This window comes from Panthera uncia, chromosome F1 (assembly GCF_023721935.1).
Source record: "Panthera uncia isolate 11264 chromosome F1, Puncia_PCG_1.0, whole genome shotgun sequence".
Taxonomy (NCBI): Eukaryota; Metazoa; Chordata; class Mammalia; order Carnivora; family Felidae; genus Panthera; species Panthera uncia.
Window position 1 is genome coordinate 38,862,214 of NC_064813.1, and position 57,014 is coordinate 38,919,227.

The 57,014-nt window shown below is 53.0% G+C and overlaps 1 protein-coding gene across 1 annotated transcript; it reads left to right on the forward strand.

Moving 5' to 3' along the window:
* Positions 1-6,590: 6,590 nt before the first annotated feature.
* On the forward strand, positions 6,591-55,118 carry PKP1 (plakophilin 1). The gene is made up of 14 exons (XM_049634331.1): positions 6,591-7,035; positions 17,532-17,638; positions 38,122-38,516; positions 41,187-41,331; positions 42,263-42,470; positions 43,248-43,425; positions 44,802-44,916; positions 46,834-46,989; positions 47,847-48,023; positions 49,285-49,438; positions 49,793-49,979; positions 50,600-50,684; positions 53,691-53,797; positions 54,961-55,118. The coding sequence occupies exons 1-13, from the start codon at positions 6,834-6,836 to the stop codon at positions 53,763-53,765; spliced, it is 2,184 nt and encodes a 727-aa protein (XP_049490288.1). The 5' UTR covers positions 6,591-6,833; the 3' UTR covers positions 53,766-53,797; positions 54,961-55,118.
* Positions 55,119-57,014: the final 1,896 nt, after the last annotated feature.

Genomic DNA, 57,014 nt, shown 5'->3' on the forward strand with positions numbered 1-57,014 from the left:
GGGGGGGGGGGGGGGGGGGGACTCCCACGGGACCGGATGGGCAGAGGTGAAGCAGCAGCCTGTCCAGCCAGAGGGAGCGGCATTAGTGCCCCGTCGTGGCTCCTAACTCAGGTCCGGTTGGTGGCAGACTACAGACCTGGGAGCAGCCCGGAGCCCAGGGCCCTGCTGAGCACGGATCTGGGAGACGCCTGGCCTGCGTCTTGTTATCGGTGTTCCTAGTAAGAAGGCACTGGGCTGGGCTGTCTGCAGGAGGCCGTAGCCACAGCAATGGGGCAATGCAGGCAGGAGGGCTCCGCCACTCGGCAGGTTCTGAGCCTGGCCCGAGGCCCTGGCGCATCATGGCTCCCGTCAGTGCCCGTCCACGGCCTGGCAGGCTGCTAGCCCAGCAGCTCAGAGCAGAAACACTGTCAGGGTGCCAGCTGCCCTAGGTGTGGCTGCCCTGTCTGCAGGCGCGGGCGGGTGACTCATCAAATTACCATCGAGGCTGTGTGGGGCTGGGGCTGGGCAGGTGACTGCGAGGCAGAGAGGGGGAGAGAAGGGCTCTCCAGCTCTTTGGGCACACACCCCACGCTGTTGCCAGCTTCGCGGCTCCCACAGCCTTTCCCTGGGCTGCTGCCTCACCTCCCAAGTGCTAGCAATTCTTCTGGCACAGGGCTGCAGGAGCAGGACCTCCAGGAACCGCAGCCTCCGAGGCTCCTCTCCTGCCTTGGTTTCCCTTCAAACCTCAGGCCCCAAAGGGAGGAGGGGACCGTGCCCCCATGGTGGAGGAGGGAGGACACAGACACCCCGGCCTTCACAGGGCCGTGTCACCATGCCTCTCTGCATTCGATTGACTCTTCTGACAAATCAAGGGGCTAGACCAGATGGTCTCTGAAGTCTCCTCCACCTCTGAAGTTCTCCCGTTTCCAAGGGCGATCATGACAGAGCCACGTTGTAGACAGCAGTCCTGGGCCGGGAGGGAGGAGGGATGGGGTCTATGGGAGAGAGGCAGAGCAGAACCTGGAAGGAGGCACGGCTCAGCTCCCAGGGGAGGGAGGAATGCGTGAGGCTCTGAGGTTAAGGAGGAGAGGCACACGGTGGGAACTGGATAATAGTGTCAAACGGAAAGCAGAAGAGAGGGAAGTCAGATAAAAGGCCACAGGTGCTACTGGAGGGAGAAAGGAAATTCTGTTTATTATTAAGCACCTACAGTGTACCAAGCACTGTGTTAGATATTTCATATATGTTTGTGGCCCTAAGAACTCTGTGAGGTAGGTGTGACTAACCTAATGTTACAAATGAGGAAACTGAGGTACAGGGAGAGGTTAAGCGGCTTGTTCACTGTCACACAGCTAGCCGTAGCAACGCTGGGGTGCAAAATTTGGACTGTTAACTCCCAAGCCCCATTCTGGTTTTCCCAGGGTGCCTCCCAGGGAAGGCTCTGGAGTCTGGAAAGCTGAGGGCTTCCCAGGGTCCTGAGGGTGGGGCTCAAGCCCAGAGCCCTAGTCCGGCCAAGGGTTCGCAGAACCGCACTGCTGGCCGGGGCAGGGTGGGGATGGCAGGTAGTGCACAATCCAGGGGACGCTAGCCCCAGGAGCACAAAAGTGGAATTCTGGGCTGGCAGAGGGGTGGGCTGCAGAGCCACTCCAGTGCTGACAGCAGGCAGTTGGGACACTGCTGTGTTATTATTCATCACCTTCCCTCCTTCTCTGGCCTCGGCTCCACCCACCCCGCCCAGAGAGACCAGAATGGCAGCTATGAGAGCGTGAGTTCTGGCTGCTGGGGGCCCTGGGTGCACACCCTGGCCTCGCCCCTTAGCTGGCCGTCCAGGCCTTGCTCTCCCGGCCTCCGCACCAGGCCCCTGTTCTCTCTCTTCTCCCGCAGCCAGTGCTTCCTCCTCATCTTCCTCCGGGGCAGAGCAGCACTGGGCACAGGCCATCCCTCCTGTCCAGGCCTTCATGAATGGGGAAGATCCAGGGTCACGAGCTCCAATCTTCCAATCAAGGTGGGGAGCGGCCTCTGCCGTTCCCTTCCCCTCCAGTTTGCCTGTTTCCCCGTCCATGGCTGGGAGCCTTTCTGTGCACCCTCTGTACCCTCCGGGCACAACGGTGCTATACAACAGACCTGCTGCGGGAACCCACAACTAGGGGTCATAAGGTCACACCGGGAGTCAGGTGGAGAATCTGGTCCATTCCTGCCCCAGTACCCCGAGGGCAGCAAGGATCCAGGATTCTGAAAGAGTTCACTACCCAGTTTCATCCATTCCTATCCTTGGGAAGATGGCTTCCTGGCTTCGTTTCTCCCAAGATGACCAAGTCAGGTCAAAGGGGTGAGCGAACTCTGACTTCCTGATGTAAACTTCCCTCAGGAAGTGAGAAAGGCAGCTCCATCTCTTCCCCCCACTCTTGAGACGGGCAGCTCCTCTCATGCTTCAGAGCTCAACCTGCACTCTGTCCCAGCCTCTCGTTCACGTCCTTCACAGCACTTAATATAGTCTGTAATCATTTTGTCGGCATATGTATTAGTTTACTCTTTGTCTACCCTCTTAGAATGTAAGCCCAGAGAGAACAGGGCCCGGACTTTTTTCTGGGTCATGTTCCCAGGGACTGGCGTGGCACAGAGCCCATCTAGACATTCAGTGCATATGTACGTGACTGTCTGGGACTGCTCCACACAGAGGAAATAGTGTGTGTGCAAAGGCCCAGAGGCAGACATCTGCATGGGCTGAGGGCTGGTAGAGAAACCAAATAAATGATAAGGGAGACTGTTTAAACATTGGGGAGGTGGCAGTGTGGCTCGCCAAGGAAGGTTATAAGGTGCCTGAGTTAGGTGGCCACTGAAGAGCCTGCTAGCTGACCAAAAGAACTCGCTAGAAAAGGCTGGAAAGTAGGGAGTTGGCCCCTTGGCCACTGTCGCTGTCCACGAAGTCTGAAGTTGCCTGGAACAGAAAAATAGAGCTAAGTAAGGTGAGGCTGTGCTGGCAAGCTTAGGGGGTCCACAAAAGAAGGTTATCCAACTCTCTAGGGGTATCTGCATCAGTTTGGGGTAGAGGGGAAAGCGCTCCAGTCACCCGAGGGGCTGGAAACTAGGCAAGAAGAATCTTCAGCCCGATCAATCTTAGAAGCAGCAAGAGCCCCAGAGGCCTCCTCTCAGTCTTCTTCACCTGGGCCAGTCCTCCCACCTGGCCCAGCCCCCGCTCCTCCCATCTCTAGACTGTAAGTTCTATAAAGGCAGGACTTTGTCTTCTTTACCATTGTATCCCCAATGCCTAGGATAAGGCCTGTCCCATAGTAGAGGCTCAATAAATACTTGCCGACTAAATAAGTCCATATTCTACATGTTAATGAATGAAACTTGAGGTCACAGGACATTTCGCTTCTAAGAGCACACTGCAGGTGACGTGAGGGTCACAGGCAGCGCTGTGGGGAAGGCAACAGAGAGAAGCAGAACCCCGTCCACACTCATTTATGCTAACTCCTATGAGGATGACAGTTGACTCACTTTGTTCCAGAATCACATCAAAATTAACTTCTTTCGAGATGCTTTTCCCAAACCATCCCACACCCTCTAAACTCAAATTAACCCATATTTGTTAGCATTTTTTTTAACCATCTACAAATACATTCTAAAAGTCACCTGAAAGCATTTCAGAGCTCAGCTCGCATGACAGAGTCTCACTGACATTTATCCTTCCCCTTAGGAGGGCTACCCTCTTCTCTGGCCTGTTTCTGAGGCAGGATCCCAGGAGGCAGAAGAGAGAGGTGATGGGAAAAACCCTGGCCCCCCCCACTCCAAACCATACACTTGAACCCCAAACCTACCTTTCTAGCCTGAATATACCTCGCTCACTTTGGGTCAGAATGTGTGACTGATCCCCTTTCTTTCCTTCTCCCAGGGAGAAGTCAGACCTTGTTTCAAATCAAGGCTTCACCATTGATGTGTTTCCGCTTCTGCAAAATAATACTTCCTCAAGGGCTATTGGAAAGATTATATCAAATAATATATACCAAGTGGACCTGTTATTGGTCCTGCAGATCCTAGCACTCCCTCTGTCCACTGCCAGGCTTCCCTTCGCGCTCGTGTGGGGTAGGAGAGACAAAGAAAATATTGTCCAGGAGAGCTGGTTCAAGGTTCTCCTGCCCTACATATCCCCATGATTGACATCAGAATTCCATAGTGTTAGGGTGAGGGCAGATTTGGTGAGCTATCAAATCTACCTCCACTCTTTACAGATTTGGTTCCAGGACAGAGGAAGGGACTTGTCTGGCATCACAAAGCTAGTTAGTGACACAACTGGCCTGACTTTCATGCCACATGATGGAAATAGATGCTGATAAAAGATTGATCCATGCAAGGCTTTTGAGCCAGATGCTTGTCACAGGAAAATCAGGGGGCAAGGGCCCACAACCACGCCTGGTTTATAGGTCTGGTGCTTGTAGGAGCACAGCAAGTGTTGGGTATTGCTCTCAATATATCAAAATAATGTCCGTATCAAAATAATAGAGAAGTATCTAGAAAAACTGAACTTTGTATCTGGAAACAATTTTAAAGATGATCAGTTTCAGCTTCCAGAGGGATAAGTATGGCCTTTCATAGCAATATAGGGTGCACCAATCACCTCCTCAGGGCCCTTCCACAACTTAGAGGGAGCAAAATTATCATTATTTAAAGACATAATTATAACACTTGTTATAGCTAGCATGTTAGGTTTTAGATAGGCCAAATGCATGATACAATGGAGTTGTATTTTTATGTGCTGTCATGTGCACTTTATGACGCATTGGGGGCCCTTATATAATCAGTGAGCACTGTACTTTAATGCCCATTTTATAGGACTTTTATAAAGGAGGTTGGATAGTGTGGAGGGAAGAGCAGTGGCCCAAGAGTCACCAGGCCTGATAGGAACAAAAGCTTTGCCACATATTAACTGGGTGACTGAGGGCAAGCTACCCCTTCTCCTCATCAGAAAAATTTGGAGCCTGGGCTGGATGATGTCCAAGGATCAATCCAATCCTGGCAGTCTGTGGCTCAAAGCAGAATCTAAAAATTTTAAGAGATGATAGAGGTCTATGAGTGTTGAACTTTCGTGTATCTATGACATATTGTTGGTCACACCTCTGGTTTTTTTGATGCTGAGTTCTTAGGAATACAACCTTCAATTATAAAACTATTTCTATTGGAAATTGTGATCTGCTTCACAATATTCTGCTCTGTACATAACTACCAGGAATGCATTATGGGGAATTGTAGGGGCATGTCACACCCACTTCTCAGGAAATGAGCAAATGACCCTCATGTGGTCCCTGAGATTGTCACTCAAGCTTTGCCATCCTTTCTCATATAATTCCCAACAAGCCTAGACTCTGATGGCCCCTTCCGTGGCAAATTAGAAGGGAAAACTAAAAATGAAGTATGTGAGCTGTGGGTGGCAAATACAGAGGACGGCTAAAGGGACAGCTGCGATAGCATAACACAGCTGAAAGACACCCCAAAACTAAGCAGCTGATGGGACTTCACACCTAGAGAGTTCAGAATCGGTGCCCACGATGAGAATCCTGAGTCATCAAGAAATTCATAAATTATGTGCCCATCTTTTACTTACAGAGAACAGGCAGGGTGTGATGCCTTTTAGAAAGATTTCTGTCAACGTAGTTTTTAAAATACTCGGCTTCTGTTACACACCAAATTCCCTGGTATGAGCTACCTTCATGCCTGGGACCAGGCTGCACGAAGGAAACATCACTCTGCGTGTGTCCCGGGGGGTTGGGTGTATAGGAGAATGTCACAGAAGTCCCAGAATAGTAAGTCCACAGTAGGGTAGTTTTATGAGACAGACAGCTTTCCAGGTTTCCAGGAAGGCTCTGGGTAGGATACAAGTAGACTTAATTTACCTTAAACTGGCTAGCTTTCATTCATGCATCCATTCAAAAATATTTTTATTGAGCCCCTAATATGTGCCAGCACCATTTTATGGGCCAAGTCTCAGTTTCAGAGAGAATCCACTGTTCACACGGCGTGTTCCTCTGGCGTGCCGCACATGACAGGTGTACTATTCTGTGGTTTTGTATCTCAAGTCTGTCTGGCCCTTGAGGCTTCATGCCCCCACCCCAGTCCCTTCAGGTCGACTGGCTTCCTTTCCAGTAGAGTGGGTTGTTCCCACAGGATTGAGCACTCCCTTTAGACATGGGCTGTGCTTCAGCCCTCAGCCTGGGAGCTGACCACCACCCAAGGGGCTGGTCTCTGCCATGACCTCAGGACAGAAGAAGGTGGATTTCAGGCTCTCTTGGGATTGGGGGGGGGGGGCGGTGAACTTATCAAGAAAGACTCCTTTTTCCTCGAGAGAAGTCTCCCTGGGTTCCTGAGCTGAGCACATACTTTCTCCATGAGCGAGCAGGAACAGGACGGAGGGGCGTCTCCCTGGGGCCTCACCTCCCGCACGTCACGGGGGAGGGAAGCGAGAGCAGGGAGCAGAGAGCAAGAAGACGCCGAGGCCCCACACTCCGGGCTCGCGGCCCTGCCCCCGCCCCCCTCCCCAAGAGCGCTCGCTCCCGCAGCGGCAGCGCCCTGCAGCTCGGCACCTGGCGGGGGCGCGCAGCCAGTGGAGTGGGTGGTGCAGGGCAGGGGTGGTATATCCAGTCTGACCGAGGGCGGGCCCCGCCAGTGCCAGCAGAGGGACGAGCCGGGGTGGAGGCGCCAGGAGCCGCCGCCGGGAGCCTCACGCGGACCTCTCACTCTATGGCCCTCGGGAGCCGCTGAGCGCCAGCAGAGCCGCAGCCGCCCGCCCGCCCGCTCGCCCCGCCGCACCTCGCCGCCCCTCTCGGCTCTCGCACGCCCGGCCCGCGCCTCTCGCCGCCATGAACCACTCGCCGCTCAAGACCGCCTTGGCCTACGAATGCTTCCCCGACCAGGACAACTCGACGCTGGCTTTGCCGTCGGACCAAAAGATGAAGACCGGCACGTCGGGCAGGCAGCGCGTGCAAGAGCAGGTGATGATGACCGTCAAGCGGCAGAAGTCCAAGTCTTCCCAGTCGTCCACCCTGAGCCACTCCAACCGAGGTAAAGACTCGGCGCCCGGCGCGGCCCGTGCGCCCCTGCCCCGCGCCCCTCGGCCGGGCTGCGGGGACAGGAGGTGGCGCGCGCCCCGGGGCGGGGGGGGCGGGGTCTGCGCGGCCCGTCCGACCGGGTGGAGCGGCGGCCGGCGACCGGCTGGCGAGCTCCCCAGAAGCTGGGGGGCGCGAAGGCGGGCTCCCGCGGCGGGGGACACCGCCACGGGCGTCTCGCCAGCTCGCGGAGGCCGAGGATCGCCCGCGGGCCCTTGTCCAGGCCCAGAGCGGGGAAGGCTTTCTTCCCCCAACTGCTCGGGAACAGTCCCCGCCTCTCTCTTGTTCTGCCTCGGCTCCCCCCAGGGCTCCCCAGGGCTGTGTGCCCCCCTCACTCCCCGTCCTGTCCTTGAGGCTTTGCTTTTCACTGCTCCAGCGGCAGGTAGCCGGCGCCCAGGCCGGCAGGTTCCCAGTGTGTGGCTGCCGGCGGGCAAGGGAGTCACTGTGACCCCAGTAGGTGCTCAGGAGAGGCGCTGCGGGACGGGGAGGTGCCGCGGGGAACAGGGACAAGCCCGTGGTGTGCCGCAGCACGCTAGCGGGAGCCTCACACCTGGAAGAGGCAAGTCTGGTTGGAAGGTCAGCCCAGGACCAGCGCGCTCCCTGAGGCTCCCTGAGGACCGGGAAGGAGGTCTGGGGATGCCCTGTTTCCTCAGTAGCTAATGCAGAAACTCCCTTTCCCACCAGATTCTCCCTACCTCACTTGGCTTAAGTAGGAAGGAACAAGTGTCAGGAGGACGCTTGCGCAGGAATTGAGGTTGGCAAGGCTGGGAATCCCAGAAGGCCCCCAGGGCTGAGCCCTCAGGGTGAGCACTTGTTTAGTTTAGGTGCGGGGCCTGACCAGCCATCGACCCCACCCCTTCACCCTGTGCTGAGGTCCCCCAAGCCTGGGAGGCTAGGAAAAAGTGATCGGCCCCCTGCAACTCAAGAAGGAAGGTACGATATCTGGCAGGGCCATTTGTGGAGAATTTTTAGGCCAGATACTTTAATACAAAGCATTTGCAGTAAGAATTACACACCAACCAGCAGTCGTTCTGCTTATTTATTCATTTAGCTAAATTTCGCAAGTGCCGACAAAGATTCCACAGACTGCAAACCGGTACAGGTCAACCAAGACTTATTTATGCAGTCTGGCCCCTAAGAGAGTGGACAGGGTGTGGGGGTAGTAAAGAGGAAGGAGGCAAAGGAGACAGACCCCTGCCCACCTCCCACCACACACACACACGCACACACACACATGCACACACACGCACGCAACAGCTCACGTTTCCTACCTCTGGCTTTTTCTCTCTGCCTGTCTCTCTCATTCCTGAGTGGCCCCCGTGTAGAGCTGAGGGAGAGAAAATGGCTGGCTGAGGACTTCCCTGTACCCCGAACCTAAAGGTCTTTGCTGCTCAGTGTGTCCTTTGCCCTGGCCTGGACTCCTGGCTCCTCTCCTGCCAGACTTCCACTCAAGGTCATGCAGACTCCAGAGCATTTGCCTCCGTCTCTTTTATTTATGGTTTGATAGCTGCATACTAGCCTTTTTTGGAAGTAGGTTCGAGATTAAAAAAACAAAAAAGTGTCCCCATTTCTGGCCACGGTCCAGTCACAGCTCAAGGCAACCTACTCTCTTCTCTGCATAAGAGTCACCTATCCCTTTCCACTCCCACGCCATCCCAAGAAAATCTCAAAAATGCCAGGTGCTCTAAACACCCGTTCTTCTTCCCACCTGCAGGGATGCCAGCGAGTGTCTGTCATCATGCAGTGCTCTGTTTCTGGCCTTGACCTCTGTGGGTAACATCTATCCAGTGGGATCTCATTCTCTCCATCCCAAGGTCCTCCGGGGGCTTCAGCCAGGCGACAGTTGACTTCCTTGGCTAATGCGTATCTTTCCAGAAATAGGTCTCTCTAAGGACTGACCCAGAAGGTGTGTCCCCTCTACCCTCAGCTCTGGCGAGGTTCCCACAGGGGCTAGTTTCCCCAGCGGCATCCTAGGTGGAAGAGGCGGTTAGATCACTTGGAGCTGGTGTTTCTGGTTTATCTGGCTTTGTTTTCATCAGATTTCCCCCTTCTCATCATCAGAACCGCCCAAGCGTTCCCTATGTGCCCAGTGGCCATTCCTACTACCTTTGCTCCCTCCTTTTGTGTTGGTTTATATCCCATGCACCTGCTGTGACTGCTGGGAGGGGCAAGTTGGCAGTTGTAGAAGGACCATACCCCAGGGCCTTGCCTTCACCCTGCTGGACACACTGGACACTCTTCAAGAGAGAAGAGTTGAATTCTCTAGGGTGTTTGGTTCTGTTGGGACCCCTGAATCCCACCGGGGCTCCTCTGGTTAAGAACAGCCGCTCCAAAGAAGGCCAGCCACACCTCACAGGTTGCCTGGCGGGGAGCCGCCACCCCTTGTACGCCATGAGGGACAGCCAGGAATCGGCCAGTGGTGTTTCTGGTAATAGAGCCAGCTTTTCCCCAGAGTCCTCCCCACTAGGGTTCTCTTCTGTCTTGTCGGTGAGGGGGAAATTGAGCCACCCATGAAAAAGGAGTCCTGTGGAAGGAGCCTGCCACACAATACCCATTTCCACCCATGCCGTCCCCCAAACACAGCAGATGAGACAGATGCCTCGTTGTGGTCCCCAGGGAGGGAGGCGAGGGCCCTGGTGTCATGAGACCCTGCAGAAGGAGACTGCTCTGAACCTGCCTGCCAGTGTGGGTCTTCTTGTGAACTGGCCACTAAGTATTACTCTACTGTGCTTCCAGAGCATGCTTGAATGCATCAGGGTGTCTTCTCAGACTGTGTGGGAAGCGGGAGGAAACCCAGGGGATGGGGCTGCTCAGCCAAGGATGTCTGCTAGGGAAACTTGACCTGCCTGAGGTGGGAAAGGCCCTGCAGGTGCTGATCATGAACTGCCCTGTCTGGGGGTCAAGGGCTATTGCACTGGTTAGGCAGCCTGGAGGGAAACTTTTCCACATTCAGGTTCTTTAAAAAAATTTTTTAATGTTTATTTATTTTTGAGAGAGAGACAGAGTGTGAGTGGGGGAGGAGCAGAGAGAGAGACACACACAGAATCAGAAGGAGGCTCCAGGCTCTGAGCTATCAGCCCAGAGCCCGATGCGGGGCTCGAACTCACGAACCATGAGATCATGACCTGAGCTGAAGTCAGACGCTTACCGACTAAGCCACTCAGGCGCCCCCCACATTCAGGTTCTTTAGAACTTCCCTTGGTATCTCTTCCTAAAACTTAACCCACATCTCATTTGATCCAACTTCAACACACACACACACACACACACACACACACACACACACACACACCACTGCCTCTGCCATGAATACTCATCACACACCAAGTTTAATGACACTACCTTTCTGTTCCACATCCCTTCTCCTTCCAGGCAAGTCCCAAGACTAGCCCGTCATTCTTGTGTGTCTCACTACCTGCTTAGACATCTGTGATTTTTACTTTCAATTTTCTCCTTTCTTCTCCCAAGTACCATTTCCTATTTAACATGGCCAAATCTGAATTTCTCCCTGATCAGAGATAGGGTTGGGGCGACCTTAGGCTAGGGGAGGTGTCTGTCCACCCCGCTCCTTCATCATCCTGCATCTACCCCTCACCGGGCAGTTGCTACTCGAGGAGCTCCTAGGGGGCAGGCTTGTGCTGGCTTGGTGGCCGTGGCGTGTACAGGTGGAGGTTTGTTGGCATTTCTGTATTTGCATTTGGCTGTGTCTCAGCATAAGCCTCTGCCTGTGTGAGGGTCTGCTCATTCTACCCCCTTGAAAGTTGTCTGTTCCTGACCGCAGACCATAAACAGGCATCACTTCTGGGGTTGTTTTCTTGGGACTGAAGCTGGCACGGGAGCGAGTGAAGGGTGTCTGGGCTTCAGCTTATTCCAGCCGCGAAACATCCTAATTAAACTTCAAATGGACCAATTCCTGTTTCTTTACAACGTATCTTGGCTTGAAGCTCAGGTTTTACCAGACTTTCCGTTTGCCTGTTACAACACATGCAAAAATGCCAAGTATTCCAGAATGTTTCATGGCAAATGTGGTTTCCCTGGAGCCTGCTCCTTTGCGAAGCTCGCTGGCAGAGGTTAAAAAAAATATAGAAATCAATGTTTCTCCCCACACACCAAATTGTAAATATCAAGAAGCCAATTGTTCCAGACCTAAAAATCTGGCAACTACCCCTGCCATGAGGTATGACCGCTAGAAGGTGTGTGACGTTTGGACAAAGTAAGATGGCAGAATGTTAGATATCTTCATGTGAAGTTCTCTGTAGGCACACACCACACGTGTGTGCATACACATATACACACGAATACCCACACCCATGCACATACACATGTGTGTACACACACACACACACACACACACGCACACACTTACACACCACCTTGCAGTTCGTGCTAGGGCAAGAGTCCAGCCTGGTGTCAGGAGATCTGAGTTCTACCTGGATGGATTGCTGCTGTGTGATCTGGGGCAAGTCACTGCCTCTCTCTGGGTCTCTGCAACTGTAAGAGATTGGATTAGATCATTTCCAACATGTGCCATGATGGGTAACAGTCTTTGGAAATAGATGGTGTCACTCCCTACCTCTGCAGGCCATCCCCCCAAACCAGCTGCAGCTGTCCTGCAAAAAGGCTCCTCTCCTCACTGTGTGTCACTCACGGTTTCCCTCTTGTAAACACCCTGACATACCAAAAGCCATCCAGTCCGCTGCTCTCAAACCTGCCTCTGCATCGAAATCACCTGGGGATTTTAAAAAATGCAAATGTTTGAGTCCCACCCTCAGAGATTCTGATTTAGTGAGCATGGGGGACAGTGTGGGCATCAGGACTCTGAAAGGTTCCCAGGCAATTCTGATGTGCAACAAAGTTACGGAATGGTTGTTCCGGTCCCCATCTTTCACTCACACTTAGATTCAGCATGAAGATCAGCCCCGTGGGATGCACACACACACACACACACACACACACACACACACACAAAAGGATGGACAGACATCTAACATGGTAATTGCTGAAGACAAGTTTTTAGTTTGGATCCCCAGCCAGGTGGCTGAGTCCTATTCTGACCTTTGCCCACACTAGACCACTGCTCTGCCCTCTGTGCCAGTCCTGTCCCTACAAGATGCTCCCACTCTCTGCCCTATCCTTGGGTTTAGTGGTGGCCAGGAACAGATGATCAGAAAGAGAAGCAGATGTGCTAGTGAGGGAGAGGAGCGGACACAGGCTGTAGCAGCATCTCTGCTCTGTACACATGCCCAGAAGAGGAGTAAGAACCATGCCAAAGTGCCTGGTGCGGTTGTGCTGAACTCTCTGCCCACCTCAGGCTCATGAAACCATCCGGATAGGAGATGTATGTCCAGAGTGCTCCCAGCTGGCCCTGGCAGAAAGAAATGGGAGGGTGTCTGGCCATTCCCCTCCCTTGGGCACCTGAACGTTCACATGGGCACAGTCCAAACTGCCCAATCTTGAACATCTCTGAGGGAGATCGTGCTAGAAGTATCTTCTGGCAGTTCTTATTCTCTCATTTAAATTCCTCTTGCTATGGGCCTAGCCTGACGGAGCACCACAGGTGGAAGAGATTTCAGGGGGTGAGAGAAAGACGTTGTCAGGGCTGGAAGGTAAGGAGCTGCTTCCTTTCTCAAGGGTTCTGTGCTGAGGAACAGATGGACTTTACAGTGTAGAAGCCAGAAGAGACATCGACCGACCTTAAGGGATACAGATCAAACCGTAGATATACATCTAGGGCTGTGTGCTGTGGGACAAACCTTCCCGACTAGCAAGGGAGAGGGATCTGGGGCAGGGGGGAAGGGTGGAGGAGAGAGGTTTCAGATGACCTCTGTCCCTAAGGGCAGCCTGTTGATCATGAGTGCCTTCTCCAGGTAGACCTTGGTCCTGGGGTCAGGAGTGGGGTGGCGATCTAGTACGAGCAGGAGATCTCTCACTTCAGGGAGTTCCCAGCCTAACTGGGGACATCTAGAGCCTGCTTTCTGGGAGAAGGGCCCATAGGTGCACACGCGTGCACACACACACACACACGCCCACGTACCCACATACCCACACAATGTACAGAAGCCACACTCCAAGGAACACACAAACCAGCGCGGAGTGAGTAGAGCAGTTGGGCAGAAAGCTGGCATGGTTACGCTAGAGTGCCATGAGCTGGGTGCACTTTGGAGTGCCCAGAGCACTGGGTGGAGTCACCTGTAGGAGAAGCTGATTTTTGTGCAAGGTTTTGAATGCAGGGAGAGGGTTTGGCTGAGAAGAAGAGAAAGAATGTTTCAGGTGCGGTGGGTGTGACCTATTTGAAAGCTTGGAGGTGGAAAAGGATGAGTCATCCCTGCAAAGGTTTGCCTGTCCTCATTGGAGAGAGAAGTCCATATATCCTAACAAAGAAGCTGCCTCTCTTTTCAAAGCTTCGGTAGGCAAGAAAGCTTGGGTTGCCCCTATGACACAAGAGAGAATCAGATAATCATCTCAGGCACCAAAGGGAAGCAGCATCCAGGGACGCTGATGGTGTGAGTGGTAGATTTTCTGAGAGGGCTTTACGCCCTGAAACACTGACACAAGCTGAGACAAGCTGTGTGGACAGAGCCGCTGGAATGGCTTGTATGCTGAAGAAAGCGATACATTCTCTGAGACATCTGCTCTTTGACCTTGGGGTTCTGTGGGTGGGTTGTCTCCTGGGGACAATGCACAAGTTGAGCCGGCAGCCGGCTTTACTGAGAAGCCACCAACTTTGTTTACGGCGTGTGTGCCCTTCTAGAGAAAACAGTGGGAATGCAAGCACTCAGATACAAGAGTAGGGGTGATTCTGTGGGGTGAGCTGGGTGCTGGGATCACCTCCCCTTACCACTCCTGACACCAAGAATCCTCCTCAAGGAGGTGGCTGTGCCTGTTCTAAAGCTGTTCGCAGACCGTCTGTCTTCCTGGATTACCCAGCAAACCACCCCCCCCCCACTGCCCCCAGGGACCTCTTTGGGTGGGAGGAGGGCCTGGTTGAGTAAGCCTTCAAGGACCCTGATCCCATGCTGCAATTTGGGGGATGTGGAGCCTCTAGGCACCAGAAATCTAAGCACCTCCACCATGAGGGGTGGGTAAGGAGAACTGGTTGACAAAAAAGGCCAGCTCAGTCCAGGTTCCGCCCAGCCCCGCCCAGAGCCACGCCCTGTGCCCAAGATCCCAGGGAAAGAAGAGACACAATTCTTGCCTCAGTGAGTGCCCAAAATACATGACGATGGACACTGGCACAGTCGTGAGATGGAGAACTGATTACACCTTTCCGTGCCCTTATTCCAAGGAGGCAGTCAACCAGGGTCATGGGACCAGGTAGAGTTAATCAGGAAAGGCTTCTTAGAAATGAGTTCTGGAGAAGTCAGAGGACTAGATGGAGAAGTGAAAGCTTTCAGAGCTATTACTATTACTGTCATTGAGAACCCCCATGTTCTTGGTGTTGAGCCTGACTTTCCAAAGGCAGGGTGTACCAGCCAGACACCCTAGGGTCAGGAGAGGGGAGCAGCGCTCTTACGAACAGAGCTCACCTCCTTCCTGCACCTCATTGGTCATCGGGCACAATACGGAGTGTGACTTCAGTTAGGTAAGTTCTCTGGACTCCTCCTTTAGCTCAGAACCTTGGCCCCCAAGTGCAGCTACCTTTCTGCCAGAGAAGCAGCACTGGCTGTTGTGATGGCAGCCTCGTTCTCACAAGGAAGCCAAGCAAAGCATCTTAAGGTGGGAGTCAAGTGATCTGACCCCCAATTGCAGACGGATCTTAGGGGGTGCCTTCAGGAGCCACCTGGAAGGACCTGGAGACCTTGGCCCCACCAGTAGGGAGTGCTATAGCCCACACCTGCCATCACTAAAGTCACCACTGGGACACAGGGACCGGCTTTGGAGTTATAGAACATTCCAGAGGTCCTATTCACCCCTGCCTCCTTGACAGAGAACTCCCTACCTCCCACATGGAGAAGATTATGTGAGAGGGAGGCAGGCAGATGCAGGGCATAGAGGGAAACGATGCTTCATCTGATGACCGAGAGGGTGAGTGATGTCACTGCTGACAGATTCCCTTTTGAGAAAGAGTAGAGGCCCCATGGGAGCCTGCCCTCCACTGAGCCTCCCGGGGATGCCTCCCCTAGCAGAAGGCCTCCCTGGGGCTCCATAGAACTCTCCATCGCCACCCCAAATTTTCCATCTGACAGCAGCTGGCTGACCCACACCTGCCCTTGGATGAGAGATCCCTGCTCATGGGGCAACAGCCAAGTGAACGCCGGCCTGCCAAACCCTGGAAGGGATGATAGAAGTAGGCCGGATGGAGGAGAGTCAGACGAGACCTGCTGTCAGCTGCCCCGGGCCCTGACCATGCATGCCTAAGGTCCTGGCTGTAGCCCCTTCCCTGGTGTAAGCTGCTTCTGGGCGTCTGAGCCCATGAGATTGCTTCCAGGCTCCTCCTAACAAAGGCAGCCTTTCGGGGGGCAGGGGGTGCAGCTTCCTGAGAAAGGGAGAGGAACAAGCTGTGTATGCTCAATAGAGGAGCTTACAGTAGGTCAGAGGCTCAGGGAGAGTCCCCGTCAGGAGTCAGGCCTGGGCCTGCAGGACACCTCTGGGAGGACCTGAGGCAGGCAGCAAAGGAGGTGCTGGCGTAGCCTTTGATGTCTCCCCGTCTTCCTTACAAGCTTCTCTGAATGCCATGGGGCATGGGTTACTATAATCATACAGTCATGGAACACTGGAGCTGTATGCGGTCTTCGGGGTGTATAGAAGCCAACCCCTTCTTTTTACAGAAGAAGCTGAGGTCCAGGGAGAGCAAGTGACTTGCCCAACTGTCAGAGCCAAGACCAAGGTCAACACCTGTAGGCTCCCAGGGCAAACTGTCTCTGCCACAGCCAGTAACCTTAATGGCCTATTGGTCCTCCATTATGGGGGAGTGGTAATCGGGGGCAGTGCCCCTTCTGTGTGCTATGGGGTAGTCGTCTGGCTGGCTTTCGAGAGAGGAGGTGGCACCACGCAGAGATGCCTGCCACATTCCAAAGCTGCCCCTCTGCTATTCCATCTGCCCTCAGCCCAGATACTCCAGTCCCCCCACCATCCCCAAAAGATGTGGGAGTCTGAGTGGGTATGGTGGATGGGGAAGGAGCTAATCTGGCTGGGAAAGATCACTGTCAAACCCTTCCCCCTAGACAAGGTTTCAGATGCTGGAGTCTGACCATCACTTCAGAGAAAACAAGTGGCCCTCCCCCTTAGGAGGCTGTCACTGGATCCCACCTTCCTTTTTTCCCAGAGCTAGTAAGAATGTGGGGCAAGCCTTGCTCTGGATGTCCAGACCATACAGCCATGACTTTTCCCTCATGCAGGTCCCAGTGTAGGGAATGGGACGGTAAGCAAGATGTGAGTCAGGGTACAGACAGCAGGGCACTGTGTGTTTAGAGATAGAAGAGATTGCCTCGGGCAGGGTTGGTCAGAAGAGGCTTCCGCAGAGGGGTGAGGTCGTGAGCTTGGCCTTGAAAAATAGGTGAGATCTGAATGTTGTGACTGATAGGGGAAGGCAGACTCCGCAAGGGACACGGTATGAGCAAAGTCATGGCCATGTCACGGTCAGCCGTGTTTCAAGGACAGTGAGACAGCGAACAGACTAGCTTTTGCAGTGTTGGGACGATCCTTTGGAGGCCACTTGCCATCTGGTGAAGGGGAGAAGGGAAGGTAGCCCTACCAGCAGCCCAAAACCCAGTTCCGATTTCTGTGATTCAAAGCCATTTTGCCGCTAATAACCCTAATGACACTCTATCCTCTCGCGGAGCCTATCATTTGTGGGTCTCCAAGCACTCCGAAAACATTAATTAATCCTCACTGGGGCCTTTGAGGTTGATGGCCACCCTCCCCACTTCACCATCTGGAGCACCTAGAGGATGAAGGAAAGGACAAAAGATCACCTCGTCACTCTTGGGGGCCGGGCTGACGTTTGAAACAAGAGTCCTGCCCTGAACTGGCCTCTAATCAGCCCTCACGGCTCTGTGGCCCTGACCTTGGGACTCTGGACCTGGAATGCTGAGATCCTACCAGGCTTCCCCCAGTGGGAAGCTTATCCTTGTGGAACACGGAGTCGTGATTCCCTTGAATGGAATGGCGGTGCTCCGAGGCCCTCCAGGCCAACTCCTGACCTGTAGATGTCAAGTCACCCCAAGCCCAGGGAGACAGTTAGTCAGCCCAGGAAGGGCTCAGCTGGTTTGCAAAGCTGTCCCCGCCGCAGTCTGCCTGGGCCCTTCCTCGGCCCTGGCTGTGGAGGAGGTAGAGCGGAGAGACGGAGAAGGCAAGTAGATGATACATTTCCTATCCTGCTCCTTCAAGAGCTCACACCTGGTCTCCTCCATGGGGTATGGTGTACCTGGATACAGAGGCGACGCTGTGGGGAGGAGAGGCGAGTGAAGAGCGTGGCCATCACTGTCCTAACGCCCTGCCTTTGTCCTCAAGGTTCCATGTATGATGGCTTGGCCGACAATTACAACAACTATGGGACCACCAGCCGGAGCAGCTACTATTCCAAGTTCCAGGCGGGGAATGGCTCATGGGGATATCCGGTAAGGAGCTGCGTGCATTCAAAAAGACCTGGGGTGTTGGGGAGTGGTTTAGGGTTTATGGCGGAGCAAACCTGCATTGGTTGCTGAGAAGAGTGATACAGGGTGGAAGGGGGCTGCTTTGGTCCATGAGGTGAGGCCCGCCAACCAGGACCAGGTCCATTTGCTTGGCCGTTATCTCATAGATGGCTGTTAGTGCAGGCTCCTGTTTGGGCTGATTGGATATTTGCAAATGTCCCACATGAGAACATTGTAGAAAAAGCATAAAGAAAACAGCATATTTTTAAGTCCATTTTCCAAAATGTCTGATATGATCATGGATTTGAGAGAAGTTTGAATTCTTGAGGTCCATTTGTGGATTAACTTAAATGTTGCTAGGAAACTCCTGAAGGGACTCTCTGCTCAATATGTGCTGATGACCAAGGAGAATGCTCTAGAAGTCTCCTGGGGCTAGGAGAGCATGTCCCCTGCAGTGACTCTTGGATAAGAGGGCACATGCCGGAATGGAGCATTGCTTGAGTTTATAAGTTGGACAGGGGCGCCTGGCTGGCTCAGTTGGTGGAGCATGCAACTCTTGATCTCAGGGTCATGAGTTCGAGCCCTAAGTTGGGTGTGGAGTGTCTGTAAGTTGGATACATCTGGATTCAAATCGGAGCTCTGCTACTCACCGAGCATGTGACCCTGGGCAAGATAATTCTACCTCTGGGCCTCAGTTTCTTCACATATAAAATGGATATAACAAAGTCGTCCTCGTGTGGTCATCATCAGGATTCAATGAAATAATGTGCGTGGAAAAAAAACTGATGATAATTAGTCTTCAGGTCAGTTTTAAAACGAACACAGGTAAAGATTATTCTAGATCCTTTAATCTTGGCCCTGTCACTGTCTTTCTTTGTGATTTCAAAGAAATCACTATGCCCATCCATCCATCACTGAACAAATATTTATTTAGCCCTACCTCTGCACCAAGCTCTGTGGTAAATGCTCTGGTTCAACCATACAAACCAGCGTTGGCGCTCTCTTCAACTCCAAAATCAAGGGTATTGGGCTAAGTGACACCCAAGTTTTCTCCCTGTTTCCAAATTCTATGACTTTCATTTATTTTTGCTAATTTTAACATTAGCCTGTATGGTTCTTGGGAATTCTTTTGTGAGCCATTATGCAGATGGGGCTAAAGACTGCCTTTCCATGGGAATCTGGGGTACTGTCTTCTTGGAGCTCCAGGTTTCAGTGCTATTTGCTTTGAGGTCACATTGCTTACAGATGTCACCCCTGAGTGTCAGGGTCCCGGGCAAGGAAGAGGGTTTACGAGTTGGGTGTTCTTTTTATTGTCAGTGTGATCCTCCCTTCCTAAGTTCTTGCTGGGGCTAATTGTGGAGTATTTGTCTTTCTTGCATGTTACAGGTTAGGGACTAAAGGGAGGCTTTAACTAGGTTTCCGGCAAATGTATTTCCCTCCCATTTTTTTCCTGATTTTTTGATGTCAATTGATACCCTCAGAGCAACATATGGACAGTTGACTGAGCCCATAAGCCGGCAGATCAAGGCTCAGATGTGAATCAAGTGCTCTGACACCAAGAGTGATGACCAGACAGAATCTGACTTAGAGAAAATGACTTAGTAATGCAGTATAAAGGATTATATGAGACCCAGGGAAGGCAGATCACTGGAGGAGACTAGTAGTCAGAATGAATAATCATGCTGACAGGATAGATGTTACACATCGTTACGTATATTTTGTTACACCTCAGAGCCTAGAAAGCTTAGCTTCTAGCCTGGCTTCTGCTACTCCCGTGGCTCTGTGACTTTGGATACACCTCTTAACTTCTCTGAGTATCAGTTTTCTCCTGTAAAGTGGGAACAAAGCTATCTGTGTGTGTACTTCACCCACAGGTTGGTGTTACAGTAACGGGGAAGTGTTATCAGATGGGCAGTGTGGGGTCATTACACATGGAAATTTGTCACCAAGAACCGCAAAGGAACTCTTTCAGAGGTGTTTCTTTAAAAAAAAAAAAATTCCCCACACGGCCCATGTTGGGCATTTCTTCTGGCTAATCAACTCAATCTTCAGCAATCTCAGCAGCTCCTGATGCTCCCAAACCAGCCCCGCCCCTCCCCGCACCTATTTTCTGACAATCCATTAAAATTCCTTCCCTTTCCCGCACCCTAAGGCCCAACCCTTCTCGTTCCGTCTTCGCTGGCGGTACTTCAGACATGACTCATGTCAGGGCAGCTGCTGAGGCACGTCCTGTCTCCTCTCAGTTCAGGAGGGGCTATGGGAACGGCGAAGAGCTGAGCACACATGAGGATTTGGCAGAAGGAGGGGGTGAGGAAGGGAGGAAATGGAATAATTGATATTGGAGCCAGGCATATAATCAGCCAAGGACTGGGCAAAACCAAACAGGGTCAGGACTTAAGAAGGAGAGAGGGACAAAAGGTAATACAGGTCTGTGGCGGTGAGATAATCTCACCACGATTTCCTCTCCTCTCTTTTGGTGAAACCAACATGGTGGCAGAAAGCAGGGAGTGAGGGGAGCAGGGTGAGGTGCGGTGGGTCTGTACAAGCCTCATCAGCGGGTTTCGGCAGTTTCTGAAAGCTGCCGAAGGACTGTTTCCTGCATATACTTCACGTTCCCTCCGTCAGCCAACTCGTCTTGAGCAACTCCAGGGCGGGGCAGGGAGCTGGGCGCGCTGCGGACACACAGGCGAAGAGATTCATCTGCCTTCGGCCTCAGTGAACTTGCAGTCGAGCTGGGAGAAGCATGGAGGTCAAAAGACAAGTTGAATCCTGGAATATCCCGGAATGTTGCGGCAGTTCTGCCATTGTTCAAAAGATCCCCAGATACCTGTTTTAGATTTTTCTAGATTTAAAAAGAAAATACAACTGTCAGTGTCCTTTTAGGAGCCATATGAGAAAACCAGTCTCGTTTCTTTCTTGTCATGGCCTGGGTTTGACCAGGAACAATATTAACCACTTGGAGCACCTCACTCCTCACTCCTTATGCAGAGAGGGCTGGAGGCTGCTTTTCCACGGGAATCTGGGGGCACCGTCTTCTTGGAGCTCCAGGTTTTGTGCCATTTGCTTTGAGGCTGCGCTGCTTACCCTGAGTATCAGGGCCCCAGGCAAGGGAGAGGGTTTATGAGTCGGGCGTTCCAATTACAAACACCGCATGAACTTCAGTTAACAAAGATCTGTCCCCATGAAGCATATATTTTATTTAAATATGCAAAGGATCTGCAGGCCATTCCAAAACGAAAGTTCTAAAAATATTTAAAAAGCAGTGGTGTTACCCTCTGATTTTACCTTATATTCTATATCAGCCATAGCCTTCTTTATTTTTTATTTAAGAAAATTTGTTTTAATGTTTATTTATTTTTGAGAGAGAGAGAGAGAGAGAGAGACGGAGCACGAGCAGGGGAGGGGCAGAGAGAGGGAGGCACAAAATCCGAAGCAGGCCCCAGGCTCCAAGCTGTCAGCACAGAGCCGGACACGGGGCTCGAACCCACTAACAGTGAGATCATGACCTGAGCAGAAGTCGGACGCTTTCACCGACTGAGCCACCCAGGCGCCCCTATATCAGCCATAGCCTTCTAATTTAAGTATATGTGTAAATTATAATTTATATATAATATATAATTGTACCACTTGGAATCTAGGGTCGCTGATATTGCAAATTAAGAACATTGAACAGAGGGAGTCTTATAATAAAATAGGACTTAAAACATTAAGTTAGTGAGACGCACAAAAAGCATCAAGGAAAAGAAAAGATTGATCCAAAGAAAGTCGTTGGTCCAGTCAACACTCTGTTGGCCACTCCAACCTCCTCCTCCTTCAGAAACATGTACCTTCTAGAGGACAGCAGGAGCCCCAGGGTCCCAACCTCAGGGAGAAGGAGGAGCTGGGTGAGATGGGCCAAAGGATGGGGCAGTTCTTATCCTTACTGCCCAGTTTCTCAGGTAAACAGGCTCTGCTATTCTGCTCCAGTTCTCAGAACCAGACTAGTGAAATATTAGGGCCCCAATGAGGTTTACGCTTTACAACTGAGGATACCCAGGCCCGGGGAGGATGTAAGACTCATCGAGGGTCACACAGCTGGTTAATGCAACAGCAGACTAGACCCCTGGCCTCCTAACTCCTAATCTAATGCCGTTTTGTTTTCATTACTCCAGACTTTGGATGGTCTTTTTATATGGGGTTTTTGTTTGGTTTCGTTTGGTTTTGCATCTCAATATTTTAACACCACGACCATGTTGTAGGGACCTGCAAGAGATCTGTGAGTTTGGATCCCTTAATTTCCTCCCTCCTCCTGTCCTCCAACCAAACCTGCTCTTTCCTTGAGGAGTCAGCCTAGCTCAAAAGAAGCAGGAGAGCGGCCATTTTTTCCCTTCCTAAACTCAAGCAGAATTCACTCAGCTGTAAGGGTTAATAGGGTCAGGGCAGGGATACCAAATAAAATGCAATGAAATACAATAGTTGGGACATATTTATACTAAAAGATTATTTGTTGTTTACCTGAAATTCAGATCTTGTACTTTTATTTGCCAAATCTGGCAACCCTGGGTCAGGGTATCTTCCCACACACTCCTTGTAATAAAAACAAGCCTCCCTTAAAGGGCTCCTCTACTAGGCCAGGGCCCAAACATAATTACATCAGGCCATAGCCGCCTCTGGTGAGAACATGGAAGCTGTTTGACTCCTGTGAGGGGTCCTCAGAATGGGTCCCTTGAATACCTTCCTCTGGGTCAGCTGAGACCAGAATGAGGAGGGGCAGAGAGCTTGAGGCACTGGAAGGCCCAGCCCTTCCATTCCCAAGCTGTAAATGGGGTTTGTCCTAGATGAAGCTGAGGCAAGTGCACAATTTTGATATCCAGAGAATGTTTCTGGATTAAGACAATAATCTCCTTCTCTATCAGCTCCAACTTGAAAACGTTTTCCTGCTTATAAATCAGGAAGCGCATCTTTAGCTTCAAGTGTTCTGGGAGTCACATCAAGTGAAATGTTCTTTGGTTGTGGGTTGAACTAGACCATCCTGCCCAGGAGCTGATTCGCAGAAGAGAGAAGCCATGCCAAGCATCATCAGTCAGGAGGTCTGGGCTAGAGATATCTTGAGGACCGCCATATTGAATCACTCAACTGTGCTCAGTTAAATCGAGGCCAGTGCTCCTGAGAGTGAGAATCCCCCGGAGTACAACCAGGGAAAATTCTGCCTTTGTCCTGTTTATTGACCCCATTTCTCTACATTAATCCAATATTCACTAGCAAGTCTTTCTCAGCTGAACTTGCCTAACTGACATGTCAGTAGTTGATAATCTATCCATGACAGAGTTTTATGGGCAACGCGCTAGGGACCCTCACCCTGAGAAGAACTGACCCTGCCCACCTCAAGCCCGAAGCCCCCTGGGTGGCCCTCTTTTACAGATGAGAGGGCTGGGGTTGTATGAAGTTTCCACAGGGCATGAGAAACTCAAACACAGTATTCCCCAGTTAGCCATGTGGCTGGGCCAAGGCAGGGCTCTGGGCCAGGTACTACAGAGGACCTGCCAGAAAGAAACAGGATAGGATCCTTGCCCTTGACGCAGAGAAAGAGATCATCTTTACCAGGCCACAGTTAACGCAGTCCGTTCCCCAAAACAGCCAGGTATGGAGGAAAATCCTTACACTCTGGCCATGAACTTTGGAAACAAATCCTGGCTTTGCCCCTTACCTGGCTGTGTGACCCAGGCAAGTTCTTAACCTGACTGAACCTCAGCTTGCCCATCTCTGAAGTGGCTGAGAATTCCTATCTCAAAAGGCAGTAAGGGTTGTGAATATGGCATGTCAGATTCATAGTGGGGAGGCCTGGATTCCAGTCTCAGCTGGGCTGTGACACGCTGAGGGATCTGGGGCGGTCTTCACCTCTCCAGGCCTTGGTTGTCCCACCCGTGGGTCAAGGCAGTTGGATTAGATCCTAGCCAAGCACCCATTGAGCTCCAACTTCTCAGGTTCTGTGTGATTCGAGAGCTGAGTCTGAGTAGCTGCAGGCCTCCATAACCAAAGCCTACATGATGGTTTTCCTGGAAGCAGGGGTGGGGGCAGGGGCAGATCTTCCGCTGAGACCCCCACTTCCACCAATGGATGGATGATGGCTTCTGTGCTTCCTCCCTGCTTTCATCTGACCATCTCCAAGCACCAGGAAAACAGCAGTTAATTAACCCTTGCAACAGGATGGAAAGGTGGTAGGACTTCATTTACTTGAGCTTTACAGAGAGGAAACGGGCACAGCAATGGCTCCACCTAGTAACTGCCCTGACTTACAAAGTCAGGCTCGACCCCCTCCCCTGCTCCCATTTCTCAACTACGAATGCCACTTTCCAGATACGCCAGCTGGGCTCCTCTGGCAGTGCCTGCTGGGCCTCTGTTCTTGAAAAGTCCAGGAGAAGGGAAGATAGAGGGGATATAGACTCCTTCTCCCAAGCAAGCCTGGCTCCCGCTCTAAGAGGGAGTGATTGATGTGTTTGCCAACTCAGTGTCCCTGCTGCCAGCCTGTGACTCACCCCCACTCAGCCCTGGGAGATAGGAGGGTCCCACAAGGGCCCCAGGCTCTCACCCAACAAGAAGAGACAATGATCCTACTTGCCGAGGGACAGAATGTGCCCGAGAGAATAAGGCGAGGGAGCGAGAGCTGGCAGGGCCGGCTCCCAGGGGACCCCTCCCTGTGGAGAGCAGTAGCTTGGCTTGTGGTATGTTTCCACAGACACCTTGCTGGGGCCAGAGACGCTCCTATATTTAAACCGTGGAGAAGAAGCATGTGGCAAACGCCTATATCTGGGGTGTCCCTGAGGGATGGGCCCTCCTTTGCAAGCTGCAGTCCCCTGGAGGGGCTCTGCTTTTCGTGTGAGAAGTTCCCACTGCCTTTGAGTTGGGTGCTCAGTGAGGAGCTTGCTTTAGGGCTCGATTTCCCTGCGCAGCTGACTTCAGCCTCTTAGGGAAACCTGAGGCCCCTCCTCCTGGCCAAGGTTTGGGTGAGCCAGAGAGGACTCCCCAGAGGCCAAAGATAAGGTAGAGAAAAGGAGGAAGCACCGGCCTGGACGTGGGGTTCTCCATCACTGCCCATGAGGCCGTTGCTGGGACACCCCCCCCCCCCCCCCCCCCTCCTGACGGGGCCTCGGGTTTATCAGCAGCAGGAGTAGATAGTGGCTCCATCTTGAAGCCATCCCTGAAGCTCTGATATTCCAGATCCTGGGCCTCCCTCAGGGGAGAGGAGTCAGGGAATGGCTCCCATGTCCACACCATGGACTCGCAAAGGGATAAGAACGTGGTTCCAGCGAGCACACGCAAGTAGCTTCCGACGGCGGGCTTCAAGCAGAGAAAAGCAGGCCAGGCTGCCGGAGGAGCTGAGCTTGGAATGAGATGTGAAAGGAGAGGAGGGCTGCCCTCAGCAGAGAGGATGTGGGCAGAGGAGAAACGCTCCTGGGCCCGGGGCTTGGTCTGACAGTAGCCCTTGGGCCCTTTTTCCTGACTGATCACCCCCAAGGAGGTGGCTATTTGCATATTGCCAGCCCCAGAGTTCTCACGAACCTTCCCTGGCCTCCGGTAACCAATTCCTGGGGGCACAGGACCCATGGTGCCTCTCTGAGCTGAGCAAGCCTGCTGCCCACACCTTCCTTCTGCCCCTGAGGAGCACCAGACCCAGGAGAAGGCAGTGAGGGCCCTCATGGGGGAGGGAAGGCCCGGCAGTTTGGTCAGAACACTCAGGGAGAGATGTCACTGCCCACTGCCGAGGGACTCCCTGGGGCAGCGATAGAGCAGCGGGCAGCAGCCCAGGACACCGTCAGCAGCTGGCGCTTCTCAGACAGTGCGCTAGAGGGAATTCCCTCCCCTCACGAGAGACAGCAGCGCCATTTTGCATCTTCCTTCAGCTTAATCTCTGCTGGGTGCCTCTGGGGTTCCATTTCTTCCAGCCTGACAGATCGGGGGAGGCGGTTATCCCCTGACCACATAGAGTGGAATTATGCCTTCTTCCAAGGAGGAAGATGGCATGAGTTGGTCGCTATTCTCACCTTCCGTCTCACGCACAAATTCAAGGTAGAGCCTCTGAGACTCTAGAGGGAAGATTGGAAGAGTGAAGGATAATTATACACTTTTTTATTTTGCTCCAGAAGAAAATTAGTGGCGTTCGGGGCCTGGGTTTTGTTTTGTGGGGTTTCTGGGGGTTTTGTTTCTCTTGGTTTTGTTTTTTGGTTTTTTTGTTTTGTTTGTTTTGTTTTGTTCTTTGGTCCTGACAAGAACTAATCTACTCAACCACCAAGTCTTTAAAGTCCAAACACTGTAGTTAAAAACAACTAAAGGAGGAAACAACAGCATAAGAGAGGATGTAATTAAGTGCTATTGTGTACAGCACAAGCCAACTTAAACCTCTCCAGGCCTCAGTTTCCTCATCTGTAAGTGGCAGGGGGGGACCAGGTGATCTACGAGCCTCCTTCCCCAGCTCCAGACCCAGTTCCCAGGAGGAGACAGAGGTTTGGGCACGGGCCTCCCATGGGGTTAGCAGGCAGGGGAGAGAGCTTGCGAGGCCACCACTGCCCCGCCCCTTCACCCACAGCCCTCTCTTACGGGGGGGAATAACTCGGTCCTCAGCACCCCTGCCTTTTAACAATCCCTTGAATTAGTGCAGCATTTTGAATTTACACAAAAGGCTCATGTTTTTATTTCCCCACTTGATCCTTCAGTCTTTGTGAGATCAGTAGGTGAACCGGGTATTATTATTCTGATTTATGTGCAGGGAAATCAAGCTGCAGAAAAGTGCAGGGACTTGCCCGGTACCTCACAGGTAGACTTGGCAGAACCGAGTCCAGGGCCCAATGGGCCGGAGTGAGTCAGGATCTCTCCTGCTAGGCGAGCTCTGCAAATGCGCCCGAGCCAGGAAGCGGCAGGGACATGATGGAGGGCCATGAAAACAAAGCCCTGGGTAGATATTCTGTTACCTCTTTTCTGGTTTGAGAGTTTTCTTTTTGTCACAGAGCTCAGGAGACAAATGCAGCAGCATTTCCCAAGTGGGTGGAAGAGCCGTCCCCACCCTTCATGAGGGTGAGGCTCAGCATTCTCCCCCAGGGCCCTGGCAAGTCTCTACGGAGGCCTTCCTGCCCCAGGAGAGCAAACTCAGCTAAAAAACACAATCCAATCAGGTGGGGGGTGGAGGTGGGAGGTAGAGACACAGCCAGGGAGAGAAGCAGCTTTGGGGCCCTAGACCCCCAGCCCCTCCCCTCCTACTCATCAGCAGGGCACACAAGGGTGCGGCCTGAAGGGGGTGAAGGTGGGATTGGTGGGGTTTGTCCGTTCCCAAGCCCTGAGCAAGACTGGGAAGGAGGCCGCTTGTGACTTCAGTGAGGGCTAAATCATAGAATGCCAAAGTCCGAAGAAGCCTTATAGGGCACACCGTAGCTGGGGAAATAGGATCAGAGACGTGAGGTGACTCCCCAAGGCTGCACAGCTAAACAGAGAAGAACCAGGACCGGAGTCCCGATCTCCCAACTCCTTGCCCAGAGCACCTTGTCACACTGTTACATCTGGATACCCTTGTCACTGTGTGCAACAGTGTGTCCCAAACCTCAGTCACTTGCAGTCTGCTCTCACAATTTCTATGAAACTATCAACCAACTCTTATTTACTTATTTTTAATGTACTTACCTTTAATTTTCAAAAGGAATTTTGAAGGGAGAATTTATATCACTAACTCAAAAGTAAAAAAAAAAAACAAAAAAAACACCCAGTATTCTTTTCCATAGATGAAGGCTAACCATAACTTATAACCAATAATAATAAAAAGAATTAAAACAAATCATCATTTAATTCTATCCAGATGAAGCTTTTGTTCTTTCTCTCTCTCTCTCTCTCTCTCTCTCTCTCTCTCTCTCTCTTTTTTTCTTTCTTCTCAGAAAGGGAGGCTGGCAAGTATTAAAGAAACATACTGGGGGCGCCTGGGTGGCTCAGTCGGTTGAGCATCCGACTTCGGCTCAGGTCATGATCTCACGGTCCGCGAGTTCGAGCCCCGCGTCGGGCTCTGTGCTGATGGCTCGGAGCCTGGAGCCTGTTTCGGATTCTGTGTCTCCCTCTCTCTGACCCTCCCCTATTCATGCTCTGTCTCTCTCTGTCTCAAAAATAAATAAATGTTAAAAAAAAAAAAAAAAAAGAAACATACTGGCACCAACCTAGACTTTCTCCTCGTGGTAACCAAATGGAAAAAGGAAGAGCTTTCTATATGCTTCAGTGTTAGTTACTACTGTGCCTTATCACCAGTGGTGTGTGACCTACCCTAGGGGAGATTCTGGGTCACAAACTCATCATTCAGGATAATTTTCCTAAAGCTGGTTCAGCAGGTCAGGTAAAGCCGAAAGCCAAGAAGAAAAACAACAAAGTGGAGCCCCTCCCCAAGATGCATGACCGAATAGTTGTGTTTTTTTCAATTTTTTTTTTTAACATTTATTCCAGAGAGAGACAGAGCATGAACGGGGGAAGGTCAGAGAGAGAGGGAGACACAGAATCTGAAACAGGCTCCAGGCTCTGAGCTGTCAGCACAGACCCCGACGCGGGGCTCAAACTCACGGACCGTGAGATCATGACCTGAGCCGAAGTTGGACGCCCAACCGACTGAGCCACCCAGGCACCCCTGTTTTTTTTTTTTTTTAACAGAGCATTTAAAGATAATTTTTTTTAACCTTTTGAACCCCCCCGCCACTCATCCATTTCTCCAGCCCCCACCCCCACCCCCTCTTCAGCCACTGGCCTGCTCTCTGTATCTAATAAGCCTGGTTTTTGTGTTTTTGTTTTTGGGTTTATGGGTTTGGCAGGGGAGGGGGGATTTAGATTCCACATAGAAGAGAGATCATGTGATACTTGTCTTTCTCTGACTTATTTATCTTAGCATAATGCCCCTAAGGTCCATCCATAGTGTCGCGAATGACAAGATTTGATTCTTTTTATGGTTTAATAATGTTCCAGGGTGGGGCGCCTGGGTGGCTCAGTCGGTTGGGCGTCCAACTTCGGCTCAGGTCATGATCTCGCGGTCCGTGGGTTCGAGCCCCGCGTCGGGGTCTGTGCTGACAGCTCGGAGCCTGGAGCCTGTTTCGGATTCTGTGTCTCCCTCTCTCTCTGACCTTCCCCCATTCATGGTCTGTCTCTCTCTCTGTCTCAAAAATGAATAAACGTTAAAAAAATTTTTTTAAAAAAAATAATGTTCCAGGGTGTGCATATACACACCACTATTTCTTTATCCATTCATCCATTGGTGGACCCTTCGGTTGTTCCCATGTCTTGGCTGTCGTGAATAACTCGGCAGGGAACATAGGAGTGCAGGTATCTTTTCAAGTTAGTGTTTTCATTTTCTTTGGGAAAATGCCCCAAAGTAGATACACTAGTTCTGTTGTTAATTATTGAAGGAAACTCCATCTTGTTTTCCACGGTGGCTGCACCAGTTTGCATTCCCGCCAACAGGGCACGAGGGCCCCCTTTTTCTTTGGGCCCTCACCAACACTTGCTATTTCACGTTTTTCTAGCCATTCTGGCAGGTGGGAGGTGTTATCTCATTGTGGTTTTGATTTAGATTTCCCTGACAGCTAATGATGTTGAGCACCTTTTCATGTACCTGTTCACCATTCGTATGTCTTCGTTTGGGAAAATGTCTATTCGGGTCTGCCCATCTTTAAATCAGATTGTTTTTTTTTTTGTTTTGTTATGTTGCTATTGAGTTGTATGACTTCTTTATATATTTTGGGTATTAACCCTTTATCAGATATATGATTTGCAAGTATTTTCTCCCATTTGGTGGGTTGCCTTTTTATTTTGCTGATGGTTTCCTGTGCTGTGCAGAAGGGCTTAGTATGATGTAGTCCCCTTCTTTGCTTCGTTTGCTTTGATGTCGGATTCAAAAAACCCTCACCAAGTCAAGGAGCTTACTGACAATGTTTTCTTCTAGGAGTTTTATGATTTCAGGGAAACATGATGTTTCTGGCTGTCTACAGCTCTCTGACCTAATTGGTGGCCTGCTGAGTGCTGAGTTCTGTGGGGTTGCTCTCTGGGGCAACCTGGGAAGTGTCCACATGAAATCCTGGGCCTCTTCCACACCTGCCTGCAGCCCTCATCAGTTCTTAGAGGCCCCACGATGCTGGGGGCAAAGTGGAGATGCTGTGGGAGGAAGCCTGGGGAGAGTTGGGGAGCTCAGGGCTAGCTAGTGACCCAGCCCTCTCTTCTCTTCCCTCTTGACTGCCCCCGAGGCTTGGAGCATGGTGGCCCAATTCCCTGAGCATGAAGAAGTTCAGCAACCCTTGGCTAATTCCAGGAACTCCAGGCCCAGCCTCAGTCACCAGTCTTGACATGACTCCCTGCTTTCCCAGCCCAATTTGTGTGTGCTCAGTGATGCATTTGGAGCAAGGTGTGGTTGCAAGGGAACCAAACAGTCACTGTTCTGCACCTTCACACTTGTGTCCTGGTCAAGACAGACCAGTTGCCATGACCATGGGGTCTCCTTGCCCACAAGTGTCCCTTGGAACAGAAGGTCTTGTGGTCCAAGTCTTTGGGCAGTAAGGTTGTGTCACACAGCTGAGCAGCTACCCTCCCTAAATGTCTCTAAGCATCGCTCACAATGGGCCAAAAGCTGGGGGCAGGTATTTCCTATGTTTGCAACCCCTGGGGAAGGAGTTTTCTAGGAGCCAGCAACTAGCCAGAGAGGCAGGTAGAGTTTCTGCAGAGCACCCCCGAGCTGCAGGGGCTCCTTGCCATTTACACTTCCTTTGTGTCACCAGACTCTGGTGGCAGAGTGATTGGCGGACAAACACCAGGAGGGAGGTTGGAGACCTGAGTCCGGGTTCACAGCTTAGTTATGTGGTCTTAGCCAAGCCTCGAGTTCTGTGAGCTTCCTACATGCTCACAGAGAGCACAAGGATGCGGCCGTCTGCCCTGACATTTCACTGGCAAAGCAGGAGACCAGAACGCTGTCCAACAGGAGTCTCCAACAAGATGCTGAATGGGGAAGCTCTTTCCACACTGTAAAGCACCATGCCTGCTAAGGTGTTTTTACATTATGTTCAAGGAACTTCCAAAGACCCTCCCTCCCTGGGTCCCCTGCCAGCAAAGTGATGTGTGTCCCAGGTAGGCAGGTGTGCATATGGGAGTGTGTGTGCATACATGCACACGGGCTCCCCTTCCAAAGTGAGACACAAGCCCTGGGGGATCCAGCCCCCTTTCAGGTAAAATTCTGTCCCTCCTTTCAGGTGAAATTCTTGACTATCTCATCAGTGGGAGTAGTTTCCTTCCACTGTTGGTGTTTCCGGGGAGCTCTGCTCTGGGCAAAGTAAGTATCTGTCCCTGAGGATGTTCCCACCTCATGGCCTCTGGCCCTCTTCTTATGTCTGGAAGCACCTCCAGGCCCGGTGTATGTATGGGATCGTTAAGGGGGCCACCGAGCCTCCCCCCAGGCTTCCCAGCACAGTGTTGGGGGTGGGTGGCTTGGTAGGATCTTCCTGACCCTCAAGTATGCTCATCCAGGAACTGGTGTATCCTCTGAGATTCCAGGAGTTAGTTCAAGTTCGAACTTTATAAAGCTCCTTCCCAGGATGAACAGTTACTGGGACAATGGAATCAGCCTCTGGGCTCAAAAGGCAGAAGCTGTGACCACAGAACATGGGACTCCTGGAGGGCAGAATAGTCATGCCTCAGACTTGTCCGAGCCCATGTAAGAGAGGTGGCAAGATTCAGGGGTCCCTGGCCCCCGGGCCTGTGAGACCTGTGTCTCAGGTGGTAATCACCTGCCAGGGATTTCCTTTCCCAAATCTAACATGTGAAACTTTAGGTCCTTGCTCCCCAAACCCATCCTGGGAGTTCCAGGAGCTAAAAAAAGAAAAAACAAAAAACAAAAACCACTGCTCAGACGTGAAGGGGGAGAGGTGCCAGAGAAGATTTTCAGAAAATCCGCTTTTTCCCACAGTCGAGCCGTTCAGCCAGGAGCAGGATGCGGAAACGGAGCTGGGTGCTGGAGCTGACACGGTTGTCTGTTCCGACAGCAGATGGTACTGAGGGCCAGATCTCAGCGAGGTGCTGGGGTACACAAGCGTGTTTGGGCCTCCCGCTGCCCAGTAGCACCAGGAGCTGCGGTGAGCCTCCCCTCCCCCCAGCCTGAGACACAGACTTGGAGCATGGAGCCCAAGAGGGCAGGTGCTTTTTTCACCGGAGTGGTGAGCTCCCTGGAGAGAGAGAGCAGCACCATCTTGAAAGACCCACAAGCCACAGCCTGGAGTTTCATAGGATCTTTTCTAGCTGGGCTGCAGTTGTCCAGAAAACTTGTTCTGAATTACCCACATTTCCCACTACTGCCCAGATTGATGCGGGCTCAGAGTTTCCACCTGTTAAAGGTCACAAGGGACACTAACCGTTATTAGCCAGCTCTCTGATGAACTCTGTCCTCATGGGACGGGCGTCAAAACTTTCGTGGGTTGTTTTGTTTTGTTTTGTTTTTACACTTAAAAAATTCAGGCGATAGAAGATGGCCAACATGTGACATCAGGCCGTCTCAGATTCCTGTTGTGCCTCCCCTGACTGGGTAGACAGGGAGCTGGTCATCCGTCAGGCTCTGCCCTTCAGTTTGCAAACTGGGGTTCCCTCCTGAGTAGGCACTTCTGGTCTCAGGGTGCTGCGGATGGAATCGTGGAGCAGCTCTTCCCTGCCCTTGAGGACCCCACAACAGGGGCCCGCCCACCACAGCCTCCTCCAAACAGAATGAGTTTGCTCTTTGCCCAGACGTCAGGGCTGCTGAGTGAAAGGGGGTCGGGGGGCTGCTCTGCTCTCCACGTGCCACACAAAGTCACGTGCCCCAGAAAGGAAGGAAGACCAGCCCGGGGTGGGACCGTCTGCTCCTCACCAGAGAGGGAGCGGAGCCCAGGGGGAGACAGGGACTGGCACTCCTCCTGCTGAAGTCCCACCTTTGGTGACTCAGGCCCAGTGGCTCTCAGTGACTCAAACTGCTGAGTAAGCAGCCACCTCTACCCCCTGCACGGGGGGAACTCCCCATGCCCTGGGGCCCTGATTGTCCCCTCCTGGGCAGCCCATGATGGGAGAGGACCTGCGCCTTCCAGACCCCCAGAAAAGTAGAGCAGAGCTGCCACACAGCATGTGAAGGTCCCTCCAGCCACCCTGCGACAGGCCAGCCACGCCAGTACCGTTTTATCTCCCGGGAGGACGAAAGAGAGCTATGACATGTCTTCTACACCAGGGCCCTCAAACGGGCACTGATCGGGGGGGTAGTAGGTACAAGGGAAGTGGCGAATGGGATCTGTCCTCAAGGCATTTCCAATGAAGGTCTTTCCCAGGAGGGCTTTGCCAAGCGCAAGAGGCACGGAGACCCCATGAAACCGTGTGCGTGCGCTCGCTCTCATGAGAAGGGCGTTGGAGATCACGTTGCCGAAGGTGGCCCTGCTGGGCACTCTGCTGGGTGCGTGACTGGGCAGGGAAGAGCAGGGTGCGTCCTGCTGGAGAGCCGGTTCGGCCAGTCCCACCTTGCTAGCAGAAGCGTGGTTTCAAAATGGGCTAATAGCTGGGGACACAGACACTCTTTTCATCTTGGTCTGCCCAGCACATGCCTGGCTCCCAAGGAGTCAGCAGCTTCTGTCTGATCAGCCTGAGCTGGAATAGAACTCTCTAGGCTCAACCCACCAGCTAATATCACCCAGGTCACAAGGTAAAGGGAAGAATCCTGGACCCCTTCAGCCTGAACCCATGCGGGGCCACCCTCACAGACTGGCTTGCCTCATCTGGAACCTTCCTGCCTTCCTAGCAGCTCATTTAGTTGTTGAGGCTCTCCTGCACCCACGGGAGTGTGGGAATTCCAGTACAACAGCCCAAATTTCCATCCCCAGCACAAAGTCCCATGGCAAGTCACAACTCCTCTGGGCACTTGCAGTGAGCCCAGCCCTGTTCTAGGCACAGTAATTTGGGGGAAATGACAGAGACCATTAGCAACTAGAGAAAACACAAGGTCACAGTCAACAGGGTGTGCAGATGACAGTTTGGAGACAAGTCCTTGGAGAAACATAGGATTTGGCTGGAGGGGCAAGGAAGCTATGCAGGATAGAGAAGAGGTTGAGCAGAAGCAGGATGTGGTCAATGTCACCAGACAGTGTAAGGGGGTGTGTTGGGGAGGGGAAGAGGTGACCAAAGAGACAAGGGCCAGGCTGGTGATTTTGTCTTGCAAGAAGCAGAGAGACACTGTGGGCTTGTCAAGCAAGGAAAGCTTTGTCTGAGGAAGGTCAAGTGGATGGCACCACCAGGAAGGCACCAGAACCCCAGGGGCTGGGTTAGGGGCTGGCAAGTGCAGCTAGAATTGTCCGTTTGTGAGCTGAAGCTTGTCAGGGCCACAGTCTGGGCAGTGGGAGTGGAAAGGGAGGAGTCAGAAATGATTCTCAGTTGGAAGGACAAAATGATGCCATCTCTGCTTGAATGGTTAGTCACTCTCATGTCCAATGATCTTGGGCCAACAGGAGCTCTTTCAGTTCAGGGGCCTTTTTGGACTGAATGGAACTCTCAAGGGAAAGCTGACTATATTCAGTTCTTTGAGACCCTGGATCTTGGGCTCTATTAGTCTAGTCATCTTCTAGGACTCAGTTTCATTGCCTGAAAAATGAAGGGGTTGGCTTCTGAGCACTTCCTGGTTTAAGGGGGAACAGGAAGAGGGGCTGGGGAGCATTCGGCAGGACATAGAATTCCACTCTTCTCCAAGAAGGAAGGGGAGAAGAAAAGAAAGGTGGGTTAGTTACAAGACCTAAGTCATTAGCGCAAGGGGGAACAGAGCAGGGCCTGGCTAGGAGAGGCTCCTTGCTAAAAGCAGCTCTCTCTAGCCCACCTGGAAGGTGGTTCCACGAGTTGACCTCCCCAGAGCCCCATTGGTCTTCCAGGTGGAGAAGCTTATCTGTCTGGACACAGCCTGGACTTCCCCCTGGCTGTCCAGCCCAGCCTGTTCTCTGGTTGAGGGTCAGCTCTGCCCCCAGAAAGTCGAGTTACTAGCCACTGGAATGTTCTGATGCATGGACCATCCCACCTGAGGCTGGAGTTTCCCAAGGGAGCATGAGATAACGAGACAAGGAATGTGTGTGTGTGTGTATGTGTGTGTGTGTCTCACTGTCCTTTGTATTCAAAGCAGAGGACGCTGCCAGAAGATCGCTATCTGAGTGTGGGGTGTGCCTGGGAGACCCGGCACTGGTAGGGAAGCTCTCCCACCTGCCGTGGGCACGTGAGTGCACACTGCCCTCATATTCCATTCCGGCTGCAGGTGCTTGCTCAGGATCTGAAAGGGTGGGTTTGGAAACGTGTGGGGGCATTCTTGCTAGTCACAATGGCTGCAAGGCGTACTGACACTTAGGGCCTGGGGGCCAGAGGCAGCTAAACACCTGTAATACTTGGGACAACCTGCACAATGAAGAATTGTCCTGCCCCAAATGCCCACAGCACCCACGTAAAGAAGCACCGCGTCATCCCTACATAAAGTCATACAGGCAGACCACACTCCTTTGTTTTTCTGAAACCTATTGAGGCCTATTCTGTGGCCATTGGGTGAGACTAGCATGGGTTCTAAATACTAGTGGGTACCCCTACCCGGGGCTGGAGCTGGCCTGGGTTCATCCCCCTCATGTGCCAACCTGGTCGCTCCTTTAGGTATGGCTTGGGTGATGTAAACCCTCAACCAGGTCCTACAGGCCACCAGTCTGTGTCTAGTCTGAGCATCAGAAGGATACAGATGGCCCTACTAAACAAACATTTATGTCATGCACTGTCCTAAGCACTTCAGAAACGCTCATTCACTGAGTTCTCCCAACACTGGGTACAATTATGATCCCAGTTTGACAGATGTAAAAAAAACTGAGGCATGGTGGGTTTAAGTAACTTGGCCGAGGCCACGCATCGAGCAATTGACATGGCCAGGACTCGGCCCAGGCCGTGTGGCTCCAGACTCTGTGTTCTTGACCACCGAGTCCCCCTCTGCCCGGTGAGCTAGACGAATGCACCTGGAGTCCCAAGGTCTCGTCCTGATAGGCAGAAAAGGGAAAGGTCACAGGCCATCTGTGCCCAGAAGACTGGTGATAGCCGGCCTTGTCTGAGCCCAGAGGGGTAAATGCAGACTCCCTGTGGCGCTAGGGCAGAAAAGGGCCTGGCTGAGAGGAAGCTCGGCTCCCACTTGTCAAAGTGATGATGACAGGAGAGTCACCCACAGCTCTTCTCAGCCACCAGCAGAAGCACAGCAGCCAGCAGCCATGATACAAGAGCTGGGGTGGGGCTCCCAGGAATGGGTGACGCCACTGGGATGTAGCTGCGGGGGGCGGGGCAGGAAATTCGGTCCCACGGGGACAGCCCTGCCTTCTCCACCACGCCCGACCCCTTCGGGCACATCCAACCCCACTCCCCATGGGCAGCCCACCCTCACCAAGACTTGGCAGGGCTGCCCCTCCTCCTTTTCCCAGCCCGGGAGAGCAAAGCCCAAAGCCTCTGTCAGGCTTCATCAGCGTGATCACATTTCTGCTGGGTTTGGTCCAGGGTGAGTGTTTGGATTCCTCAGGTATCTGAGATGACGTCCAGGTGTGTCATTTACTGAGAACAAGAGAGTTCCTTGTTGCATTTCCATTTAAGGCTTAGCCTGCCTCCAAGGTGCCATCATCACCTCCCCGCATCCTGGGAGAATGAAGGTGAGAGGGGTGTGGCCATTGGCCTAAAGCAGGGGAGGCCTAATTGCATATTTTGCAGGCAAAGTCTACAAGGTGCTACAAAATGCAAGTTCCGAGTTCCCGTCAAAAACGCTCATCACTTCTCTTCCCTCTGCCTGTTATTGTTCATTTATGCCTCCCCGGCACCTGTTCCCTTTGGGGTAGGTTGGTTTGACCCAGTTTGAGGAGGAAAATTGTGCCCACCGGAGTGCCCAGCTGAGCATGTGGGTGGAGCTGATGAGAGCACCGTTGTGAAGGTTAAAAGTTTGTGGCTTGTGACTTTTGTGTTTTTTAATTTAAATATACGAAATTGATTGTCAAATTGGTTTCCATACAACACCCAGTGCTCATCCCAAAAGATGCCCTCTTCAATACCCATCACCTCCCCTCCCCTCCCTCCCACCCCCCATCTTGTGACTTTTGGATGCCACCCCTTACTGGGACCTCAACCCATGGGTGGCTTCCTGCTGAGAGTCTCCCTGCAGAGATGAAAGGGCACTGGCCAAGAGAAGTCCCCTCCCCAGCCTTGTGTGGCTAGACGTGGTGTGGAGGAGAATAACCCAATTGCCCAACCACCTCTGCCACACACACACACACACACACACACACACACTCATGGGGTGGGGCAGGCAGGCTTCGGGCTGCTAGACTTGGCCTTGGCTCATCCCAGCAAAGGTGAGATCCAAGTCAGCACCTGTGTGGAGACATTTTATCAGGCTCCGTGTTATCCTCTAGTCTGAGAACAAGTCAGAGCAGGCAGGCCCACTGGCCTGTGAGCTCCTGGGAAAGTCCCCCTTGAACAGATCTGCTCCGAGCTCATTCCCACCAAACCTTCAGCTTTGCAGGCTCTTCCCAGGGAAGCTGCATCCCTGAGCAAGGTCACACAGAGCCCTGGGGGTCGCTTCATTACCATAAGTTTTCCTGTTGGATTGAGCCTCTGCCCAGCCTCTCCCCACTGCAAGCCGGACAACGAAGCCCAGGAGGTCCCCTTGCGCCCCACCCTAAGCCCCTGGCCTGCCTCCCTGTGCGCAGGCACTCTTGTAAAAGGTGGCGCAGGAGCAGAAGTATTTTCTCTCTTTGGCCTGTGAGGGGTTCCCCCGGAGGGCCCATTACCATTTGCTTCCTGCCCTGGCAGAGGGGAGGCAACCTGAGGAGTTCAACAGAGAAATAACAGTGGAAAACAGCCCTGGCCAGAATAGGAGAGATTTCCCCACCCTGAGTGCAAGTGGCCAAGCAAGGCTGGCTGTGTTGGAAGCTGCCGGTGTCTGGGAATGGCACGAGGTGACAGGGCGAGGGTGTAGGGACTGGGCTTCAGTCCAGGGTTGCCCTTCCCTCACTGAGTTCTTCTGTGCCTCCGACTCCCCACCTGGACAAGGCCGTGGAGGGCTGGGTCGGTGGCTACAACCCACTGTAGGACGTACATCTTACATCACAGCCCAGCACCCTCGTGCTGTGTCACAACACGACGCGTGTCTCTACTCCCTGCATTGCGCTCGGAGAGCTTACATTCCAGTATATACTAGTCTATTCCATTTTTTTTAAGTGATAGTCACAATCGGCTAAATTGATTTCCCAATCCATAATGGGTCGCAATCTGCCATTTGAAAAGTAATATATCAGATGATGGCTGAGATTCCTTCCACTCCAAACATTCTGGGATTCCACCAACATTATCACAGGGGCGGGGGGCGGACTCCGCCCCATGGCCAGCTGGATCCAGAATCCCCGGTCAGGAACCTTGACTGAGCCTTTCTCCCTTTCTCTGACCAGATCTACAACGGGACCCTCAAGCGGGAGAATGACAACAGACGCTTCAGCTCCTACAGCCAGATGGAGAACTGGGGCCGGCACTACCAACGGGGCAGCTGTAACGCAACGGGCGCCGGCAGCGACATCTGCTTCATGCAGAAAATCAAGGCGAGCCGCAGCGAGCCCGACCTCTACTGTGACCCTCGGGGCACCCTGCGCAAGGGCACACTGAGCAACAAGGGCCAAAAGACCACCCAGAACCGCTATAGCTTCTACAGCACCTGCAGTGGCCAGAAGGCAGTCAAGAAGTGCCCTGTGCGCCCGCCCTCCTGCACCTCCAAGCAGGACCCGGTGTACATCCCACCCATCTCCTGCAACAAGGACCTGTCCTTCGGTCACTCGAGGGCCAGCTCCAAGTAAGTGCTGCCAGGCTGTGCTGGGGGCCAGGGTGGGGACCAGGTAGGAGATGGAGTTTGCCTGGCTATACTACACAAGGTTGTTGCTGATGATAGGAAAGACGGCCTCTTGTCCCCAAGGGGCTCGTTGTCCCTGCGGGGGCAGCGGTGGGGAGGGGGGCACTTCCTGGCCTCAGGAAGTGTGAAGGGGGAGACAGAACCCAGACATTCAAACAAATGCATTGAGTATATAGGTTCTAAAGGGTCACGGGTTATGAACAGAGGGAGGCTAATTAGAGAAGGTTAGCTAGGCTCATGGTTCTCAAAGCGTATGCCTCCCAACAGCAGCAGCAGCATCACCCGGAACTTGTGAGAAATGCTAATTTTCAGGTTGCACCCAGACCTACGGACTCAGGAACTCAGGGAGAGACCCAGCAGTGTGTGTTTTAACAAGCCCTCCAGGAGACGGGGAATCCGTGATCTTAGCCATGCACATCTCTATCCGTGTTCTGGAAGAGCCAACGAGTGTGCCCTGATGTAGACGATGGGAAAGGGGGCCCTGTTCTACCTTATAGGACAAAAGACGGCCAGGACAAACAGACATAAAAGTTGAGGAACCGGAGCTAGTGCTGAGGAACAGAGTACAACCCTTGTCCCTCAACACTGAAGGCCCGTCACCCAGTGAGAATGAAGGAAACGAAGGCGGGTGTCCCGTCAAGAGCCACGGGCACAGGGGGGCTTGCGGACGGCCACAGTGTCTCCGGGGACACTGAACCTGCCCTCCAGGGCTCAGAGCCCCATGAACCTCCAAACTGTTCCTTATCACTGCCTAATGATCATTTATTCATTTATTTGACAAACATTCACTAAGCATCTCCTGTGCTGGGGAAGTGTGGTAAGTGTAGGGACACAGCTAGGAACAGAGCGGCCTAGAGCTGTCCCAGAGCTACACAACTAACTGATATACTGCTTTTCCTAGAGCCCCAGGAGCTTGCATTCTTCACCTCTAGTCCTCATAGCCCCTCTAGGCAGGTGCTAGAATTCCCGAGGAGGAAACAAGGCACAGAGATGCTTGCCCAAGGCTATACAGCTGCTAAAGCATTCCCACACTCTCCCCCACTCACCACTGTTTTAATACTAAGCTGAATCCGGTCGTAGAGCTGGACCTCTCCTAACTACTCAAAGGCCATAAGGTATATTTAGGATGATTCGGAGAAGGACTAAGAAACCCTCTCCCTTGGAGCAGGGAACAGGGCAGCGTCTAGCCCTAGCTTATTGCCCCAAACCAGAGGCCCTGAGAGGTCAAGGTCTAGGTAAGACATGGGAGGGGATGAATGTCAAGCCATTTAGAGATGATGTCTGACTGGCAGATGTGACATTTTCTCAGTGCAGGGCCAGGGTGCTGCTGATACAAGACAGGAGAGCTTCACCCCTTGGGCAATTTTTCCAGAAATGGAGTTAGGATGCCACACTAAAACTATGAATTCTTACTGAGCATTTACTGTGGCAAGACTGAGGCTAGTAAAAGTGGGAAGAGGGCTTCCTCTAGAAATGCTGGGGAGATTTCCAGGGGGGTAGGACTGGGTGCCATAGAAGGGGCTGTCCCTGCCCTCAGGAACTTTCCATCTCTGTTGGCAACCAGGGCACAGACAGGTGGAAAGGCAGCCTGAGACTCAACATCACAGAAGCTGGAAAGATTCCTAGGAGAGAGGTTTCCTTGCCCTGGAATGTTCACAGCAGCAGGACCTCAGCAGGTCACATGCACCGTGAGGGGAAGGGAAAGGGGTACACCTGAGCCCTGATGAGGGGTCAGTGAAGAGAAGAGTCAGGTTGGAGCAGACCTTGTTAGGGGCTGGAGAGTGTGCAAGAGGGCTTAGCAGAGAGCCAAGCTATTAGGTTAAAACATGAAATTTTTAGTTTTATGGCTCAAAAAGGTTGACTATCAACCCTTTCACATGGTTCGACTTAACATGTGCCCTTGGATATTAGTCTAAGCAGTCTCCACTTGAACCTGCCGATGGGAACAGCACAGTGAACCACATTTTAGGACTGTGAGTATGGAAAAGGAGAGTCAAATTTTGGACGAGGGAGCTTGGAGAAGAGAGCCAGTTGTGAGGGTCTCTTGCTGTAGTCCCAGTGAGAGTGGTCATGGTCAGAAGGAAGGCAGTGACCGTGAGGTTGGGAAGAAGAAGCAGGTATGAGGATTTTTGTAAGAAGAATTAGCTGGACTTTGGAACAAAGGAAGTGAGGGCAGATGGCTGCATTGATGGATGGATGGATGGATGGATAGAGACAGGAGGGAAAGAAGATGGATGGATGGATGGATGGACAGTTGGACAGGCTCACAGCCATTCTCTTCCATTTTCCCAATACCAGGCACAAACAAGAAAGATGGCAGAGGGGTGGGGAGCTTCCTCTTGGGAATAGGGCAGAGTCTTGTCTTGGTGCAGAGGTAATTTACCTGTTTGGATATTGACCCATGACCTGGACTTCATCACAGTGTTTGCCATGGATGAGCCTTTTCCCTCCTCTGGAAGAGCTGTTCCACAGGAATGTTCTCCAAGTGGGCCTAGGGCTGCCTTGTTCTGGCTTTCCAGATTGCAGATGAGGCTGTGGCAGCTTGGGCATACAAGGGGAAATTCTCCCAGCCTACCCGGTAACCCCTCCCCCACCACTGCCCATTGCCCACAGGATCTGCAGTGAGGATATTGAGTGCAGTGGGCTGACCATCCCCAAGGCCGTGCAGTACCTGAGCTCCCAGGATGAGAAGTACCAGGCCATCGGGGCCTATTACATCCAGCACACCTGCTTCCAGGATGAATCGGCCAAGCAGCAGGTAACTGACTACACACCTTCTTCCCCTATAGACCTGGGCAGGGACTGGGTGTGTCAGCCTGACCCCATTTAGACATGGGTGGGGACATCTGCACTTGCTCCTTCTCACCCTGCCCAGCTGCCTTGGGTGAGCAGTATGCTTGGCACTGCCTGAGATCACAGCTGGGCATCTTAACCCTCCAGGTGAGTGGACATTAGTCAGGTATTTCCTCCACTGATCGTGAAAGAGACAGCTGTGAGTTCAACAGAAATCCCCTTTCTCAAATTCCACTAAAGAGTATGACTACTTTCCACCCTTCAACTCCCTCCCCCCGCTTCCCTCTATCTGTCTCTCTGTCTCTCTGTCTCTGTCTCTTTGCCTCTCTGTCTCCATCTCTCTCTCTCCCTTTCCAGAGCTTGATCCTCTCTCTCCCCAGGCATGTGTGCTGGAAACTGGGGCATGAGCTTGGCTGGCAGGAAGGATGCTTATAGGGTTCCGCAGCTCAGCCCCAGGGAACAGTGCCTGAAATGTGTTTCCTAGAGATTCTGGATCCATCCGAATCAGAGTTCCTGTCACAGGAGAAAGTTCCCATAGGAGGGTCTCCTTTATGTCTGTCCTGCTTTAGGACTTTTGAAGTATATTTATAACCATGTCCACTTGTCTTCACCACCGTATTTCAGAGGAGAAAGGTGAGGCTCAGAACAGAGGACTGCCTTGCTGAGGGTCTCCTGCCGAGGATGTGAGGGCGCTGGCATTGGAATCCATCTTGGTTTCTGGTCTGATTACATCTTGGTTTTCTGAGCACTATTACTCCACACTGGTTTTTTTTGGCTGGCTGGAATATTTCTGAGCTGACAGTAGACTTTGGGGTCTGAGAAAAATCACTTCGAGTAGTGTCATCAGATCAGCCTCACCTCCTTGACTGGCCCATGTGGCACCTGTATGTCAACAGGTCTATCAGTTGGGAGGCATCTGCAAGCTGGTGGACCTCCTCCGGAGCCCCAACCAGAACGTCCAGCAGGCTGCGGCTGGGGCCCTGCGTAACCTGGTGTTCCGGAGCATCACCAACAAGCTGGAGACCCGGAGGCAGAATGGGATCCGAGAGGCTGTCAACCTCCTGAGGAGAACCGGGAGCACTGAGATCCAGAAACAACTGACTGGTAGGGATCCCCAGCCATGGAGAGCTAGGGTTGGGGGTGGGTGGTGTATAGGGCATTCCCTCCAGTCTGGGCCCAAGCACAGGTGCACATTTGACCTCCGGCTAATGTCTTGGGAGCCCCACGGTACTGACTGTGGCCAGGTTAGTGGCGTCCACATGGTGCCTACCCACGAGGTGTCAACCTTGTTGAAGATAGAAAGCAAGGGGTAGAAGGCTGGTGTCCAGGCAGGATCCATATTCAACAGACCCTGGGATTTCCAGACGAAGAGGAGGACGTGAAGTTGGAACTTCAGGTCTTAAGCGCCCTCTTGTGTCCAAACAATATGCTAAGCACTCAGGCCTGGGGCGCAAGGGTTAGAAGGAACTAGGAAGCCCTCAGACTGGACTGGGAGATGAGACCACGTACAGAGTAACCGTGATAAGTGTTTCTGGAATGACCTTCAGGTGGAAAATAGAGAACATTAGAAGACTCTAGCGCTAACATTTATATTAGAAACTACTGATCAATCAAACGTTTCTGGATGACCTTGCACATTCATAATTTTGACCTCGATAAAGAACTCTAGATGCTCCCTGCCCTCAGAGAACCTGAAGTCTTGTTGAGACATTGGAAAATGAGCTCAGGAAATAATCAGACACTAGATTTGATAGACCAGGCCTACTTGGAAGACGATGTTTCAGTAGGGCTCCCTTGCCAGAGCAGGCTGGGGGTGGCACCTCGGCACCTGGGGTCTTCCTGAGCCTGCCATGTGTTGAGTTGACCATCCCCAACCTCCAGGGCTGCTCTGGAACCTGTCTTCCACTGATGAGCTGAAGGTGGAACTCATCGCCGACGCCCTGCCTGTGCTGGCTGACCGGGTCATCATTCCCTTCTCCGGCTGGTGTGATGGCAACAGCAATATGACCCGGGAAATAGTGGACCCTGAGGTCTTCTTCAATGCCACAGGCTGCTTAAGGTGAGAGAAGAGCGTGCCCCTGGGGTCCTTTTGCCCCGGCCCTGGGTCTTTCTGCAGGCAGCCCCATCTCGGCCAGCCTAGGGCAGGGGACGTAAAATGCAGTCTGGCACTGGTCTTCATGGGCAGACTCCAAGAAATGGGACTCCAGCATCCCTAACTTCCCTGGATCTGGATAAGGCTCAGGACTCCATGACCTCCTGTAAGGGACCTCAGCAGACTTAGTTAGAAATCTAAGAGTAGAAATGCCACATCTGGATATCCAAACTGGCTCAACCATTCCCCCCTCTCCCGCCCCCCAAAAATGCATTTCTTGTACTCTCTTGAAGAGTGTTCTTTTGGACAAAAGTCTGCTGATTGGCTCCTAAATGAGTCACTTCCCAGCTGTGGTGCTAAGACCAACGGCCATATTCATTGGCATAAAGGTGGCACTGCTCTTTCCAGAGTCTCCTGAGTCTCATACCAGGGTGAGGCAAGGCCCCTGGGGGCTGTTGGAGGAGGGACCTTGGTGTGCTCATTCCAGAGGAGAGGTTTACAAGTGGGGTCATGGGTGCTAGGGTAGAGGTGGAACAGTGAAACAGATCCCCGTTAGGGTCACACCTTGCTCTGATGGGGTTCATCTTTCCCAACTCCTAGGAGCCCCGGAATGAGGGATGCAGTTGGGGGTGCTTCTGTGTTCTCAGCTTATGCTCCTCCCTGTCAGCCTCCATTAGTGGCCTCCAGTGAGCAAAGTCAGGGTATTAAGGACTTCAAGGGGCTGCAAGGCTATTAATAGCAACAGCAGCCACAGCCCGCCTGCACAGGAAAATGGGCCCAGACTGCTTGGAAAGGAGCTCACTGCTGAGGCAGAACACAGCTTCCTTGTGGAGGGGGCATCTGGCCCCCAGCGGAGCACCCCTGGGCTTCTTTCCCAGATCCAGCCCTTGGCCCCAGCACCCTACAGAGCTTCTCCTCCTCCACAGAAATAAACTGGGCAGGTAGAAGCTTCCAGCCCCTGTTCAACAGGTGCCCAGTAGTGGTAGGGAGCGTGCCTCGACCTGCCAGCTGCACTAGAGCCATGGACAGTCATGAAAGTTACAGGCCTGGAGCCCAGGGGGGCAGAAAGAAGGGTGAAAAGAACTGAGTTCAAGGAGACCCCATCCAACCTCAACCAGGACCGAGCAGAATCCGCTGAATGGTTTTTCTTTCTTTCCTTCGTCCTTGTTTTTTTTGTTTTTTTGCCTTGTTCTCCTCCTACCACACCTCCAAACTCATCCCCATCTCCTCTGCCCCTACTTCCCCCACCTGCTCTCTCCCCCGCGTGCCCTCCAACCACACTCTTCTCTACCCGCTTCCCTCCTCCCCTGCATCCTCACAGCCTCTCTGTTCTCTCCCTTCAGGAACCTGAGCTCTGCCGATGCAGGCCGCCAGACCATGCGAAACTACACGGGGCTCATTGATTCCCTTATGGCCTATGTCCAGAACTGCGTGGCCGCCAGCCGCTGTGATGACAAGGTGAGCGTCCCACCCCACTCTGGCCCCGGCCCCCAGTCTTCCTCTCTGTCTGGAGCTCCAAGGCCCAGGACCTCCCCAGGATCAGTGAGGGCAGCTCCTTGGCCTCCAGGTCCTGACATTTTTCTTTCCCAGGCTCCACGAGGCAAGTCTGCACTTGAGGGGGCCCTGAAGGCATGGTCTGGTGACAGGACAGAAGGCCAGTGAAGGGGATGGCTGGATGCAGAGAGCTCTGCTGGCCTGGGGCAGTGCTACAGGGGCAGAATCCCCTCTTCCTTGCTTACAGGCTTTGTGAATGCAGACGCTTCCACGATGTCTGTTTCCCAGTTTGCACTGTGCTCATTCAGAGATAATCACAATCATATCTATGTCATGGGCTGGTTGAAAGGCTCAATTAGTTAATAAGCAAAGCATGAAGAGGGCCGGACACAGAGGGAGCTCTCCGTGAGCATTTGCCCCCGCTGGCATTGGCAGTGCTGAGCCCTGCCTGCAGCCTTAAGGATCCCCACTGATGCCCCCAGGGATCCTTCCTGCACCAAGGCTCCTTCTACCACAGTTTCACACCACCTGCCAAAGAGACCACTGGCAAAGCCACCCTCTTGTCCCCTCTGGACATTTGGACACACTAGCACAAACACACAGAAAGGAAAAATCACAGAAGAAAGAGAAACTGAAGGCTGAGATATTTCTACCACGACAGGACAGACACTCAGGAGAATAGTGAGTTCCCAGAGTCCCTAGATGACCAGGGGACTGTCTGGGCATACGGCCACTGGGTCTTGCACACAGTTTCCTTGTGGAGAGATTTTGTCTCCTGCTCATCCACTGGAAGTGACAACAGGGCCTCAGGAGAGAGAGAGAGAGAGAGAGGGAGAGAGACAGTCACTCGAATGCTCAGCCAGGTCCCAGTGGACATCATGTTTTTCAACTCTGGATGCAACATCCCCTCTACCTGTGGAACCCAGACCGTGCAAGTCTGATTCCCTCAAACCCTAGCAGGGCCGAACATCATTAGGAAGGTAAGTCTGCTGGCTCAAAGCCTAGCCTGTCCACTGAGGACAGATGGCAAAGACCTAGGAGCAGCTGCCATTGCAAAGTACTGGGTCCCAGGTCCCACTGCTCGTGTAGATTTGGGATGGGTCAGCACCTTTGGTATTGGAAGCTGAGGACTAGCCATGAAAGGAGGGAATAACAGGGACATGGGGACTCAATGGCTTTTGAACCTAAATATGTCAAGGCTGCTCCTGTCTGTGCCAGGACAGAGGGTATGTTCTTTAATAGCCCAATCTGACCATTGGCACAATGGCTGTAGCAAGAGAAACAGTAGCCACTGTCGGGGCACCTGGGTGGCTCAGTCCATTAAGCGTCTGACTCTTGATTTCGGCTCAGGTCATGATCTCACGGTTTATGAGATAGAGCCCCGCATCAAGCTCTGTGCTAACAGCATGGAGCCTGCTTGAGATTCTCTCTCTCCCTCTCTCTCTCTCTCTCTCTCTCTCTGCCCCAGTTGCTCTCTCTCTCTCTCTCTCAAAATAAATAAAGAAAAGAAATAGTAGCCACTGTCTGTTGTGTCCTACCATGTGGTAAACTCCATGATAGGCACTTCCATGCATAATCTTCCCAATAGCCCGATGAAGTAGGCGATGTCAGTCCCATTTTACCACTGAGGAAACCGGCCCAGAAGTTGAGGAAAGCCATGACGTTTCACACAGCTAGGAAAAGACAGAACTGGATTCAAATCCAGATTCTGGGGAGTGTTACTGGGAGCTTTTTTCGGACTGCGGTGGGTGGCTGTGTTCCTCTCTCCTGGGGCAGCCTAAGGTGCCTGCCTCTCTCCCATTAGTTAGGGCAGGGAGTGAGCCCAGGACGCCATCAGGGAAGGGCACAGGCTTAGGGGCTCTGCTTCTGCTTGGCCCCTAGTCTGTGGAGAATTGCATGTGTATCCTGCACAACCTCTCCTACCGCCTGGACGCCGAGGTGCCCACCCGCTACCGCCAGCTGGAGTACAACGCCCGCAATGCCTACACGGAGAAGTCCTCCACCGGCTGCTTCAGCAACAAGAGCGATAAGATGATGGTGAGCACAGTCGGTTCACAGAACCAGGGCCTGCTGCCCGCCAAGCACCCCGCTGGGCTCAGCTGCCTGGCCCACCCCTTCCTCCCTGCCCCCGTCCCCCCGAAGCCTGAAACCAGCTGTAGGAGACAAGCCCATGCCAGAGCCTTGGCCTTAGGATTGTGCTGCACCCTGGGAGCTGAGTAGAGGGCATTCTGTCTTGCATGCAGATGGGATCTGTGTTCTTGACGGTGGGAGCTCAGACCACCCCGAGCTCAGAAGCTCCGGTCCTGTGTTTTCACAGCTCATTCTCACTTCCCATGTAATTGGTAAACCCTGCCTCATCTTCTCCATTACTGTGGAAGGTTCGGGGGCAGCCAGGACTCTAAGCCCTCTCTGGCCTGGTTCCCACCAACCTCCAAGTCCCCCAGGTGCCACCAGAAGCAGAAGGGTGTTCTGGAGGGAGGGTCAGGCTCCCCACACTGGGGACGACTGTGGCTGCTGGGCCCCTGGACCACCCCTGTTTGACCCAGGGTGGGTCAGCCTTGGAGTCTGACTCTGGGAGGAGAGGAAGCATCCTGGTGTGAGACCCCAAAGCAGCCCGACGCAGCTGGAAGGTTTGGGCAGAGGCTGGCCTGCAGCACACTTCCTGCGATCTCTAGATTGTTCTCTGCCTCCCTCAGAGCCAGCCCGCAGGACCATGGCCCCTTGCCTTACTCATTCTGCGGAGCTGCTGCCGCCGTGAGGAAAGGGGCACCGGGGCAGGTGCTTCCTAGGCCCCTTCCCTCAGGAACCAGGCCCCTAGAGTTGGGGGAGGGCACACAGAATGCTGGGCTCCCTCCCTTCACAAGGCTCCCTGCTGACCTGTCCTGTGTCCTCAGAACAACAACTACGACTGCCCCCTTCCGGAGGAAGAGACCAATCCCAAGGGCAGCAGCTGGTTGTACCATTCGGATGCTATCCGCACCTACCTGAACCTCATGGGCAAGAGCAAGAAAGACGCCACCTTGGAGGCCTGCGCTGGTGCCCTGCAGAACTTGACCGCCAGCAAGGGGCTGGTGAGGAGCGGTGTCCGCCCTTGCACCCACCCCCATCCCCAACCCCATTTCTCCAACTTCTGCCCCCTTCCCTGCTCTCCCACAGGCGTGTGCACTGAGTCGTGCCAAACACATATGGCCCTCAGAGCTTGACTCTACAGACGCAAACAGAGGGAATGTCATATGCTAGGCTCCAGCCAGGCCTCTGGGGAAACGATGAGGCAGTAGAAATGGCCCGGCCCTCTGGGAACTCCCAGGCGGTGCCCAGCAGGTGAATCCACTCCCGCTGGATTCTGTCTGTGCCCACAGAGTCCCCTTTGCCTCATGATTCCTGGCTCGGTGTTGGCCCCTGCCTGGGGTGGGGGACAGGGATGAAAGGTACGTTCGTGGTAGGAGGAGTATCCTGTGTGTTGAACTGACAGAGGGAAAAATAGACGGTTTGGGGGTGGGCAGATCTAAAGGAAGACGATGCAGAATCAGTAGAGATTTTGAGGCCACATAGAGTTAGGAGGACATGATGGAATGACATTGAGCCTTAGGAGGCCTGTAGCAGCCAACAAGTATTTAGATGGGGAGACAGTCAACAATCACTCTACTGAGGACAAAAGAGAATCAGGTGAAAGCAGGACTGAGGCGAATTGAGGTCTATGAGAAGATGGGGCTGGGGGTCTTCAAGAACTCCAAACCAGCCTGGGACCAGATTACAGACAGGCTGGCCTTGTGGCTAGAGGCACAGATGAGCTGACCCACCTCCAGGGGGCCCTGGATTGTACCTCCATGTGGGCACAGACCCTCTCTTCTCCCTTTTTGCCCTGGGAGAGTACTCGACAAATATGTATGGAATTCTACGGAGGTATGGAAGTTGGAAGGTGGTCAGCGCCTCGGTAATTGACAAATATCATTGACCGTGTGCTTTTGGGTGAGCAGATACTGCTGGGAAATGTGGGCGTGGTGGGGGGACAGAGCTGAGACAGTTTTGTTAGACTGGGAGTCGAGTCAGGGCCTCCATGAGCCAGGGGTCTGAGACTTCCCTCTCATCACCCATCCTGGCTCAGGCTGAGCTGGGAGAAGAGAGCAAGGTCAGGAAAGATGGTGGCGCATTTTTGCCTGGGTGCTCTGTAGTTGCCAGTGTGTGAGCAAATTGGTGTCCCTCTTTGCCTGTGCTTCTAACAAGAGAGGGAAAAGGTTCCAGGGTTTTTTTGTTTGGGATTACATGGCCCTCTTCCACCATGGTGCCTGGGAAACCACAGGCTAGGTCCTCACCCCCGTCCTTCTTTCTCAGATGTCCAGTGGTATGAGCCAGTTGATTGGGCTCAAGGAAAAGGGCTTGCCCCAGATTGCTCGCCTCCTGCAATCTGGCAACTCTGATGTGGTGCGGTCTGGAGCCTCCCTCCTGAGCAACATGTCCCGCCACCCTGTGCTGCACAGAGTGATGGGTAAGTGCCCACCACAGCGTCAGACCACCCCTCTCCCCCCACCCTCCAGCTAGGACTCGGCAGAGCCCTCACTTTCCAGAGCCTGCTGGAAGGTCACCCTCTGAACTTTCCCTAGAGTGAGTGTTCCAAGAGAGGAAGCTGGCCCAAGAGAGGCTTGGAGGTAGGAAAGGGCAGGGGTGCAGAGATCCCATCCGGGTCCTCAGCCCTGAGTTGGAGCTAGAATGGAGCCTTCAAGGGCCACCTTGCTAGAAACCTGGCTGAGGTCAGAGCAGGACTGTGGTCCCAGAGGGAGCCCCTCAGCCCCTCTCTCCTCCGGTCATCTGACCCCGCGCCCTCCACTCCTTTCTCTCTCAGGGAACCAAGTGTTCCCAGAGGTGACCAGGCTCCTCACCAGTCACACTGGGAACACCAGCAACTCGGAAGACATCCTGTCTTCAGCCTGCTACACTGTGAGGAACCTGATGGCCTCCCAGCCGCAGATGGCCAAGCAGTACTTCTCCAGCAGCATGGTCAACAACATCATCAACCTGTGCCGCAGCAGGTGGGTGGGGAGGGCAATGGTCTCCACCCCCCACACACTGCAAAGCAGGCAGCCCCACAACCCTCTGAGAAGGCGCAGATGTGCAGCGAGAGCAGGACCCAGCGCAGGGCGGGAAACTGGGCAGGGGAGGCTTGAATGCAGAGAAGTTCCAGAAGCCAAGAGCGCTGTGGAGCTGAGCCCAGCTGCCAGGCCTCGGGGCTGCACAAAGGGGACAGAGGCAGCGCATTCTCAGCTGGGAGTCCTTAGAGGAGTCCTTAGAGGACTTAGACGCGGAGTCCTTAGAGGACCAACAGGAGGCATGGAGGCACAGACCCCACCATGTGGGAACTGTATTCTGCCCCATGGGGCTTTCTCCTCCCAGGACAAGGGCTGGGGAACCAGAATGGGAGAGAACTTCCCCCCACAGCCCCCGAGGAGAATCCCAGGCTACTTCTAAGTGGGTAGGGCTGCCAGGTTGTGCCCCCTGTGTGGCGGGACCAGCCCAACAAGGCTCTTTTCTCATGCACCCCTGGGGCCTCCCCACATCGCTAAGACCTGGAGGTGAGGGTGGGAGGGAGGAGGGTGATCATTCTCATGTCTCCCCGAGTCTCATCCCACAAATGAACTTCCTGCCTGCCCAGCACCTCGCCCAAGGCCGCAGAAGCTGCCCGCCTCCTCCTGTCTGACATGTGGTCCAGCAAGGAGCTGCAGGGTGTCCTCAGACAGGTAAGGGCCCGCCCTGTCACCCCCTGCCAGTGAGGCTGTCTTGCAGCTCCCCTTGCAGCGCTGAGGGCCAAGAAGAGAAGCAGAATGGCCCGCCCTGCCCAGGGGGCGTGACTGAGCCGCACTGCAGACGGACGGACGGACGGACGGCGTAGAGACAAATGTGCAGGACGGTGAAAGTGATCCCACTCTGAACAAATCTCTAGGCTCAGACTCGGGGGAGGTGCTGAGTGCACGGAGGGGAGAGGAAATCAAGGAAATGTGTGAGATGCCTGGGGCAGGATCTTCTAGGAGCAAACTGAAAAGCAGGAATTCACTTGAGGGCGTGATGTGCGCTGTGGCTGGAAAGGAAGGTTTGGGCTACAGTACAGGCCCCTCTAATTTCTTTGAGAGTTTGCCCTTGGCAGAGGGGAGCCACTAGGGGTTTTGAGTGATTAAAGCAACACTTGGCAGCCTCCCTCCTCCCCAGGGGCGGGGCAGAGGGGACTGAGAGATGCTGGGGCGGCTGTATTTGTCCAGTGGTGACCCTGGCTCCTCCCTGTCCTCGACACCTCCCAACCTCATCAAACACAAAGTCCTACCTGGGGTCTTATTTTACCGAAATCTCTTCACACTGACCTTTCCCGCTCCTGTGGCTGCCATGCTTTAGACCCAGATGTAGACAGCGGTGAGGCCAGAAAAAGGACAGAAACGGAATGGTCAGGCTGACCATGCTCGAGTTGTAGCCTGGAGACACTGTGGCCGTGTTAACACAAACAGATCGGTTGGGGAAAGGCCAAGTAAGCTTTCCGAGGACAGCGAGGGCAGTCCTGATTTGAAGAGGTCGAGTCTGAAGGAATTGGATTGGGTTGCAGGTGGGGGACCCAAGGAGCGAGGCCAGGCTGCCACACAGATGGGAGCGTTGTGCAAGACCATCACAGGGCACAGGTGTGGGGAGGAGTCTTGGAAAATAAGGGCAGAAGCAAGGGGAAGGCGCTGACTTGGGGGCCGAGGAGTGCGAAGGGCCAGGGAGCCAGGAGGAGCCGCGCAAGGTGGCCAGGAGGGGCCAAAGCCCGAGTGGGAGGGGAGAGCACGGGAGAGGGTAGGCAGCGGTTCCCAGGGCCACAGAGGCACCAGGGAGGACCCTGGATGTGGTGACCCAGGAGTCCCAGGGCACCTCTAAGAGCACTTCCGGCAAAGCCAGGGGAGACGGGCTGGGGAGGGACGGAGTGGGGCAGAGAGGAGAACTGCTCCCCTCAGTCTGGCCCAGAAAGGAGGGAGACCGAGGGAGGGGTAAAAAGGTCTCTGTTTAATGACAGAGGGGACCCGAGTATCTCTGTCATGAGATGAGGAGTTGGCGGCAGAGCAGGGGACAGTGAGGGGGTGGGAGGCTGAGGAAGACTGTGGAACGGGTGGGAGCGGAGGGTCAGCAGGGGCCTGACCGTGTAGAAGAGAAGCCGGGAAGACAACCACCCTGGGGCAGAAGGAGAAACAGTTCCTCCTCCAGCGCAGCAGGGAGACTGGAGGGAGGCCCATGAACTACTGTAGTCAGAGACGGCTGGGAAGCCTGAAGGCCATGGCCGGCGGTGGCCCCTGTCCTCTGCTGGACCATCCAGTGCTCTTTCCCAACAGCACTGCAACGTGGGCAGGCTTGGCCACATGGCAGCTGCCGGGGAGACCCAGGGGAAGGGAGGTGGGTGAGGACGGGGTGAGACCTTCCTCAAGCTGTTCGATCGTGGTCCAGAGGGTTCAACTCACCCAGAAATACTGAGGCCACGCCCAGCCTGAGGCACACGGCGACTCTTCTTGTTAACAGTCTTCTGTACAGCACCGATGGGAACCAGCTTCGCCATTCGTTCCCCACTGCTCCCTCTAGCTGTGCTTGTCAACAGCTTTGACGTGACTAGCTCGGTGCTTCTGTCCCCAAAGCATCTGCACATCCCCCATTCATTAGGTTGTTACCACCACAGAGAGGCAGGCCGTGTGGCTTATGTCCATCCTGCAGAATAGGAGTTTGTCTTGATTCAGTGAGTCATGGCAGGGGCAGGGCTGAGACCCAGGAATTCTCACTCCTGGGCTCCTTCCACCAAATCCAGCCAGGTTCAACAGGAGCAAGCAAGCAAATCCGCAGGGGAAAACCCAGCATCATGTGATTCGTGCCCAGATCAGGTAGGCCTGGGGCTTTGAACCACCTGGTGTCTGGATCCCTCATTCCCACAGGCCAGTGAGAGCTGACAACGTTCTCAGAGCTCAGGGCTGGCACCAGGGGCCCCTTCTGCCATCCTCATTCACTCCAGAGCATTTATTGACCACCTGCTGTATGTGTGAGAAACACTGGATGTGTCCCCCCTGCAGAGAGCTCATGCCAAAATTTAAAAAAAAAAAAAAAAAAACGGAGCAGAAAGAAAGAAAAAGACAGGGACAGTCAGAAGGAAGAACAACAAACAGCTTTTCTAATCTGATGTTGGTTGTTGTTTTATTTGAAGAGTAATGAATATGAGCGTAAGTCCTTGTGCCTTAATACAGATTTCTGCAAATCCATGTAGGAAATTCACAAGCGCTGGTGGAAGTCCAGATACATTTTACTAACTTGTGGATATTAATGGCCTTATGTTTGGTTGCACTAATGAGGTCAGCTTTGGGGCGCCTGGGTGGCTCAGTCTGTTAAGCGTCTGACTCTTGGTTTCGGCTCGGGTGGTGATCTCATGGTTCATGAGTTCGAGCCCCACATCGGGCTCTATGCTGACAACACAGAGCCTGCTTGGGATTCTCTCTCTCCCTCTCTCTCTGTCCCTCCCCTGCTTGTTGTCTGTCTGTCTGTCTCTCTCTCTCTCTCAAAATAAATAAATAAACTTAAAAAAAAAATAAGGCCAGCTTTAGCCCTGACACACATATATAATGAGCCCAGAGGGCTATGGTTCAAGCCCAAGGACACTCGGGGAGGGTAGTTTCTGACCCCATGGGAAGTCCCACTCTGTTTCAGCCTAGGGTGTTTCATACGGTTTCATGCTGTTTCTCCCCCCTTTACAGCAAGGTTTGGATAGGAACATGCTGGGATCCTTAACTGGGCCAAACAGCTTCAGGAACTTCACCTCCCGATTCTAAGAAGGGGCTGCTCAAGCAAGTACAGATTGCAGGTAAGAATTGGCTCCCCCCTGGGCAGAGTTATCTCTAGGACCCCTGCAGCAACCTTAGCCGGTCTCAGAGGGAAAGGCCAGGCCTGTGTTCCCCAGGGACACAGAAGCATCCTTTGATCTGGCAGACAGCATAACTGTAGCTGACACAAGGGCTATGAGGACAGTTGGATAGGTTGTTTGGGCAGGGTGCCATGGGCTCTCCCACCACAAGACATTAGGGATGTGCAATGTCTGAGCAGAGCTTCTAGATACAGCTGTGTAGGCTGTGCACTGCACAACCTAGGTGATGCCATTTACATGGGCTATGGTGTGAACGCAGCTGTACAATATGTCATCTGGGTTTGTACACCTACAGCTCACTTTCTTATCCTTTTTATAATTCACTTCCCAGTGCGCACATGCCTAATGTGGATAAGGTTATTTCCAGCTGATGACTCCAGAGACCAAAAACTCAGAACCGGTATCTATCACAAAGGCATACAAGCCTTAGCTTTCATTAGAACCACTTAAGATGCTTCCTAAAACACACACGCCTGGCCTCAACCCCAGCACTTCTGACTCAGTAACTCTGGAGTGGAAAATGCATCATTAAACAAGCATCCGAGGTGTTTCTGATGCAAATGACATCATCAACTTTCTCTAGAAGGTCACTAGAGATGGCCTTGGTATAGAGCCATCTGCATAGAGCCAGGGATGAGGACGAGGTCTCCTGAACTGAAGGGGACTTCTTAGCAGCCTGGCTATCTGCCAGCACCCCAACACCTCAGGAGGGTCCTGGTGGGGGAGACGGCTGTAAGTTTGGTCCAGATGAAAATAAATAAGACATCAAATACCTTCTCCTGGCAGGTGAGCGTCCACAACATGAGGATGGAAAAAAGAGAGCAGACAAAATTCACTAGATTCTTAATGAGTGAAGTCTGGGCACTCAGCACGCGCTGAGTCTGGGCAGAACGGGGTGGGCGTGGCAGTGGAGGCACAAATCTCACAAGCTTCTCACTCAACAAGAACAACCTATCAATGTGTCAGGGCGACTCTGAGTCCCCCCTCGGGCCAGGGGACACGTCCATGCCAACGTGGGTAGAAAGGGGTGGCAGTATCGGCCAGACCTATGACGTGGGTCTGTCTCCCTATAAATGCTAACTGGATGGCTTCTCCTTTTCCAGAAATGATGTGACCCAGCTGAGAAGAACTCAGGCCTTGCTGGAGGGGTGACTCTGTCCACCCTGTGCATTGTTTAGAAAGGTTCAAATGCAATTGAAAGCAAACCTGAAGGCTGTGGATGATGGAAATATTTTTAGATTTTTTTTTTCCTTGGGGGAACTGGCAGGCAGGGAGGGTTGGGAAGGGTGGGGGGGGGGCTTTTCTTGAGTTAAAGGGGCTTATGTTTCATGTCAATACTTCTTTTTCTGAGAAATGGTGTATATATAGGTCTATATCTATATATACACATATACATATGTATGTATAATGTAAGTGTGTGTGTGTGTGCAAGTATGACCGCAAAGTGCAAACAGCGAAGCTGTTACTGCAGCTCGTGAGGGGTGAAAAGGACACTCCCATGTTTCTTACTCGTAGGCAGGGACTTCCGTGCTTTTTGTTTAGCTCCCCATAGTTCCCAAACTGTGCCGCACCAGGACAGGGGGCCCGCACCAGGGTCACGTCCATGAGAAGTCTTGCGAGGGAACCGTGGAGTGGGGGGAGGTAAGGGGGAAGGGGGGGAGAGTACCTGGGCATGGGGGCAACCTCCCTCCTTAAGAGGCAGCTTTGCAGGAAGGGAGGCTGGCCGGGCTGTGAAGTTCAGTGTATCTCATGGGAAAATCTAGTTGGCTGATAATGCTGCCCTTCCTGCAAGGCCACAGGGACTGGCCACGGGACCTGGGGCTGGACAGGGTTGGGGCTCTAGAGGACAGGCGAGGACAGCCACACTTGCTTTGCTGCCTGAAGTCTGTTCTGGGGGAGTAGGAGCCAGAGAGATGGGGCTGGCCATTCTCCTGGGCTGTGTACCAGTCAAAGGAGGCTCAGCCTATAAAGCCCCTGCCTTCAGAGGCTTGTCATCTACCTGTTTCAGGAGAAAGAAGGCAAAATGGTGCCCCAAGCCGAAGAACTGTTCAGGACATGGCTGTTTGGTCTTCGTATTCCCAACAGTGAGGGGGACAGGCTGGGGTTGGACAGGGACCTGCTCTGGGCTCCGGTGGGACAGCGGCTATTTAGAAACTAACCAGGGGGACTCTTCCCTGCGTGCCTGATAAGACTCAAGTGAGAGAGTGTTTTGGGTCCCAGAAGACTTGGAAGACAGGAATTTGGGTTGACCAGGAAGGGGTCAAATCAGGGCACCAGCCAGCCCAAGACCCAGCAGCGGCCGTCCCCACCTTCCCCTGAACCCCAGGCATCCTGGTCCTCACTCTGTCTTTGGGAAAACCACAGAGGATGTGATAAAAGGGGCTTGTCAGGGGCACTGGCCACACCCAAGACCCCAGACTCTTGAGCATTTCAGATGAGAAGTAGTAGAAGGACCCCCTGAGGGCCCCATGGAAAAGCTTGCTGTAAATAACCCTTAGTATATACTGTAAGATAGAGAGAACATAGGGTTCCCAAGGCTTCCCTGATTTCTGCCTTCACCACCCATAGTAACTGTTGGTATCAGACAGGAATTAACCGCCTGGTTCATATCCTTCTCTAGAAGAATAGAAGGTGCTCCTCACCTTTCATTCCTCCTCCTCCTCCTCCTCCTCCTCCTCCTCCTCCTCCTCCCAGGTCCCCTGCCTGACCCCCCACCCTGAACTACACCCCAATCCAACCCCACTTCTTACCCCAGCAGTCAGAGTTGAAAAGTACCTTTCCGAACTAAGGATGTGCCTATTAAGAGGTGTGACAACTGAGACTGGGGCCAGACATGTGATGACAGGCCATTTAACCAGGTCCGTGATGCCCTCCTTCTTTTTTGCTCATGATGGAAGGCCTCCTCCAGGCTCACCCCTCTCTCTCAGGAGCCACGAGGGAGCCCGGTCCCACCAGACAGTCCTGGGTGTAGGTTCCAGGATGACTCCTCTGCCAGTCATCAGGGCTCAGAGGAATTCATTTCTTAAAAAAAATATGGATGGTGCACCAATATGTGCCAGGCAGTGTTCTGAGCACTCGGGATGCATCGGCGAACAAAACAGACCAAGCCCTGTCCTCATGTACCTTACATTCTCCGGGAGGAAGGAGGAGACGTGGG

Excerpts from the sequence above, each read along its gene's own strand:
- PKP1 (XM_049634331.1), top strand. The coding sequence starts at position 6,834 with ATGAACCACTCGCCGCTCAAGACCGCCTTGGCCTACGAATGCTTCCCC. Across the intron at positions 38,517-41,186 it reads CACTCGAGGGCCAGCTCCAA|GATCTGCAGTGAGGATATTG; the intron begins GTAAGTGCTGCC and ends CATTGCCCACAG. Across the intron at positions 43,426-44,801 it reads AATGCCACAGGCTGCTTAAG|GAACCTGAGCTCTGCCGATG; the intron begins GTGAGAGAAGAG and ends CTCTCCCTTCAG.